General features: G+C 39.6%; 5 protein-coding genes, 1 long non-coding RNA gene and 1 other non-coding gene across 32 annotated transcripts; 3 read left to right on the top strand and 4 right to left on the bottom strand.

The window, feature by feature from the left end:
• Nucleotides 1–3,321: 3,321 nt before the first annotated feature.
• LOC125588009 lies at nt 3,322–3,428 on the bottom strand. Its single transcript, XR_007324405.1, has one exon. It is a non-coding gene; the product is annotated as a small nucleolar RNA R71 (small nucleolar RNA).
• Nucleotides 3,429–18,793: 15,365 nt separating this feature from the next.
• LOC125575115 lies at nt 18,794–23,381 on the top strand. Of its 25 annotated transcripts, none has more exons than XR_007323913.1 (7): nt 18,837–19,367; nt 19,569–19,784; nt 19,887–19,948; nt 20,037–20,116; nt 20,208–20,633; nt 20,709–22,391; nt 22,926–23,381. XR_007323913.1 is itself a non-coding variant. In XM_048758521.1 (2 exons), exon 2 carries the CDS (start codon nt 22,920–22,922, stop codon nt 23,208–23,210), a length of 291 nt encoding a protein of 96 aa, XP_048614478.1. In that variant the 5' UTR covers nt 22,331–22,391; nt 22,890–22,919; the 3' UTR covers nt 23,211–23,381. The 25 variants fall into 25 exon arrangements, 1 of the variants encoding a protein (XP_048614478.1); XR_007323908.1 differs by having other exon boundaries at nt 18,839–19,367; nt 20,037–20,124; XR_007323923.1 differs by having other exon boundaries at nt 18,832–19,367; nt 19,569–20,124; nt 20,208–20,359; nt 20,448–20,616.
• LOC125587646 (glycine cleavage system H protein 3, mitochondrial) lies at nt 23,345–24,371 on the bottom strand. The gene is made up of 4 exons (XM_048758520.1): nt 24,106–24,371; nt 23,930–24,018; nt 23,666–23,836; nt 23,345–23,592 (listed from the first exon to the last, which is right to left on the bottom strand). The coding sequence occupies exons 1-4, from the start codon at nt 24,215–24,217 to the stop codon at nt 23,464–23,466; spliced, it is 501 nt and encodes a 166-aa protein (XP_048614477.1). The 5' UTR covers nt 24,218–24,371; the 3' UTR covers nt 23,345–23,463.
• Nucleotides 24,372–26,871: 2,500 nt separating this feature from the next.
• LOC111213830 (pre-mRNA-splicing factor ATP-dependent RNA helicase DEAH1) lies at nt 26,872–34,377 on the bottom strand. Its single transcript, XM_048758519.1, has 28 exons — nt 34,152–34,377; nt 33,797–33,898; nt 33,578–33,708; nt 33,257–33,454; nt 33,084–33,152; nt 32,873–32,959; nt 32,525–32,558; nt 32,349–32,403; nt 32,028–32,087; nt 31,867–31,938; nt 31,582–31,645; nt 31,400–31,482; nt 31,207–31,274; nt 31,037–31,091; nt 30,836–30,893; nt 30,685–30,753; nt 30,432–30,500; nt 30,003–30,092; nt 29,608–29,694; nt 29,389–29,504; nt 29,238–29,304; nt 28,114–29,154; nt 27,960–28,022; nt 27,745–27,868; nt 27,571–27,671; nt 27,415–27,477; nt 27,235–27,307; nt 26,872–27,143 (listed from the first exon to the last, which is right to left on the bottom strand). The coding sequence occupies exons 2-28, from the start codon at nt 33,891–33,893 to the stop codon at nt 27,097–27,099; spliced, it is 3,141 nt and encodes a 1,046-aa protein (XP_048614476.1). The 5' UTR covers nt 33,894–33,898; nt 34,152–34,377; the 3' UTR covers nt 26,872–27,096.
• LOC111213829 (protein ABCI7, chloroplastic) lies at nt 34,370–36,388 on the bottom strand. Its single transcript, XM_022715665.2, has 2 exons — nt 35,425–36,388; nt 34,370–35,100 (listed from the first exon to the last, which is right to left on the bottom strand). The coding sequence occupies exons 1-2, from the start codon at nt 36,310–36,312 to the stop codon at nt 34,546–34,548; spliced, it is 1,443 nt and encodes a 480-aa protein (XP_022571386.1). The 5' UTR covers nt 36,313–36,388; the 3' UTR covers nt 34,370–34,545.
• A 14,969-nt stretch (nt 36,389–51,357) lies between these two features.
• Nucleotides 51,358–51,939, top strand: LOC106448033 (increased DNA methylation 1-like). The gene has a single exon (XM_048757436.1). It carries the CDS (start codon nt 51,358–51,360, stop codon nt 51,937–51,939), a length of 582 nt encoding a protein of 193 aa, XP_048613393.1.
• A 959-nt stretch (nt 51,940–52,898) lies between these two features.
• LOC106395918 lies at nt 52,899–54,786 on the top strand. Of its 2 annotated transcripts, XR_001279384.3 has the most exons (3): nt 52,899–54,257; nt 54,394–54,436; nt 54,552–54,786. It is a non-coding gene; the product is annotated as an uncharacterized LOC106395918 (long non-coding RNA). The 2 variants fall into 2 exon arrangements; XR_007323925.1 differs by having other exon boundaries at nt 52,899–54,436.
• The last annotated feature ends 16,188 nt before the right edge of the window (nt 54,787–70,974 follow it).

Here is a 70,974-nt window from a genome sequence, read left to right as displayed (position 1 = left end):
AAAAAATTGTATGATTGTATTTGTAATATAACTATTTATTGCTAAAAATTTATTGCTATACATTTAAAATGATATTATCATATAACTAAATAATATGAAAATGTTAATTTTGTAAATAATCTAATAAAACTCATTTTTCTAATTAATAAATCATTTCTTTGTATTTTTGTCAATGAAAAAGCATATTTATATATTTTTCAATATGTAACTTTTGTTGACCGGTAAATTTTTTTGCATAATCGTATTTTTAGTTGGGCAAGGTTACGTATGAGGACCTAAAATCGTGTGTAAATATGGTAGAATGGTAATGCTTTGGAGTAAACAAAATAAGTCGAAATCTAGAGGACAGTTTCTCGATTAAAACATATTATAACAATCTATACTTGCCTAGTTGGTGCGAAATAGAAGAGTCATCAAAGAAGATTAGGAGTGATTGGATGGTAGAATTGGCGTTGATATATTGGAGTAACAAAATTCAGCTAAGTTACTCTATTTTTTGTCCAATCGGGATAAATGTTGTTTTTTGTCATCAACATACAAACTCAACTAAGATTCTACGAACCAAGCTGGTAACTCTCCATCCATATCAACGACAAAAGACGATTACTTCTTAGAACTGTGTGCAAGACTGTCCGCCTTTAAATTATGTGTTCGATGCATATGAATAATCTTCGAATGGTTGAAACTTTTTTAGGAGTTTGATGTCCCCCATATAACTTGCAAAAGCAGGCCATTCTTCTGTTGCTGAAATCATCTTCGTCAATAGAAAATAATCCATTGCAAATGTGACGTAATACTGACGCAGGTTCCTTATACATTCCATGGCCCAGATGAACGCTTCTATTTCCAAATGTAATGGTGAGAGACTTTCTCTCATATTCCTTTCCTCCATCAAATCATCAAAACTTTCTAAAATACTATACCAACCTTGACCAAAAAAAAATTTATGCCCTTTCCATGATCCATCTGTAAAATGCCAGCGCCCCAGAATGGAGGGTAAGCCTGACCATTCCATTTCATCAAATCGAGCGACACTCTGAGCAAGCGATGCCTGAGCTTATGCCCTAAGAAATGATTTAGTTTCTGCCAGCTTGAAAGTATCTCTAGGGCCAGAGTTTATGTCTATGTCACTAAAAACCTTGTTATTTCGTCTTTTCCAAATATATCATAAAATCCAAGTGAATTGGTGATCCTTGATGTCTTGCATTCTTCCATTGTCTTATCCATTCACCCATGTGCATTTTGATCATATAGACTAGGATTTAGCCATGTTTAGGTTGCATTTTGCATACATGAATCTTTATCAGGTGTTGGAGTACCACATGAAGTTCTTGGAGGCATTTGGGTGCATTTTGAGCTCAAAAGAGGTGTTCTAGGTGATCATTGGACGAGCAGAGCATGAGAGCGACATCACGGAGCGACGCCATGAGGTCGCTACAAACTACCTCTCAGAGCAACCTCGCTGGAGCGACCCCGAGAAGTCGCTCGCCATCTCATCCCGGTGGAAGCCGAAAACTGACCTGGAGCGCAAGCCCAGAGCGACTTGGCCAGAGTGACACCCCGAGGTCACTCGCATTTCTATCGCGTGACGACAACACAATGGAACCGGAGCGACCTCTCAGAGCGACCCACTGAGGTCGCTCCCGAAGCCCGGAGCGGCTTGTCGGAGCGACGTGCCGAGGTCGCTCCGCGTCTGTTTGTTTGGCCGAATTCATGTTTTCTAAGGGCTTTTTGGTCATTTCATTATGCACGTTTTTACTTTTGAAAACCTATGTTTTAAGTACCTTTGGCAGCCACCAGGCAGATTATCTTTGTTCTTAAGAAAAACTTTGGAAAGTTAATCTCTTTAATCATTTTTGTTCATCTAGTTATTGAAATTATGTGTTTCCAATTCATTGCTATATCCCTCTGTATGATGAATCTGAAATCCAAAATGGGTTTAAGAGGAATCATGAAGAGTAGTGAGTAATCACCATTTGAATTCATGGGTTAGGAAGATTAAGGGTGATTAGGTTAGAGCTATGATGTTTTTGTGTAGATCATTCCAAAACCTTGCTAGTAGAGTAATCATAATGCATCTTCTGAGTTAGCTTCTCAAAAGTTGATCTTTAGGCATTTCCCACCCAAAAGGTGTTCGATGAAATGCCTGAAACAACTCTTCTAAGCTTTTAGCATATTTTACCAAAGACATTTGTTGTCAGAAGTGCTAAGATAGCCTTAGACCTGTTAGTAATGATTGCTTCCATATTTTTCAACCAAAGACATTTGTTGTTTGAAATGTGTTAGTAAATGAACATTCATCTAGACATAGAGTTTGTTTAGAACCGTGTCTAAGCTTAAGGTTGATAGTTTGATTGTTCGTCTGACATCCTTAGTTCGAAACTTGATCACCCAAGATCTAATTTCTATGCCCATGAGTTCTCATTTTCCTTAGTTAAGAAAGTCAACTCATTTACCGCTTTTATTATTCTGAAACTGAATCAGCTTTATTCATTAGTTTAGAAAACCCTTTAAATCATCGGTTGCACTTAGATTGGGTGAGTACTTGCATTCTCAGTGCTTGAAATCCCTTAGAATTGGTTCGACAATCATTTATACTACAACATTTGTCTTAGGAGCCTTGAAAATCCTAACATCAAATTGGCGCCGTTGCCAAATTCTGAGTAGATTTGAACATTGAGATTTAGTCAGTTGCTTGAGACTAAGTCATTTTTATTTTCTTTTGTTACTGATTCTCCTTCTTCACCTCCCTTTAATTTACAGGTGTATGAACTTGAGGAGCAGGGGTCCATCAAACCTAGTTCCAAGAGCCGCAGACATCAGAGCTTTAGAGAGAGAGTGTGCTAGAAAGAGGAGAGAAGAAGAGCAACAGGCTCACTTGCAGAGATTGGATACTGATATGGGAGACATACCTCAAAATGATGCCAACAACGTTCCACAAAACCAACAGCGAGCAGCTCGACCCATTGGCACTTATGACCGCCCCAACATTCATGGTCATAGATTGGGAATCCGAGCACCAGCTGTAGCAGCCAACAACTTTGAGATCAAATCAGGACTCCTCAACGTGATCGAGAACAACAAGTATCATGGCTTGGCTCTAGAGGACCCATTTGATCACTTGGACAGGTTCGACAGCTACTGTGGGTTGTCAAAAACCAATGGTGTGTCGAGGATGCCTTAAAGCTGAAGTTATTCCCTTTCTCTTTGGGGGATAAGGCACGTCAGTGGGAAAAGTCTCTACCCAGCGACTCTATCACCATTTGGGATGACTGCAAGAAAGCATTCTTGGAGAAGTTCTTCTCTACTTCAAGAACTGCTAAGCTGAGAAATGAGATTTCCAGCTTTCAACAGAAGAACTTGGAAGGCTTCAGTGACGCCTGGGAGAGATTCAAGGGCTACCAAGCTCAATGCCCACACCATGGTTTCTCTAAGGAGAGCTTGTTGAGCACATTCTACTGTGGTGCTCTTCCTAAGTACAGAGCCAGATTGGATACAGCTAGCAATGGGTTCTTCTTGGGAAGAACAGAGGAGGATGCAGAGCAGCTGGTCGACAACATGGTCAAGAGTGATGCAATCTACAGTGGAGACCACGACAGAGGCAGTAGAACAGATGACAAGCAGACGAGGAAGGAGTTAAAGTCTCTCCAGGATAAGATTGATATTCTTATTGCTGATAAGGCCACCCAGGAGCAGCTGCACTTTGTTGGTAACCCAAACCAAGAAGCCACACCTGTTGCCAAGAAGTTGATGGTTTGGAAGGGCAAGAAGAGTTGTGCTTCATCAACAACAATGGTACCTGGTACAAGAAAGAGCCAAACTTTCAGTACAACAACTACCAACAGAGATCTTACCCCAACAACCAACAGAGTGGTTATCAGCCTAGAACAACCAGCAAGGCAACTATCAGCCTCAACAAACCCTCCTCCTGGTTTCCACAACAAAGGACAACAACCTGCCCAACAACAACCTACTACTTCTACCTCTACTCCTCAGTCAGCAGCACTGATGCCCTACTAAAACAAATCTTGGAGTCTCAGACAAGAAGTGAGAAGCATGTTGGCTATGAGTTGAAGAACCTTCACTCAAAGATTGATGGAAGCTACAATGAGCTCAACAACAAGTTCAGAACCTTGGAGAACCAGTTTGCTGCCATGAACACTCAACAAAATCGCCAACAAGGTTCTTTACCTGGAAAATCTGAGCAAAACCCCAAGGAGACCATGAAAGCTATCACCCTCAGGAGTGGTAAGGAGTTACCTCAGAAAGCTCTCACCAAGGATGCTGAGAAACAAGGTGAGGGGGTTGCCATCAACATAGATGATGAAGTGGTGATTGTTGATGAGAAAATCAATGATGAAATCTTGGAGAAGATTGTGGAAGCAAAAGGTAAAGGAAAGGTTGGGGAAGAGAAGAAAACAGTGAAAGATGGTGAAGTTGTTGCTCCAGCAAGTGAGAATTCTTTTGTTCCTCCTCCCTATGAACCCAAACTACCATTCCCTGGTAGATTCAAGAGGCAGCTGCTAGAGAAGTACAAAGCTCTATTTGAGAAGCAAATGAGTGAAGTTCAAGTCACAATGCCCATCATTGATGCTTTCATGCTGATTCCTCAATATAGCAAGTTCCTGAAAGATGTTGTAGCTGCAAAGAAGAAGGAGATGGAGGGCATGATGATTCTCACTCATGAGTGCAGTGCCATCATCCAGAGGCTTGTTGTTCCAAAGAAGCTAGAAGATCCAGGATGCTTCACATTACCTTGTGCTCTTGGACCTATGGTATTTGATAGATGTCTCTGCGATTTGGGAGCTAGTGTCAGCTTGATGCCTTTATCTGTTGCTAAGAAGCTTGGTTTCACTCAGTACAAGAAGTGTAGACTGTCTCTGGTATTGGCTGATCGTTCAGTGAAGTACCCTGTGGGTATCTTGGAGGACCTCCCCGTTATGGTTGGAAAATATGAGATCCCTACAGACTTTGTGGTGCTTGAGATGGGTGAGGAAGCTGCAGATCCTTTAATCCTTGGAAGGCCTTTCTTAGCTACAGCAGGAGCAATTGTTAATGTGAAAGAGGGCAAGATTGATCTCCACTTGGGTAAAGGGCATGTTCTTCACTTTGACATCAAGGAGGTAATGAAGAAACCAACAGTTCAAGGGCAAGTTTTCTACATTGAAGAGATGGATGCCCTTGCTGATGAGCTCCTTGAAGAGTTGTCACTAGAAGACCCTCTACAGCATGCTTTGACGATAGAGAGGGAAGCTGAAGTGATTCAGAACCTGGAGAGTGCTGCCTATGGGATGATGTTGGATTCACACAGAGGATTTGGTAGTAAGGATCAGTATGAGGAGCTGCCTCAAATTGTCCATCAGGAAGCCTCGGTCATTCAACAAGGGGACACCCAGCAAGACGACTGGAGCGAGCTTAAGGCGCCTAAAGTGGAGCTTAAACCTCTCCCCAATGGTGTAAGGTATGCATTTCTTGGTCCTAATGGAACTTATCCAGTCATTGTGAGTAGTGAACTTACTGAAACTGAGCTATCTGAACTTTTGAAAACACTTAAAAGATTTAGAAAAGCAATAGGTTACTCACTTGATGACATCAAGGGAATATCACCCTCTTTGTGTATGCATAGGATACATCTTGAGGATGAATCAATGACTTCTATCGAGCATCAAAGAAGGTTAAATCCTAACCTGAAGGATGTTGTAAAGAAAGAGATTCTTAAACTCTTAGATGCTGGTGTTATCTACCCTATCTCAGATTCTAAATGGGTATCTCCTGTGCATGTTGTGCCAAAAAAGGGTGGTATAACTGTGATTAAAAATGACAAGGATGAATTGATACCAACAAGAACAGTCACTGGGCATAGAATGTGTATTGATTACCGAAAACTGAACTCTGCATCTAGAAAAGATCATTTTCCACTTCCATTTATTGATCAGATGCTTGAGAGACTTGCAAATCATCCATTCTATTGTTTTCTTGATGGATATTCAGGATTCTTCCAGATCCCCATACATCCCAATGATCAGGAGAAAACAACATTCACATGTCCTTATGGTACCTTCGCATATCGAAGAATGCCATTTGGTCTATGTAATGCTCCAGCCACCTTTCAAAGGTGCATGATGTCGATCTTTTCTGATCTGATTGAGGATGTTGTGGAGGTGTTCATGGATGATTTCTCTGTCTATGGATCTTCGTTTTCTGCTTGTTTGTCAAATTTGTGCAGGGTCCTACAGAGATGTGAAGACACCAACCTTGTGCTGAACTGGGAGAAGTGTCACTTCATGGTCAAAGAAGGGATTGTGCTGGGGCACAAGATTTCAGAGAAGGGGATTGAGGTGGATAAGGCCAAAATCGATGTTATGGTTGGTTTGCCCCCACCAAAGACAGTGAAAGACATCCGAAGTTTTCTTGGTCATGCTGGGTTTTACAGGAGATTCATAAAGGACTTCTCCATGATCACTAGACCATTGACCAGGCTGCTGTGCAAAGAAGCCACCTTCAGCTTTGATGTGGAGTGTCTAGAAGCCTTCAAGAAGCTGAAAGGTGAACTCATCAGTGCTCCAATTGTCCAGCCACCTAATTGGGATCTCCCCTTTGAGATCATGTGTGATGCTAGTGATTATGCTGTGGGAGCTGTTTTGGGGCAGAAGAAAGATGGCAAGACCCATGTGATCTACTACGCGAGCCAAACCCTGAATGATGCTCAGATGAGATATGCCACAACAGAGAAGGAGATGCTAGCCATTGTCTTTGCCTTTGAGAAGTTCAGAAGCTACTTGGTGGGATCTAAAGTCATTGTCTACACAGATCATGCTGCGTTGAGACACCTTTTGGCGAAGAAGGATGCAAAGCCCAGGCTCTTGAGATGGATTCTTTTGCTGCAAGAGTTTGATTTAGAGATCAAGGACAAGCCAGGAGTTGAGAATGGTGTAGCTGATCACTTGTCCAGGCTGAGAGTGGAGTGTGGCATTCCAATTGATGAAGGACTCCCTGAGGAACAGATCATGGCTATTGGAGCAGTGATAGCAGTTTGTGAGACTGGAAGGAAGCTTGAAGAAGTCAAGGCAACAGAAGAGAAAGAACCTTGGTATGCTGATTTGGTGAATTACCTAGCCACAGGAAAAGAGCCTTTGAATCTTGTGGGTTATGCCAAGAAGAAGTTCTACAAGGATGTGAAGAGATACTACTGGGATGAGCCCTACCTCTACATTCTCTGCAAAGATCAACTTTATAGGAGAGTGGTTGCTAATGAGGAGATTGATGGGATCCTTACACAGTGTCATGGATCATCTTATGGAGGCCACTTTGCTACCTTCAAGACTGTTGCTAAGGTGTTACAAGCTGGATTCTGGTGGCCACACATGTTCAAGGACACACAAGACTTTGTTTCAAGGTGTGATTCATGCCAAAGGAGGGGAAACATCACCAAGAGGAATGAGATGCCTCAGAATCCAATCCTTGAAGTTGAAGTGTTTGATGTGTGGGGTATTGACTTCATGGGGCCATTTCCATCATCACATGGCAACAAGTACATCCTGGTAGCTGTTGATTATGTCTCAAAATGGGTGGAAGCTATTGCAAGTCCCACCAATGATGCAAGAGTGGTAATCAAGATGTTCAAGAGCACCATCTTTCCAAGGTTCGGAGTTCCAAGAGTTGTAATCAGTGATGGAGGGTCTCATTTCATCAACAAACTGCTTGAGGGACTTCTCAGGAAGAACGGTGTTAAGCACAAGGTGGCAACTCCTTACCATCCTCAAACAAGTGGTCAAGTTGAGATTTCTAACAGAGAGATCAAGTCCATTTTGGAGAAGATTGTGGGGATTACAAGGAAGGATTGGTCAGTTAAGCTTGATGATGCGCTTTGGGCTTATAGGACAGCTTACAAGACACCTCTGGGGACCACACCTTTCAACCTAGTGTACGGGAAAGCTTGCCATCTACCAGTGGAGCTTGAGTACAAGGCACTTTGGGCAGTAAAGTTGCTGAACTTTGACATCAAGAGTGCCAAGGAGAAAAAGCTTTTTCAGCTACATGAACTTGATGAGATAAGAATGGATGCCTTTGAAAACTCAAGGATCTACAAGGAGAAGACTAAAGCTTTCCATGACAAGAATATCCTAAAGAGAGAGTTTAAAGAAGGAGATCAAGTTCTTCTCTACAACTCAAGACTGAAGTTGTTTCCAGGAAAGCTTAAGTCAAGGTGGTCCGGCCCTTTCAAGGTCAAAGAGGTTAAGCCATATGGAGCAATAGTTTTGTGGAGTACTGATGGAAGAGACTTCACAGTCAATGGGCAAAGGGTTAAGCTCTACATGGCAGATGCACCTGAGGAAGATGGAGTTTCAACTCCACTGTCTGATCCTACCCCAGCCTAATCCAAAAGGAGGCAAAGTCAAGCTAGAGACTTAAAACAAGCTCACTTGGGAGGAAGTCCCATGCGTATCCTTGTACATATTGCATTGGTATTTTCATTTTCATCATATTTCATAAAAAAAAAAAAAGGAAAAGTGTTGAAGTAGTGTTCAGGTGGTTCATCGATCCGGTCAAGGCAAATAATCGAGCGTGGGAGCGAGGTTCCGCAGCGACGCCACGAGGTCGCTCCAGCTGGGAGCGACGTGATCAGAGCGACTCGGCTAAGTCGCTCGCATTTCTGTCTCCGGGGCTCGAGAATCACTCTCGGAGCGATGTCTCGCAGCGACCACGTGAGGTCGCTCGTGTTTTCTGTCGATCAGAGCGATGTCTTCCGAGCGACACCTACGAGTCGCTCGCCCTTTCGTCGACACACGACGCGAGAAAATGACCCGGAGCGACCTATCAGAGCGACCACTCCAGGTCGCTCTCGAGCCGGTCCAGGTAAGTCCCTCTTCGATTTTGTCCGGTTTAATTCGAGTTAACCAGCCCTAAACCTAACCGGACGACCCTAGACCTACCCAGACCCACGACCTTCATCTATTTCACTCTCCCTTCCTCTCACAAACACTCATACTCTCTCAACCAAAACCCACACCAAAAATCTCCTAACTTTCTCAATTCTCACTCAAATCTCCTAGTTCTTGTTTCTAAATCCAAGCTTTCGCCCCAACAGTCTATTCCTCACCACCAATTCCCCGTTTCCTTTCATCCAAAGCAAGGTATTATGTTTTTAAATTCAAATTCGTAGGTCCATGAACCCTAGAATTTGAAAATCGAAATTTGGTCATTTTCTTGCTTGATTGTGGTAAAATAGACTAGGGAAAGCTTATATATCAAGTTGGGTTGTTGAATTGATGGTGGAATTGAGCTTAATTTGAACTTTGGCAAAATTAGGGTTCATGGATTTGGGGCTTTTCGAAATTGATCCTAATTGAGTGTGTTAGTGGGTGAGTTAGTATGTTAAGGTGTTGAAAGGTTTGAATAGAGAACCCTCTCATTCTAGAATTACTTTGATTATTGAATTTTACTTGTCTTGTAATTTTCACATGATGAAAAGATTGAGAATTGTGATTCTTTACGTTGCCTCTTGAAGTTTACATTTGCAAAGTCAATCCACTTATCCCTTTCCAAGTTTTGTATTTCTCAGGTACAATGGTTAAGAAAACTAAGGGAAAGTAGAATGCTGAGAGACAAGAACCTGAAAGACAAGAGTCTTCGTTGAGAGGAAAGGCTTTAGCCTCGGAACGAGCTGGTTCTGGGACACAAAGGACTTCTCGACAGCAAACCGTGGCTGCAAAGAAGGCAAAGGAGCAAGAGAAGAGGGCAGGAAAGAGTATAGCAGTTGCCACAGATGAGGAGAGTGGCGATGAAAGTGCAGATGAGCAGGCTCCTACAAAGAGGGCCAAGATGTCCAAGGGGAAGGAGGTTGCTGATGATAGAGACAGGGCGAAAACTCCATCTGAGGAAGAGCTGTATCATCATTTGCTGAATGGGGTAACTTGGACTCCAACCAGATTCGCTGACCTTGATTTGCTGAAGGAAGTGGGTCTCGATTCTGATATTGAGGCAATGCTGGGGGCACCTGAAGATGCCCAAACTCCTCACCATGGCCTACCTTGCCTACCGGGATGTCTCCTGTCAGTTCTTGTCTTCCCTTGAGGTCTCTTACCATGACGCTCCGCACGTGAGGCAAGGATGGGGCAAAATAAAGTTCAAGGTCAATGGGAGAGAGTACAACATGAACTTCAAAGACATTGGGAGAGTCATGGGTTTCCAAGACTTGGCAGACTACTCCCTTCCCAAGTGTGAAAACCTCCCCACTCAGCTTTGGAAGTTAATCAATGGAAACAAGCACTCTACCGGGGCTGACAAAACTCACATATCCGGCACCCGTCTGTACGTTACCTCCATAGGATGCTCGTCCATGCATTCTACCCACGGAAGCAAGCTGGTAATGTCACCGAGGAAGACATGCGACTGCTCTGCCCGGCTATCCGCCCCTACGCCCCACCTGGAACGTTGCCCCTTCCAAGCAACGACATCTATGCTTCCTTCGGGATGGTCAGCTTCTTCGTGAATCGTCTCGAGCACTACAGAGACTGGGCATGGTACACAACTGATTCGCAACCAAAGGTTGGGATAGGCGGGATGATCACACCACTGCTCCAATTTCTGAATGTTCCCTTGGGAAAGGACGCAGCAGGGCCTAAGTTCATCGATGGCACTTACTTGAGGATTGCCACCTATTTCAGTGGGATGTATGGGAAGGACTACGTCTACCACTACTACTTGCAGGGCAAGCCGGTCGAAGTGGTTCTTCCAAACCAGAGACTGACGAGCTTAGAGAGACCTGGAGCTATCAGCTTCAACTTATCCCAAGAAGACTTTCTTGGAGAACACGGGTCTCTCGGTCCCATTGCTGCACCAAGGAAAAGGAGTGTTCCGACGAGACACGACTTCACGGAACCTCCTAGGGAAGAATCTGTACCCATCTATGGACCTCCACGCTACTACTTCAAGCCACATGATGGAGTCCTTCCCCCTGGTGCGCTTCGTGACGCTCATGACCACATTGGCCGACTTCAGCGATGGAACAAGGCACAAGACAGAACAATCGAAAAGCTGAAGGACAAGTGCAAGGCGCTGAGCAAGACGGTGAAGAAGCAAGCAAAGACTTCAGCCAAGTTCATGAAGAAGGTGGCCGATGTCTTGACCAGAGGAGGAATAGCTGGATGTAGCTCAGCGAACTTCGCCTTCGCGAATACATCAGTCCCCCAGCCCCAACCTCAGCCCACTGATCTTGGTTTCCCACTCACTGATAGACAGCTCCAGCGAAAATGGAGGAACCCACCCACTCAGCCTTCCGCCTCTGGAAACAAGTCTCCATCCCTAGCCTCTTCAGAAAGTGAGGCCGAGATTGAAGAGGTTCAGAGCCAACAATGATATGGAGACTACAGCTCAAGACATGGAGGTTACTACACCATGTTTCCACCGGACGACGACGATGTTGGGGCATCTGCCCCCACTCACTATCCTTGAAGGTAGTTCTCTACTTTCCCTTGTACATACCATTTCGTTTTTGCATATTAGTTTTCTCTTTTTGGGTATCTCTCTCTCCTTGACAACACAGAGACTATGTCATTTGAGTTTGGGGGAGGTACCAAGTATTTGATCATGTTTGCTTCGATGTTGTTTCATTGAGTCATGCATTGCATACCTATTTGCATAAAAAAAAATTTGAAAAAAAATTTGAGAAACACAAAAAAAATCATTTAGTTTGCATCATTTGCATTTCTATGAGAGTCTAGAGCATATAGGTTGCATTTACTTGCATTGGGAGCAATGATTTGAAATGCCTTGTAAAGAACATTACTTTGCACCTGAGTAGCTTATGCACCTCTCAAAAAGACTTATGCACCTCTCAAAAAGACTTGTATGCTTCGAGCCTTGAAAACTCTTCCTGAAACTTGTTGATTGCTGAAATTCAACCTTTGAAGCCAACTACAATGTTGTTTGAACTGAACGAAATTAATGCTTTTTGCTTATGGTCCCTTGTGTACTGAGTCATGGATATACACACTTGAGTTGTCACATCCTTTATGCCAATCTTTTTGACAAACTCGAGTGGTACACCATTCCCAAAACCCTTCCCTCCTTTTGAGCTTTCATTATTTGATGAGTGAGGCCTTTTTCGGAAAGCCTTACATGTGCATAATGTTGAGAGTATCGGGAATGACAATGATCTTCATTCTTCCTAGATTAGGCACTCTATTGTCTAGTTATAGGTGGGGGTGAGTGTTGTGACTATGGTTTGGAAGCATGAAAAGTTCGAAGGAAAAGAATAGACTCTTTGTGTTTAAATGGATAATCTTATTGGAATTAATAGATAAACGTCTAGCTCGAGTTTATGAAAAGTCTTGGCCCCCGAAAAAAAAAAAAAAAAAAAGTGGCTAGCAAAGTTGTTTAGAGCTAAGATTTGTTTAGAAGTTGAGAAAATCCTTTATAGATTTCAAAGAAAAAGAGTTTTATGTGCAAAGTGTTCTTGGGATCTTTTGGTGAGAGATGGGAGTTGGGTTTGACATTATGAAGTGATTGTGTAACTTGTATGTTTGGGAAAAGGGTAGAACAATGGAGATTGAGCATTGTATGCATGAGTTGGTCCCTTTCTTAAAATATATTATGTGCAATGTCAAGGCTACTTGTTTTGAGAGTAAACCACTTTAAAAGATCATGGATTTTGAACCTCTTGACCCACTTGAATAAAAGCCTTCCCTTACTCAACCAAATGATTTGGACCAATTGACCATTTGCAAGAATTCACTTAATGTTTTATGTTTAATGAATGTGAGAGTTGGTTGATTTGAATGTGTGGATGCTTGATGATGAGTATAAGGGCAAAAGGGGGTTGAGATAGGCCTAGAGAAGCTAGAGTGTAATAAGAGAGTGTGCTCATGTTGGATTAGATGTTGAATCGAGTGCTAGTTGTGTTTCTTTTGGCTATGAGCTCCCACCTTCAAACCTCTCTCCCTAGGAGTTCTAGAAAGTTCACTTGTGGACAAGTAAAAGAACAAGTTTGGGGGAGTTGATGTCTTGCATATTTCCATTGTCTTATCCATTCACCCATGTGCATTTTGATCATATAGACTAGGATTTAGCCACATTTAGGTTGCATTTTGCATACATGAGTCTTTATCAGGTGTTGGAGTACCACATGGAGTTCTTGGAGGCATTTGGGTGCATTTTGAGCTCAAAAGAAGTGTTCTAGGTGATCATTGGACGAGCAGAGCATGGGAGCGACATCACGGAGCGACGCCATGAGGTAGCTCCAAACTACCTCTCAGAGCGACCTCGCTGGAGCGACCCCGAGAAGTCACTTGCCATCTCATCCCGGTGGAAGCCGAAAACTGACCCGGAGCGACCTATTAGAGCGACCACTCCAGGTCGCTCCCGAAGCCCAGAGCGACTTGGCCAGAGTGACACCCCGAGGTCGGTCGCATTTCTATCGCGTGACGACAACACAATAGAGCCGGAGCGACCTCTCAGAGCGACCCACTGAGGTCGTTCCCGAAGCCCGGAGCGACTTGTCGAAGCGACGTGCCGAGGTCGCTCCGCGTCTATTTGTTTGGCCGAATTCATGTTTTCTAAGGGCCTTTTGGTCATTTCATTATGCACGTTTTTACTTTTGAAAACCTATGTTTTAAGTACCTTTGGCAGCCACCAGACAGATTATCTTTGTTCTAAAGAAAAACCTTTGGAAAGTTCATCTCTTGAATCATTTTTGTTCATCTAGTTATTGCAATTCTGTGTTTCCAATTCATTGTTATATCCCTATGTATGATGAATCTGAAATCCAAAATGGGTTTAAGAGGAATCATGAAGAGTAGTGAGTAATCACCATTTGAATTCATGGGTTAGGAAGATTAAGGGTGATTATGTTAGAGCTAGGATGTTTTAGTGTAGATCATTCCAAAACCTTGCTAGTAGAGTAATCATAATGCATCTTCTGAGTTAGCTTCTCAAAAGTTGACCTTTAGGCATTTTCCACCCAAAAGGTGTTTGATGAAATGCCTGAAACAACTCTTCTAAGCTTTTAGCATATTTTGCCAAAGACATTTGTTGTTAGAAGTGCTAAGATAGCCTTAGACCTGTTAGTAATGATTGCTTCCATATTATTCAACCAAAGACATTTGTTGTTTGAAATGTGTTAGTAAATGAACATTCATCTAGACATAGAGTTTGTTTAGAATCGTGTCTAAGCTTAAGGTTGATAGTTTGATTGTTCGTCTGACATCCTTAGTTGGAAACTTGATCACCCAAGGTCTAATTCCTATGCATATGAGTTCTCATTTTCCTTAGTTAAGAAAGTTAACTCATTTACCGCTTTTATTATTCTGAAACTGAATCAGTTTTATTCATTAGTTTAGAAAACCCTTTAAATCATCGGTTGCACTTAGATTGAGTGAGTACTTGCATTCTCAGTGCTTGAAATCCCTTAGAATTGGTTCGACAATCATTTATACTACAACATTTGTCTTAGGAGTCTTGAAAACTCCTAACATCAATCCTCTATGGGTGGAGATATCCTCCAATATAAATGATCCATGTTTGTGAAAAAGGAGGAAGAAAAGAAAATATTTGGGTGTGATGGAATCTTCGAGAGAGCCTAAACATGGACCGCCGGTGGGCATTCAAACAGAACATGATTAATTGATTTCTCGTTAGCTTCACATCTTGCATACTGACTATTGCCTTGCAGCCCTCTTGCTTGTTGATTTTTTCTTTACTGGTATACAACCTGATACTATCTGCCATCAAAAATGCTTGACCTTTGGTGGATAACGTATTTTCCAAGAATAAGCTTTTAAACGGGTAACAGTGGGTCCGTATACTGCTAATATTTCTTCTCTGTCTGGAAATACTCTTTCCATTTGATAACCATATTTCACCGTGTATTTCCCATTTTTTCGTGAAATGCCATCCATCTTTGTCGACCATATGTGTCATGCTCAAAGGTATGTTCTCTATAATCTTCGGATCCTGCGGGTCTACCAAATCCCGAATAACCTGTGAGTTCCATGTACGTGATGTTGTGTTGATGAGTGAATCTACTGCAAGATCAATGTTATGAACAAAATTATTACTATTTGCTGGTCTCAGGCGGTTGGTTGGGAGCTAAAGATCATTCCACATTAAGATAGATGATCATGTTTCCACCATTTTGATTAGTCATTTGTTAACCAAAGATCTAGCAGAGATAATACTATGACATTCATACGACGGGAGTATGATCTAATCGCTTCCAGGGGTGATGCGTTCCCGAAATACCGTCCTTTAAAGACGCGAGAATAAAGAATGTGGCTTCTCAGTTAAGTGCCAGAATTTTTTTTCCAACATTCCTGTATTAAAATCTGTGATATCTTTACAACTCAAACCTCCTTCATTCTTAGGATGACATAGTTTGTCCCATGATTTTCAATGCATTTCCCTTGAGTTTCCTCCTCATCCCAACCAAAATTGTGCCACTGGACAAGTTAATTTTTTTTGTTACAGCTTTAGGTAAACGATAACAAGACATAACATGGTTTGGTATAGCAGTAACCACTGATTTGATGATTACTTACTTTCTTTCCTTTATAAGAAAAAACTTAAATGTCCAACCATTAACCATGTTATTCAGTCGGTCTTGTACAAAACTAAATACTTGAATCTTTGACCCACCCAATCTATATGGAATTCCTAGATACAATCCCATTCCTCATATGTTTTGAATTCCTAAAATGTCCCGGAGCTCTTGCCTGGCTGATTCTTCTATCTTAACACCAAATTGAATAGAGGATTTTTGAAAAATAATTATTTGACCAGTTACCGCCTCATATTCCTTCAAGATCCTCAGAATGGTAAGAAATTCTTTCCTTTTTGCCTTACAAAAAAGGTTGTCATCTGTGAACAGCATATGAGATATCGACGGGCATGGTCTTGCGGCCTTCATTCCTGTTAATTGCTTCTCCCTCTCGGCATTCTTGATATTTGTGATTAGGTATTCCATACTCATGATGAATAGATATGGAGAAAGTGGATTGCCCTGACGCAAGCCCCTCTAAGGGTTGATGTATCCTCTTGGGTGACCATTCAAAAGAACTTGATATTGTACCAAAGATATACATTTCATCATTATCTGGATCCAGTAGGTATCAAACCCCATTTTGTGAAATAGTTCCTTGATAAAATTTCTCTCCACCCTATCATACGCTTTTTTCATATCTATTTTGGTTGTCATGAATTTGTTTTGGAATGACTTGTTTGTCCTCAACCCATGAAACATTTCATACACAATGAAAATAAAATTGTATTCACCTCGCTTAGGACAACTTAGAAAAGAATAAAAGTAGAGCAAAATTAGGATAATGATCTACTTTTGTCCAATCAGGATAAATGTTTATTCACTTCACTCTAGTTTTCATTTTTATTTTTTCACCCTTTTCGTAATTTTATTTTCACAGTTTTACTCTAATTAACGACAACCACAACCAAGATAAGTAAAAAGATGACCATTTCATTATTTAATTTTCTTTTTATTAATTTGGTAAACCATCTCTAAAATATTTTGCTATTTTTGCTATTTTAAAAAAAAAATAGAGGAACTATAATAGAGATTTGCTTTAATGTATTTATCTAAATAAGTAGGGTCTAATTGGTGGTGACAAAAGAACGAAGAGGAATAATGTATTCCTTAATATTCCTAAAAAAAATTCACCATTTATAAAGAATAGTTTTTCCTTCATATTCTTTCTTATTCCTTTAATAGTAGAGAAATATAAAACATATTTGTTCCTTACTGAAATTGAATAGGAATAATCATTCCTATAATTTTATTCATATCCGTTATTTTCCTATTCATTCCTTATGTTCCTTTGATGGTTACCGGTTAGACCTGTAATCTCCAAATATATAAAAAATATAAAGGAACACTTATTATATCTCTGTAAAATAGAGAACAATAACCAAATGGTAATAGTGTAGTGGCAATCATTTGGGACTTAGTGTTTATCCACGTTGGTTTTGGGTTCAATTCTCACTATGAACTAAATTATCACTATTTAGCTAGTCTAAACATGGATTTCGGTTTATAGGGTTAACATGGTGGAACGTAATAGACAATCAGTCTAGTCCTGACATTAGTTGGAATATATTCCAAACTCGGATTATACAGTGTGATATCTAGTCTATTTTGTATTACTAAGTGTATTCTTACCGGAATCTACTATATCAGCTAATAAAGTATATAAGAAAATAAAAGAGAATATAATGATTTTTATATTAGAAGAAGAAATAAAGTAGGGATTGAATAGTTTGAACTTGGGGTTAATCCCAGTATCTTAACTGGGGTTTTTAGCTTCGGCTAAGAGACAGTTCTTAGTTTTTCTTAGATTTTAACAAAGAAAAGCTAAGAACTGTCTCTTAAATAAGAGATATAAGAGCCGTCTTTTAGCCGAAAAGTGTAAAAACAAAAAACAAAAAAATGTCAAATCATGAGTTAAAAACTTCCGGAATAAGAGACCGAAGTTAGTCAGGTCCTAACACCTCCATCGTGTTACCTCCATCGTGTTACTTCTCTCGTTCTGAGGAAGATTCATACACGAGTGACGAGACACAAGTGGTCAGGGGCACATCATTACAAAGGAGACGCTAGAAGACAACGTTAGATGACATCCTTTCGTGTCGATTCGATCCTCCTTTTTATTTTTTTGCCTTAGTATTCGACATTCATTTCAATTGACTTCTTCCCATATTTTCTGATTTACTTGTACAGAATATTATATTTTAAAATCCATTTATCTTTACTTTGTGAAAAAAATATAACTGATATGTTATTTTTACCCTATTTTTAGATATTCTGCCTTTTCAAACATATTTACTTGCTATTAAGTTCTAATGTATCCAATAAAAAGCATATACTTATTTAAAAATTAAACTCAGTTATCAAAATCTAACAAAAATATAAGATTTATTTTAATATATACTAGATCTCGATCCGCGCAGCCACGCAGGTTTTTGTTTTCATTTATTTTTACATATTTTGTTTTCAATTCTAAATTAGTATATATTATAATATATGTGTCTATCAATTTTTAAAACATAATAAGTTTACGGTATATTTTTTTCATTGAATAGATTTTTTAAAATTTTCACATGTATTTGTATCTTCTTCTATATATATATTTTTGGATTATTATTTCATTATTAAAATCGTAACTATATATATAAAGATTAGTAAAATATTGTTTTATTGTCATATTCAAAAATATTGTAACATTTCACAAATTTAGAAAGTTTAAAAATTAAATTTTTCGCTTCATAGATTTATATTATCGAGTAAATAATTAAACATTTAGTTTTTGTTTAATTTTTAAAATAAACTATATAGTTTAAAATTTGTTTTCATTGGTTTAAGGTAGTAAAGATTAATCATTGTTAGATAATATAATTTTTGTTATTTAAAAAAAAAATCTTTATAATTTTAAAAATTGATATCGAAAAATATTTAAATATTTAATATATGGAGGTATAGTATTACAACATTAAATTATATCTATTTAATTTATACTATTTATAAATCCAATGGATCATCTATTCTTTAAATCCAATTATTGATAGTCCAATAAAAATTTCTAGTAGGCTCAAAATTTAAATGATAAGATTAGAGATTAAATGTAACATGACTTTTTAGGAATAGGTCCATTAGGTCCATTTTATAAAAAAATCACACATGAATCAAGGTTATGATTTCTGTTTTAATATATAAGATTATTGTCGTTGGTAATAAAATGGTCATCTATATATATAAAGGAGAGTTTTCTCTTACCTCCTGCAGCCACGTCATCTGGGAGGGTGGGGCATTTCGTGACACGTGGCGGTTTCTTAGAGACTTACGAAAACTGCTTCAATGCTCGACGTTAGTTGTTTAATTATTTGAGCTACATGTTTTTATGGTTAAATCAGTGGGCTTTTTGATTATTGTCTAAAAAGCCCATATAATTTAGGGTTTATTCAGTTTTATACGTCGTGGTTCTTCACTTCTCACCACCAAAAACTGTCGTCGTTGTAACATCTTCATTAATCATCACTTGAAAACATTTATCCAAGCATTAAGATTTTCTGCACCACTCCTCCCACTCTCTCGAATTAAATCGACCATAACATCCTCCAAAGTATTTTCCTGAAGCTTCACCTATAAATGGCTTTGTTGCCTAGGATGAACAGTACTATCAAAACGAAATCCCAAAGGTCTTCCTCTGTCAAGCATCAAATCCATCAATGGCGAATCATTTACTCTTCTCCCCGATTTTAAAGCCAAACACTGTTCAAACACAGTCGAGAGATTCTGAGAAGCAAGAAATGTTAAGAAAGGCTGCCAACTCATGGATGTCCACATGCTTCTCCTTGACGAGCAGGTAACTCCGGCGAACCACCACCCTCTTTTATCAGCTCTTTCCACTTATTTAATGATTTTAAATGTCTTTCCACTTATTATGTCTTTCTCAAACAGTCAACGAGAAAGTACCTATTAACAATCTTATTCCCAATATCTGTTTTTGGATTTAACTTCAAACTAAGTTACTAACCAAAATTTATTTACTCTGTTTTTTTTTCAGTCGATTTCGATTCAAGGTTCTATCGCTTAATACTTTCAGAAATCTCTTGAAGGAACGAGGGATGTACGAGTTTCGTGGTATTGATGTCGCTGGAAGCAACAGCCACGTCAAAGTCTCCGACGCACCAGTTTCTATATGTTTCACTGGCCACACGAGCTTTGTCGAGGTCACGGAACCGACAGTGAACCATCCAACAGAGAAGTTTCGTTTACAAATGTATGATCAACTCATGGCTTTGGCTAACACTAACGTGGATTTGGCTGGTTTGTATAACAACTTTCAACTCATACTTTAACCGTATGTCCTCCATTCAAGCAGATAACTAGCAGATGCTCCTAACACTTATGTTTGCAATGTTTGTTTCAGACATCATGGGCAAAGTTAGTAGTATAAACATTGTTTTTTAATGAAGAAAACCAGTCCATATAGCTGGTCTTAAAATGTTAACTGACTGAAGTTTTGTTTCAGGTCGGCTTCCTGAATGCAACCTCTGAAATTCATTTCTATTTTGATAATGAGAATGGTGCAGGTACAAGTTATCTTGACAGGTAAATAGGTAATGATTTTGACCACTATTTTCAACAACACAGAGAATACCTTAATAGTCTAACCCACTGACTGAAAGCGGTTCTTATATAGGACATGAGGCAGTGGAAAAGGCTTGACCTCCCGCCCTACAAAATATGGGGGTGTTAAGAAGATTAAATGGATGGTTCTACATTTCTTGCTCCAAGTGCTACCGGGAATTGCAGGGTGGGTTTACATCATTCACATGGGCTTCCTACAATGAGGTGAACGCTGTTGGTATCATTAGATAAGTCACGTTCTTATTTTTTAGGAAACGGTTACTAATATTTTCACATTCTTTCGCTTATGAAGGCCGCAGGTGTACAAGAGCCACATGATTGTGACCTTCCACAATGCTTAGAGGAGATTATTGGGAGTACTTTAACCTTCCAATTGAACCTACCTCACTTCAACTTCACTGCAAAACATCAGAGCTTCACCGTCTCTTGCATTCTTGACCACAACCAGCGCCCTCCCCAACGTAATTTTGAGGTTCATGTGAGTTCTTTAGAAATGTATAGATCTATGAAATTTTATTTCTTTGGTTATAGTTATCATGAAATACATTGACAGGGTGGGAATGACAACCCTGAAGATAATATGCCAGGTGCTGGAGCAATAAAAAAACCCCACAGTATTGGACTTAATAGCACACTGTGAATGATGGTAATCGTGTTGGTAATGGTGATGTTGAAGGTGGAAGAGGTGACGCATCAGATCCACGAGATAACTCTGTTGACGGAAGCAGCACAGGAGAGGGGGCACCTGTGGAGGAAGATTGGTGTTCTGCAGAGAAGACACATAATGAGTAAAAACGTTAAGAGATCAAGGGGTGCTTAGGTTGCAAGAGAGGATGCCGTTTCTATGCATTAGTTTTTAAATAAGATTTCCAGACACTATTATGTCTGAGTACTACAAAGTTTCTGCTTTTATTATTTCCAGTTTTTTTTTTGAAACACTATTTCCAGTTTTCTTATTGTAACTTATTTCCAATTTTTTTTTGTTTAGAACACTTTAGTCATATCAGTCTTTTTTGCATTTAAAATATTAATATCATATTCTCAAACACCGTTCCCGATTCCTAGGAAATCATAATCTAATAGTCTCAAACATTAACCAGAATATTGATTATTCCGTTCCGTTTTTACGAGAATTAATTTGATACTTAGAAAAATCAGTCAGTACATGAAGAAAATCGGCCCATAACATCCAGAATTTTCAATACTTTATAGCTATGCAGACAAAAGTAACTTTGTTTCAGTTGGTCAATAACTCTTTTCAATCAACTATCAACAAATTTCGGGCACCCATATACTGCACAATCCTTCGCTGCACCAAAGTCAAAGAATACGAACCTTAAACAGAAGCATGGTTTACACATCTACGAGGAAGGAGAAAGAGAGAGTTATCTGAGTAAGAATGACACGGCAAGAACATCCGGAAAACTCGAACCATATATTTGACATGTATAAAAAATGATATTAGCCTGTTGCAACAAAAAAATGATATTAAGTTCAAAAAAAATATTATATTAGCATTTACATCTATTTTGTAAATGATGTTAGTTTGGTATAATTAAAATAATTAGTTACAATTTTTAAATCATTTATCGATAACGAACTAAAATTAATATTAATTACCAAAATTAACTTTAAAATTTTTACAATTTAAAATAAGTGGCTTAAATTTTTAAATCATTTGTATATTTTATTTTAAATATAGTTCAGTATATAAATTAACTAAATAATTTTTCATACCCATTTAACATTTTCTTTTCCACTAAAAGGATAATCTGCAAAGCAAAAAAAGTAAGAAATGATAAATAAGATGAATCCATATAAATATGGATTTATATTTATTTTTATTGGAGCGAGTCTGTGTTTTTGGTGGTCGTTAAAACCCTATAATTCTGACATGACATGACATCTGCTAACATGTATCATAAAATCGATTATTAGTTCACAGCCCTTAATTCTTAATTGGCAGACCTAATAATTCAAACTCAATTGGACTAACAACTTAGAGATGAAAAATGAAACTAATTGAATTAAAAAAAAAACTTTCAAACCCGGTGTACGCGCCGGAATACCTCTAGTAATTAATAAAAGAGCGATGGTAAACTATAGTTTGTTGACGTGTAAATGAGCTGGCAAAGAATATTATAATCGTTTTTGGCCAATAAATAAAAATCAAACGCAATTATCCAACCTTTTGTCTCTGAACTTTCCGTTTGCAATTGCCGTCCGAATCAACGAGGTGCGTCCTCCTCCGCTTCTCCCTCCGCTTCATCGATTCTTTTTTTTCTCACATTTTTTCTTTAATTTATCTTTTGCTGCGGAAAATTTGAGAGAAAAAAGAACAAATTTGGTCAGAGGCAGAAAAAAACGCGATTTGATTGTGATTTGGTTACTGAATTGGATAATTAGTTAAGTTTAATATGTTTTGATCCTATTTCTCGAGAAAATCGCAAGGAACAAAAAAAGCGAAAATGAATTAGAATTGGGCTATACTGAGGGTTTAATTTTGACTTGGTCAACGGAGTTTCAGGGTGTTGTTTCTGGGTTGTTAACATTTGAACATGTGTTCTGTTCTAAGATTTTATGTAATTCCTTCATTTTAATTGGTCATTATGGTTTTTTTTTTTGACATGGTCATTATGTTTTTTGTTGGGGAACCATTGTGATTTGGAATCGTTTTGAATTGTCATGTAATGGAAATTGTGTTTATGTAACATTGACATGTGTTTTCATATAGACACAAATGTAAGATGGGTTTTGTTCATCGATGCAGAAGCTTGTAAAGGCATTTAATTGTTTGATGGAACAACCCAGTAACGATATCTCTCAAGAACAAGCTCGTGAGTCTCTCATTGCTATCTCCTACACTTCACCAGAGGAGGTTGAAGACTCTCTAACGCCCTCAGATGTGAAACCTGTCGTCAGTACCACAAATGGAGTCACCAAAACGAACTCTGAAGTCGCGGAAAAGCTCAGATCTGAGCTGATCTCCATCTCCTACGACGAGTCACCGTCCCCCTCACCTGATGTTTCTCCGACCTTGCCCAACGGTGTCTGATATAAGTAACTGTACAGATCAAAGTCTGTTCCTTTTCCATGCGTACAACTTTGGTTTGGTCTAAAAGGTAGACCATTGTGATATCTTAACGTTTTCTTTCATGAACTGTATGAAAGTTTTTCTTATTTGTGTTGTTTAAAGTTAAAAGCTCTCTCTTGAGTCTTATTTGAATGATCATCTTTCAACCAAATTAGTATTACAGAGATACAAAGCTGAGAGAGATAGGGTACGAAACATAGACAGGTGAAACCCTCTAGTGAGCAGCATCTTCCTCTTCGCAGAACTTGGTGTATTCCTTTGGACCCATCAAGGTTTCCAACTCTGCAGGGTTGCTTGGTTTCACCTTTATCATCCAACCATCTTCATAGGGGCTTGAGTTGATCTACGCAACTCAAACATATCAGTTTTGGTACGCGCCACACTTAGTTAACTGCAAATTGAAAAAAAAAACTTACCAAACCAGGTGAATCGGTTAGCTTTGTGTTAACCTCAATGACTTCACCAGAGATTGGAGATAGAATCTCACTTGTGGCCTTCACACTCTCCACAGCTCCAAAGTTCTTTTCTTTGCTCACTGAGCTTTTCTCTTCTGGCAGTTCCACAAACACAACTTCTCCTAAATGGTCCTGCGCAACATCAACATATGTAGTTTCTCTTTTTTCAGGCAAGTACTGATAAAACTGATCTATACTAGTTCTGATAAGCTATGTTTTTGTTACCTGGGCATGGTCAGTGATGCCAATGGTAGCCACTGAGCCATCATGTTTCACCCACTCGTGTGAATTTGCATACTTGAGTCCTTCCAACACTTGAAACCCAAAACAACCACCAATAATTTTCAGACAGAGCAATGCAACACACAAGTGGTGTAAAAATGATAATAGTTTTAGCTTACCTGAGGAGAAGCATCTGGAGATGGAGAAAGCAGGAAGGAGATGAGATTTGGAGGTAGAAGAAGAGAGCTTAAGAGCGTTTGCTGTAGAGGAAGCCCACATTCTCAGTGCCATTTTGCTCTGTTTTCTCAAAGGAAAGTGGGAAAATGGTAAAGAGAGAGCTCTCTTAGTGGATTTTTATTAACTTTTGTATGCTATCTTTAGGACGTATGGCAGAAAACGAAAGCCTCATCTTAATGTTGGCGTGGATAAAAGTGTAACTCAAACGTTGACAAGAAAAAGTGCGACTCAAACCTTCTCTGCGAGTAAGAAGGATTTGAAATTAGTCATTGTGTAGGGGAAATGTGTTAAAATGAAAAAAAAAAAAGTTTGGGTGTCTATTGCTAGGGACAGCAAAATATCTGTAATTTTTTATTTAATTTGTTATTTGTTTAAGCTGAATCGAAAAGTCGATATCTTTACGAAGCAAAACAAATAAAAATATGCAATATGCATTAGAAATAAATAAAACTAAAAATACTAATTTTTTAGAAATGAATAGTTGATTCGATCTTATCCATTATATACCTATATTATATAATTATTATATGCTATATAGGTTTTATAATATTTTTATTTATTAAATTGATTAATTTAGCTATCAAAGTTTGAAAAGGTAAATAACTGTTATTTTTATAAAATATTATTTTGAACAAAAGCTATTATTATTTTATATTATTTTCGATTATTTTTTCTTTATTTATTTATTTTTATTTTATTTGCACAATTTGAATCAGATATTTGATCGAAAATATAAATTTTCAAGATATACATGTAACTATGGAACAAATTAAATTAGATAATTTATTCGGATGAAACGAATTGAATCAATAAATATTTTCAAAACCTAAATATTCGATGAATCGTATGCGCCCCTATCTATTTTACTATTACTGGAACTTAGTAGGCTATTTAATATAATACTAAACCTTCATCCGCGCAACTGTGCGGGTATATATATATATATTTTATTTTTTAGTTTATAATAAATGATGAATTTTCAATAGTTAGTCGTATAACATTGAGTAATTTTAGTGTGTGTGTTTACAGTCTGTTGTATTACCGATATTTAGTATCAAATAAATAAATTAAAAAATATAAATAAAGAGAGTTATGTATTTACATAAGATATATAGAAAACAAATTTTTGAAATTAAAATATGAAGAAAGAGAGAGGTATGAGTTAGTATGGTTTACAAAATTGATATATGACTCAAAATAATTTTTTTGAAGAATATTTTATTTATGCAACTTCTATTGTAAGATATAAAAATGTGGATTAAGATTTGCTTAAAAAAACTGAAAGTATTAATTATATTTAAATAGTTTCCAATTAGATATGGTCTTAATTTTAAGAAAAAATATAATCAATATAAATAATAAATATTTATATTTGTTATTTCAACAATATATAAAAATTGGTTAGCATAATTATTTTTCGAAATCTATGAGTCAATTATGGTTAGATTTGGGTATATTAAATAATCGATATAAATGATGATTGACCCCCAAGTTAAAGGGCCAAAAATATTATGCTGACCAATTTTATATATTGTTGAAATAACTAATATAAATACCAAAAATAATAAGTAATATTGCTGGATTTAAAAGATTTGGTTTACGTATATTTTGGATTCCAAATCTGTTAGTTACATGATATGTACCGATGTGGAAAAAGATGAGAATTTAAAGCAGCTTTTTAAAATAGTAGTTGTTTATTTTGAAAGATATTTTTTTATTATATTTGGAAATCTATATTATTAAAAGATGAGGATTGTATATTGATATTCATTAAATCATACTAATATTGATTGCAAGTAGCTATCGTGTGAAACTTTTGTTTGCAAAATGTGAGGATGAGGGTCTAAGAAGATGTATATTTTTAAGAATTGTATAAATTATAATTTCAAATATTTCGTTGATTGACCGTAAGGTATGACATTGGATGATTAGTGAAAATCATTGTTTATCATGATAATTAAGGTGTATACAAATAGTCAAAGTATGAAGGAAGTATTTTATATAGCAATTGTTAAGTTGTTTATTATTAAATGTGAGACATGGATATGTCTGGTTGGTACGAAGTTAACGAAAACCTAATATATAAGTATGAACGTTGATCTTTTGAATTTTGTTATATACAGTGAATTTTTTTTTTATAGAAATGACAGAGATAATTGATTGTTAAGCAATGGAATAACTATAAAAGAAAAAATATATATAAGGGTGATCTGGATTGTTTTTGTTTGGCAAGTATAAATTTAATTTCGGATAAATCAATTAATAATCCATTTAAACAAAGAATCCATAAATATAGCTTCAACTAATACATCAGTGGTATGAAAGCGTAAATAAATTGAAAAATTAAGGGATAATCTAATTTTATACTCCTGTTTTAATAGATCAGATATATCGGGTCTGAAGAATATAATCGATCATACCTATGTCTTAGTGACCCCAACAAGTGGCGGGCCAGCCGCACTGTAAGATTTGAGGCCTCAGTAGAGGGGATACGTGGACAAAGCTGGCCCGTGTGACATCTCTATTACTACTTATCCATACCAGTATTGGGATTCAAAGAGAAGACCCAGATTTTTCATATCAGGTGATGCGTCGACGCATTTCCTGAATCTTAATATACCTCTATGCGTCAGTGCAAATAAGACTCGTATAGTAGCAGCAAATAGGGAATGAAAAAGAGAGCCCGATGAACTGCAAAATAGTGTAGATGACCAGTGACCAGTGTTTGCTTTATATGATAAATTAGGTAGAGAATTGTATCACGTGTTTTGAGATGCCAAGAAAAAGTTAGTGAAGAAAGTGGTCACTGATTTGGACTATTCATAAACATTGTTATTATTCAAAAAGAAGTTAAATGTAGTGGTAAAGAAAGCTCTTCTAGCAATCTGCCAAAGTTTTCTATACACCCACATCTGTTTCCAGTCTTTGACTTCTTAGATCGCAGCTTTACCAGCTCCTTTGGGCATTTTCTTTGATGCATCTGAAATTTTATTTTAACATGGGTTTTGTCGTTAGAGATCGAAAGATTCAATTCTACAAACAACTACAGAGAAATATAAAAAGGTTTTTACCATCTTCAACGTCCTTGCGCTGGTAGTAGTGAGGAGCTAACTCAATCAACCACTCTGGTTTCAACTCCGTTACCTGCAATTTTGGGAGTATTAATTATACAAACAAATGAAACCGAAACAATTCAAAACAAAGATCCAATTATATGATTAAACCTATCAATCATGAAACATAAGAATTACCTGTCGCATATATTCCTTGGAGGTGAGCACTAGTTCATGATATACAACCCATCTTGGCAACACCTACAATAAGCATTGAGAAGAATTCATCAATATTCAAGATTCTAGCAGTACTCATATATTTTTTTGGTTCAAATATAGTGAGAATTAATTGACCTGAGATAAGCCTGAATTGGGATGTATGTGCACTGTCTGGGGATGCTTCACAGTTCGATATGATCCATTCTTCTGCAGCTTCGCAGTGTGCGGGAAAAAGCCTGATCAAGGAGATCATTAGCAGAGGTATATTACAATACATTTCAAAATCAACAAAAACGAAAGTGAGAGTACCAGCTACAATGGACTTTCTAACTGAATCCAATTCGTTCATGTTTGAGCTGATTTCTATTTCCACTCTCTCGAGAAGTCCTTCCAACTGGTCACGGATATCTCTGGCTCTTTTCATGCTCCGTACCTGAACATATATGCATGCAACCCAAAACAGATTTCAAACGGATTCACATGTAATCCGATGCAATGATAATCATAGAGAGACAGCACGGTACCTGAATGTAGTTCTCATAGCACCACTGTGTGGAGTAGTTTGTTTCCTTCCATGAGCTGTAAACCTTCACAAAGCAACAACAAAAACGATAAACATACAAAGATAATGGAAGGAAGGAAGGAAGGAAAAGAGGAGAGAAAGAGAAGGTTCAGAACCTTTAGCAAAGCAATATGATCACCGATATTTCCAGTGTGAAAATTCATTCGTGCATTGTCAGCGTGAACCTGTTTGTCCTTGGGACGGTAGAAGATAGACCCTCCAACGGACAACATAGCAGCAATTGATATTATCTCATCTGAGCACTTGTACTTGTCCGAAACAACAATCATCTTCGATAACATCGGATCAAGGGGAAACTCTGCCATCCTTCTACCGGCTTTAGTCAATTCACCGAGCTTATTTAGAGCACCTAGAGCGAAGAGAAGTTCTAAAGCCTTCACAAGTGCTTCAGCAGGTGGAGGGTCCATGAAATCAAAGTTTATGAGATCATGAATTCCAAGACTCTTTAAAGCAAGTACCACACTTGCAAGATTCGTCCTCTGTACTTCTGGCACCGTGTTTTCCTCCAAGTCGTTGTTGTAATTAAACGCTGTGTACAGACGGTAACACTTCCCTGCGCTTGTTCTTCCAGCTCGTCCAGCACGTTGAGTTGCTGAAGCCTTGGAGATAGGAGTAATCAGCAAAGACTCCATCCCTGTTCTCGGGTTATATGATTTCATCTTGCTAAATCCAGGATCAACAACATACTTTATACCATCAATCGTCAATGATGTTTCAGCAATGTTTGTCGCTAGGACTACTTTACGTGCCCCTTCTGGAGTTGGCTCAAATATCTTTGCTTGGAGTTCGCTTGGAAGGTTTGCGTAAATCGGGCATATGATTAATTCACGGATCTTTGTACCCAAACCTCTTATCCTTTGCTTCAAGATTTCTTCTGCGGTTTCAATTTCCTCTTGACCAGTTAAGAAGACCAATATATCTCCAAGCGGCTCCCTCACATGGATAGTAAGCACAGTAACTATTGCTGCGTCCATGTAATCAGCTTCAGGTGCACTTGTAAAGTTAATTTCAACTGGATACCTTCTCCCTGGGAAACTAAAAATCGGCGCTGTATCAAAATAATCAGAAAACTTTTCGGCATCCATTGTTGCACTAGATATCAACAACTTCAAATCTGGTCGAAACCGCGCTATATCCTATCACATAAAGGAATAGCCCAATCAGAATTTATTCAAGGAGCTATCTAACCATGATTGCATAAGCAAGAAGATCCACTTGCCTTAACTAATCCAAACAGTATATCGGTTGACAAGGTTCTTTCGTGCGCCTCGTCTACAATAACGACACTGAAAGGTTTTGCAATCAGTAAGCAAAAACGTTTATTTTTCAAAAGTAATTTTTAGAATTGTGAAAGAAAGAATGCCCATTACCTGTAGCTGGCCAGATCTGGTTCCCCAAGCAGCTCACGCAAAAGCATTCCATCAGTCATATACTTCAGAACAGTTTTATCTGAAGTACAATCCTCAAATCGAATGGAATAGCCAACCTGTGACAAGCACCAACCACATTTTAGATTCAAAGATTGAACCGACAGTTGTGTAACGATCAACTTACAAGCAGGCAGCCAAAGGGGGAAAAAGCAAGCATACCTCATGTCCAAGTTTGACACCCATCTCTTGAGCCACACGGGCAGCAACACTCATAGCTGCAACTCTTCGGGGCTGTGTACAACCAACCTGAAACATAATAGCAAATCATTATGGTTCTTTACTTGAGAAAGTTCTACTTTGCCAGCCGCTCTATACTTTTGAACCTACTCAACCACAAGGTCATAAACAAGGCTTACTCTTTCTTCATAAACAAAACTAGATCTTTTATAAGGAACGAACAACTTCAAAGTAAGTTCATTCTCAACAAGCTAACAGCTGTCAACTAAGGACTAACAGGCTATTTTATTAACGAATTTTACATTAACAGTTCATTTTGAAGGAACTATGAGTGTTTAACTATATGCTACAATTACGGGTAAGGAGTAGGTTTGTACCTTTCCTCGCTTTGTGTAACCAGCTTCGTGGAGATATTGTGGTATTTGTGTTGTCTTTCCTGAACCAGTGTCTCCCACAATGACAAGAACCTAAAAAATTTACAGAGGTTGAAAGAAGGTTTCAAATTTCAGTTACATGTAGCAGAGGAAACCATAACAAAACAAAATATTAAAAAAAGTTATGCACAATTTTACAACAAAAATTTCAATCCACATTTTCCGTTGTACACGACACTGAAATTTGATGCTTGCTATAGTTTATAAGTGTTTTGTTCTCTATTGATCTTGTTTCACTTTCGATAGGGACTGTTAAAATGAGCTTCTCGTAAAAACTGTTATTAGATGTCTTAAAAACTGTAAACATGTTACATTTAAAATCTAGTGTCGCAGTATGTAAACCAACGGCAAAGACATGAGAGCTAGAATCACCTGATGCTCTTCCACGGCCTGAAGCAACTGCTCACGATACCCGTAAATTGGCAGGCTTTTTCTGACCTCCTGAATCGCAAATAAACAGATGCAAGAACATGTCAGGATAATTTTTTTTTTTTTTGCTACGGATATTAATTCAAAGATAACAAGCAATCTGAACTTATCCGAACTGCATCTTAAAAAGAAGATTTGGTTGGTTGAGTTTGAGAAAACAGAGTCAATCAGAAGAAAAAACAGAAAAGTATAGCACCTGAAGTTCTTCTAAAGCTGTTTTTTCAGCCGCATCTTGAGCCTCTTTAGGATGCATACCATCTTCATACTGCATGGCAAAAACAAAAAGTCAGCTACAAGTCCCCATATGCCAGGTCTCATCAGGTTTAACAGATATTCATTGGTAATACATTTTCACCAGCCATCACAGATTCCTTTATAAAATTTATTTGGTCCTCGAACACAAACCTACAAAAAGCAAACACTTAGAATCCACAGATCATGGGAATAATCCATGATTAGAAAGCTAACGACGAGTATCCTCAAAGGAAACAAACAAACCACAACGTAGCAGAGTAAGAATAAAACAACAAATATGTAACAGGTCTTACTGATAATCGTCTGAGGCTTTTTTGTTCTTTGAGCCAAATTTTAGTCTTGCTTTTCCTGCATAAAAATAACATTTAAATCAGCATAAGAAAGAACAGTGTCACTTAAATCAGTGGGCAGCAAAGACAAGACTGGTCAACTGAAATATAGTTAAAACTTAAAACAGAATTACCAATCTGATGGTCCTCCCAAGCTTCTTGCTCTGCAAATGGATCCATCTTCTCCCTTGAATCCAGGTCCCTAAACAAAAAAAAGATGATTAAGAATGCTCAAAAGGGTTTTGAAAAATACTAAAGTTAGATATGGCAAGCGCATGCAGATTAGAATGTGTTCTATCTCTAGCAAAGCGCTCTTTGTCAACTCACTTGTATCGTTGCACAGCAACAGCAAATCTCTTCTCCTGATCAACACCCCCCTCTTGATCATCATAAGCATCTGGAATTCTATACTGAACTCCGAGAAGGAGGAGTAAGAAGAGTATGGGTTAGATATACAGAAATTTTACAAAACCAGGAGGAAGAAGAGTCCAGCAAGATGCAAACATTACCTCCTCTACGTTATCTTCATCTTGTGTTCTTTTCTTCACCAGATCATAAAGCTCTCTCTTGTATCTATAAAAGAGAAACATATCAACCGAAGCTCAACTAACCAAAACTAAACATACCTTGTGACATATGAATGCCACCATATAGCTTTTAGAATTGCAAGAAAAAAAAAAGAATAAATCACATAACTGAAATTTCAATTTTCCTCGTCAAAACAAGCGCATTGCATCAGACAGATTTTGGCAATGGTAACAACAACACTGATGCAAGAAAGATGTAGCAGTTACCTATACTCACGAAGCTCTGTTTCTGTGAGCTTTTCATCTGCGAAAAGATATTGTTCATCTTCTATCTCATCCCTATGGAGAAGGAGGAAAAGTAGAAACCAATTAACGGGAAGATCGCAATACTAAGAACAAAAAGATGCAAACATTTACATGTTATGTACCTTAGTTCTTCCAGTTTCTTCTGTTCCCTCTTCCTCAAATATTCTTGTCTTGAAACTTTCCTGCATTAGAACCAACAAATGATATCAATAGCAAGGACAGCACGAAATAGCCTTCAAAGAGATCATTTCTATCAGTATCATCAGAAAACACTTCAATGGTTATTACACGCTAATGGTTGATAGAGTCAAGAATTGGTAACTAATAGTGGCAGGATTAAACATACGAGACACAGGTTAAGCTTGGAAACTATACTTCATTACCTTCTATCTTTGTCAAAAAACAATCATAAAAACACATATAAGAAAGAAAAGTTTCATTACCTTAAAGAGTTTAAATCATCCTCCTCCAAAGCGTTCGCTCTTCGAAGAGCCTCCTCTGTTTTCAAATAAAAAATCCAACATGAGACACAGTGTCAGTTGAAAAGACTTATGCCTAGATTGCAATGCAAAATAAAAATATAAATGTAGGTTAATGCACAAATTATAACAGAGTGTACCTTGCTCTTTTTTTGACAACTTTTGCTCCGTTAGCTGATCATTAAACAAATGAAAAGAACATGACACTGAATTTCACATCAACAGAGTACACCGATAAGTGAGCTATGCTAACTACATGTTTCTCATTCTATCAGGGATATAATATAACATATGAATGTGTATTTTATAGCTTAATTCATTTTCCTTAAATGAATCTAGATTTGCCTGTTATGAATCACAAGAAATCTCATTCATTAAGAACTCGCACACAGTTGTCGACAACACTTAGTCCCTGGCCGGCTACAACTACATGACCTATTCGGAGCAGAAAACAGAAATCATACCAAGAATGCAATTTTGAGGCATACCTTTCGTGTCCGTGCAGTATCACGATCTCTTATATGCTGCTCGAGTTCTTCTTTCTCCTTTTGGTCACGCACTCTTTCCTCTTCTGACTGTGCCAAGTGTACAAGAACAAAGTAAACTATATTAGCACAGGTGTTATCGACTCCTATCTATAGTAAATATCCTAGTTACTCCCTTTCTAAAGCAAAAGGCTAGGGGGATTATCAGATATACCTCAGAACCATCATCCTCATCTTCAGAAACCTTTCTTCGAACGTGTCTACTGTCCTCTCTAACAGGCACCTACAATGTTGTTAACAGCTTTATCAGACGAGACGCCAGGCTAAATCTTACCATGAAGAAAGAAAAAAAGGCTGGAATTTGGCAATGGGGAAAAGAAACTACACCTCTTCATCACTGTCATCTGACTGCCCACTTTTCTTTCTAAACCTTTTCTTGCCCTTATCTGACTTTTTAGATTCAGAAGCTGAAGGTTTTTTCTCCTTAACCACTTCGTCTTCATCATCATCGTCATCATCTATAAGAGCATATGTTTGTTGCTTCCTCACTAGCATTGCTGCCTCTGCTTCCCGTTGTTGGTAAAGCTGACAGAGGAGCAGATAAAAAAAATCAAGAAAACCAACCAAAACTGCCTTTGCTTACATCCATACATACTTCTCTCAGAAAAAAAAAAAAGTAAACCGCATTTTACTTCAAAGAAAACTCACATTCACAGAAGCAGTTTGATGAGGAACTCTAGCAAAAATCTCTTCCGCAAAGGAACGAGTATCACCAGAAGAAGCAAATCCGTTATCCATCAACACTCCAACAAGTTCAGCTGGTGATTTTGATTGTTTAGCTGCAACAACCCCAATTGTAAATTATCAGATAGCAGCAAAAAAAAAAAGTGCTTCATAAGCTCCATAAACTGGAAGCATCAAATTTACCCTTTACAATGACATAGTTAACAAGAGTTATTTGAGAATAGCCAAGTAGCACCATCAGCTTATCCGAAACCCATGTCTTCAAATCATTGCTCGCCATTCTCACTGCATTGGGTCATAACAAAACTCACATCAAAAAATCCACATCTTAGTTTATTTATTCAGCTTGAATTTATCAATCAACCGGATACAGCAATCTCTAGATTTATAAGAACAAAGATTCATCCTAACGATCGAGCTAGCGTGATAAGTTACAAACCCTAGATTTCCGTAACTAACGTCCAGGTTAGAAACCGAAGCTTACAGAGATATAAAGCATGGTACATATATTCAAAAAAATAAAAATAAAGCATGGTACCTTGATATAGGCGCGAGATTACACGACGGAATCTGTTGAAGTGATTATACGGTCAGACGATGGAGGCTATAGAGATGGAGGAAACGGAGGCGGCATAAATATCAAAGTGTTTGTTGTTTTTATCAGATTTTAAATAAAAAGCGTGTGGTTTTTACCTAAATCTCAAATATCGTTTATTTATGCAGTTTTTAAGGGTTGTAAATTGTAATGTTACGATATTGAAAAAAAACACTGCACGCTGTTAAATTCACATAGACGCCAACTGTATGTTGTTTTCTCTTGAATGGGCCAAAACCGAAAAAGATGGGCCTCACATAGTAATGAACACATATATGAATCGCAGGAATAACGCGTGAATACCACGCGATAGGTTTGAGGTGATCGTTTCAGTCTTTCAGAGCAAGGACTTGACGTGATTCCTAGCTTCGTCGCGTATTTCCCGATTTGGAAACTTCTCGATCACCTCTGATCCAAAAGAGGAAATGAGAGCTCTTCTTGCAGTCTCCAAGTCGATCCCACGAGCTTGGAAATAGAAGAGCTGGTCTTCTTCAAGATCGCTGATGGCAGCTCCGTGTGAGCACTTGACATCGTCTGCAATGATCTGAAGGTTCGGTTTTATGTTCACGGTGGCTCGAGGTTTCAAAAGAAGGCTTCTTGTTAGTTGTCCCGCGTCTGTCTGTTGAGCATACTTGTTAACTCGGACATTGCCATCAAACACAGCTTGGCCAGAGGAGTGAGCAACAATGCACTTGTGGAGCTGTCGGGAAGAGCCTCGAGGATGGTCTAAGACAATTCTGCTATGGAGATCAAGTGTCTGCTCGTTGACACACATATGAAACGTTGTTAACTCCGTGAGCGTATCGGGTCCAAGCTGCTGCACATGAACATTGTGCCTCCCTAATCTCCCGCCGGTACTCACTTCTACAAGCTCATATTCACTCTCTGCCTCCTACGAAAAGATCAACCACATGGAAATATTCACTCTCCTGAACAATGCAGCATAAAAACATTCGGGTTTTGAACTCAAAGCCATACCCAAACATCCAAAAACTTTAACTAAGCTCTAAACTTTTTACCAAGTAAAAGAAGAAAGAGAGAAACAAAACTCGCATGAGAGGCTAAAACTAAACTAAACTGTTCATCCTCTGCATGAATTCAATCATAAAGATTGCTACTTTTCTCACCCAGCAGCAACAAGAAGGTGAGCAAAGATACCACTGAAATCACCAAATGAAACTAAGCTGGTTTGTCACCAAAGAGACAAGAAGAGAACCTGTCGGACGAAAGTCCACTTGATATGAGCAGCAGCCGTAGACTCTTTCTGCAAGTAAGAATGCTTAACCTTGGCATTCTTCAAGACAACAACTTCCAAAACAGGATTGGTCCAATAAAACCCTTGTTCGTCTTTACTCACAAACTCTTCAACTACACCAACCTCTCCTCCTTCCTCTACCAGCACAAAAACCCTAGGATTCGATACCGGTAACCTTTTCGATTCCCGGTCACCGGTTTGACCAGAAAAGTACCTCAGATGAATCGAATTCTCCACTTTACATCCAGCCGGAACGTAAATCACAGTCAAATCCGGGGCTCCCATGCCGTTAATCGACCAGAACAGATCACCGGAATCGAAATCTCCGATGAATTCGGAAACCCGGTTCACGAGCTCGTCCGGTAGACCCGAAAAGCTCCCGAAGTAAACCCCATCAGGCAAATCCGATGGGCCAATCGTCAAATTGGACACGAACCCGTCGATAATCACAGCGTTTGGGAAGTGGGTTTCCGTCAGATTGTCTAGAATCTCCGAGTTACGTTGCTGGGTCGAGACTGGTTCGATTTGGGAGTAACGGATGAAGGATGTGTCGGTGAATCGGAAAGGCTCGTCTCTTCGGGATGGCCATGGAGTAGATAAGAGGGACTCAGCGGAAGAGTCTCGGATTCTCTGGAGAGGTAAAGAAGAAGAAGAAGAAGAAGAAGAAGGAGAAGGTGAGAGAGAGTCTTCGAGAGATTCAGCCAACTGAAGTACGAATGGGTCGGAGAAAGAGGCTTGTGCTCGGACAGAAACAGCGGTAGGAGTTGTTCTTTTGTTTGAAAACGATTTTGGTATAGAGGACAGGTTCGGTATCAGTGACAAGCGGCTGAGAACGGTAGCAGTCGCCATCTCTTCTTCTCTCTTTTTGCAGCGATCCAACCACTTTTTCTTCACGAATGGTTTCTCTTTGTTCGTTTCGTGTCTATTTTTTCAATCATTGTTTAATTTGGGCTTATTTTATAGACCCGTTTGAAGTTTTACCGGCCCATTTCTCGTTTTGTTTCATATTATTTCCTTTTCTGAACTCGAGGGACTTTTTCACCTTTTTGTCAGTGTACATAATTATTGAAATTGGATTGTATAGTTTACAATAATCCAGATGAAAAAAAAGGGCAGAATTCTTGGATATTACCGCTAGGGCTGGCCAAATAAACCGAACCCGGAAACCCGAACCGAACCCGATCCGATAAAAATGAATCCGAACCGATCCGAACCCGGCATAAATACCGAATGGATCTTGTTTTATGGCATTTCGGGTTATGGATAATCCGAACCAAACCCGAACCTAAATGAATACATGATAGAACTCGAAATATTCAAAATTTCCAAAAAGAACTTGTACCAAACATAATCTCAATTCCTAATATGTATTCAAAATATATCGAACATCTAAAATAATTATCTATTATATGAAGATTGATGGTTGAAGGTGGCGGTTGAAGGTTGAAGTTTTTAGATTTGGGTTTTGTTTTCATTGAATAATGTTTTTCATTTCATGAGAACTTGGTTTTCGTTTTATGCTTTTATTTATTTGCTTTTATTTCGATCAATAACAATGTTTACCTTTCACTTGATTTTGAATGATCACATTTGATGTTCCTTTCTTTTTTTGAACCGATTTTATTTATGTTTTGGTTACAAAATAGGTACAAATCAAGTATTTTAAAACCAAAGAACCGATTTTACTTACTTTTTGTTTACAAAGTAGATATAAATCAGGTACATTTAAACCGAAGAACCGATTAGGACCCGAATCTGAAAGTACATCGGGTTTTACCGGTTCTTTGAAGATTTACTAAACCCGACCCGAACCCGATAGAACCCGAACCGGTCCCGAACCGAATTTTCATATAATCCGAATGGGACTGATTTTGATAAACCCGAAAAACTGAAACCCGATTGGACTAAACCGAAACCCGATTGGGACCTCGAATGCCCAGGTCTAATTACCGCAAACAAAACCGCGAGAAACAAAATTTTCTGAAAAAAAAAAACAATTTGCAACTAAACTGTAAAATAAAAACTTCTCCAATCAAGTAACAATAAAAACTACTTAAACTATTATTTTAACCAAAAAAGTAAAAGTCATGGAAAATTATTAAAAAATACAGTCAGACTGAAAAAATTAGAGAGCAAAGCTGAATTTCTTTTTTTTTTTAATTCGGTATTTGTAGAAAATTTCCTTTTTTGAAAACCAAGGACGCTAGAGACTATAATAACAAGAGCAAACGGAGAACCCTTACTGAAACTCGAATTAAAAAAAAATGGAGGTGTTCAAGGATGTTCTTGTAGAAGCAGAACTGAATCCAGGTTCAATCCAAGACTGGCTTTCACTTACACAACAAGGAAATAAGATCGACAATGGAACTCGACGGTCTTATTTAATTATTAAAGTGAAGAAACATCTCTGAGCTCTTGGTTGGGTCTTCTCTTACGCTTTTAATGGTAAGAAACGGGAGATGCGCTACAAATCTACCGACGGAAAGTGGTTCCACTCTCTAGCTGATGCTTGTCTAAGTTGTGTCGATGAAGATGTCCCTAGACAACAACAACAACAACAACAAATAGTTCCCAAATCTGACTTGCCTTGCTGTCCAAGAAATCTTGTTCTGTTAAACAAAAAACAGAAGATGAAGAGAGTGAAGGATTGTTACAACACGACTGCGTTTCACAAAGAGAAGACTTATTGTTGGGGTCAAAATCGGTCACGACGGAATCAATTTCTGAAAGTCCGTAAAAATCGGCATGAACGTTTTTACGAAAAATAAATCTTAGAAAAAGATCTATTTTTACGAAGAATCTTGCGGAGAAAACACATTTACGAAAAATAGGAGAGAGACGCAAACAAGGTTGACGCGTAGCAACCAGCGCAAAAGCTGGTCGCTACGTAGCGACCGAGCTCTCACCAAAGCTCGGTCGCTACGTAGCATGCTTGGTCGCTACGTAGCGTGCTCGGTCGCTACGTAGCGTGCTCGGTCGCTACGTAGCGTGCTCGGTCGCTACGTAGCGTGCTCGGTCGCTATGTAGCGTGCTTGGTCGCTACGTAGCGTGCTCGGTCGCTACATAGCGACCGAGCTCGAGCCAAAGCTCAGTTTCGGTCGCTACGTAGCGATCGGGCTCGAGCCAAAGCTCGGTCGCTACGTAGCGACCGGGCTCGAGCCAAAGCTCGAGCAGGAGCTCGGTCGCAACGTAGCGACCGAGCTCGAGCCAAAGCTCGGTCGCTACGTAGCGACCGAGATCGAGCCAAAGCTCGGTCGCTACGTAGCGACCGAGCTCGAGCCAAAGCTCGGTCGCTACGTAGAGACCGGGCTCGAGCCAAAGCTCGGTCGCTACGTAGCTCTAACTCATAGCCGCAAAACGCTTGATCAAAACAATGTCTAGAAATACAAAAGAGAAAATCGCAGTTCGCAACAACGCTGGTAAGAAAACTCCAGCCGCCACTGCGCTTATGGCCAACGCCTATGCAAACGCCACAGTTCTTGACAAAATCGAAAAACCTTTCTGTGACTTTTCGCCACAGGAAGTGCAATGAAACGAGCTCGCGATTTCTCATTTTAAGCATAAAGGGAAATGATAAATCTTATCAAACCCCGTAAGTTTGGCTCATTACCGAACAAAAGAAATCTCAATACGTAAGGGTTTTACCAAAACACGTTTTCCGAAAATATTTCGGAAGGGTAAAACTTGTTCTCCCAAAAACCGCAGAAAACCCCTAGGTTAATCGCGGAAAAAGGAAGCGCAACAAATCGATTACACAGCTCGGTCGCTATGTAGCGATCGAGCTCTAGCCAAGCTCGGTCGCTACGTAGCGCCCGAGCACGCACAAGGCTCGGTCGCTACGTAGCGACCGAGAACGCACACAGCTCGGTCGTTACGTAGCGACCGAGCACGCACACAGCTCGGTCGCTACGTAGCGACCGTGCACGCATACAGCTCGGTCGCTACGTAGCGACCGAGCACGCACACAGCTCGGTCGCTACGTAGCGACCGAGCCTTCACACAGCTCGATCGCCACGTAGCGACCGAGCACACACACAGCTCGGTCGCTACGTAGTGACCGAGCCTTCACACAGCTCGGTCGCTACGTAGCAACCGAGCACACACACATCTCGGTCGCTACGTAGCGACCGAGCACGCACATGGCTCGGTCGCTACGTAGCGACCGAGCTCAAGCCAACTCTCCAATCGCAACGTAGCGACCTGCAAAGCCTCAGAAAGGTCCTCCTTTGGGTTCTCTTTTGAATCCTCATCGAAACGCTTTTCGTTTCGTCTCAATCGGAGTTTCCGTTGAGATTTTACGACGAAAACAAGTAGGACTCTTCTTGGCTTGCTTCCACTCGCAACGTAGCGACCTGTCAGACCTTCAATCACTACATAGCGACCTGTCAGGCCTCAGAAAGGTCCTCCTTTGGGTTCTCTTTTGAATCCTCATCGAAACGCTTTTCGTTTCGTCTCAATCGGAGTTTCCGATGAGATTTTACGACGAAAACAAGTAGGACTCTTCTTGGCTTGCTTCCACTCGCTACGTAGCGACCTGTCAGACCTTCACTCACTACATAGCGACCTGTCAGGCCTCGTAAAGGTCCTCCTTTGGGTTCTCTTTTGAATCCTCATCGAAACACTTTTCGTTTCGTCTCAATCGGATTTTCCGTTGAGATTTTACGACGAATATACGTAGGACTCTTCTTGGCTTGCTTCCACTCGCTACGTAGCGACCTGTCAGACCGTCACTCGCTACATAGCGACCTGTCAGGCCTCAGAAAGGTCCTCCTTTAGGTTCTATTTTGAATCCTCATCGAAACGCTTTTCGTTTCGTCTCAATCGGAGTTTCCGTTGAGATTTTACGACAAAGACAAGTAAGACTCGTCTAAACTCTTTCGTTTGCTCCTACTCGCCCTTACCTCCATCTTTGTGTTCTCCTTCAAAATCTCGACTGAAATGTCTCTTGTTTCGTCTTGATTGGAGTTACTATTGAAACTTTTCGATAAAAAAAAAAAAACCCGCAAAGACTAGCTTTCTCGCTTGGATTCAGATTAATCGTATAAAACGGCAACAGTTAACTTAACACCTTAGCCGCCTCAACTATACGATTACGTTGAACCTTTTTATAAAACTTGACGTCGTATCTACGGAGAAGATAACAGCCAAGTTCGGAAGATAAATGTCAAGTTTAAAGGATAAAGACCAATTTCAAAAATGGCGAACATACACGAGAAGAGGAAGGGGAAATAAGCAAGCAAAACTGAGAGGAGACAAAACTGCATCTGCGAGAGAACTAAGGTATTTCCGACTTGAAATTTTTGAAATCAGACTTGGAATTTTCGTAGGAAATTACTAAGAAATAAAAACGCCTTTGAGACTGCCATAGAACTTCAGGGAACGTGAAACCTAGGTGGATAGTCTAGCGAACTGAGTCTTAGGCGATTTTTCTTGTCTCGATATATCGTTCCATAACTGTTCAGCCAGATCTTGCAAACCGATCTAAACTCTCTGAAAATCGAGAAACGATCGCCACGCATATCAAGCTCGCTTCCTAAAGAGAGAAAAAACCAGAGACATGAACGTCGTCATAAAACCGATTCGTTTCTAGCAATTTTCTTGGAACCGACGTATTCCAAGTCGTCAAAGTGGAAACAAACCAAATCACAGTCCAAGCGTCGTCTTTAAATCGTCCAGGATATTTGATCATTTCAAACCTTAGAAGAGGAAACGTACACAACCCTTCAAAGTATCGGTTCAAATATTTTCTTTCGTAAAAAAAAAGAGGGGGAGTAGGTACGTATACTATACTCGTATACTCCCAAACTTCAAAAACTTTTGCAAATTGTCAAGAAAACGATTTTGTCAAAGCAAATCGTCTCAAATAGGCAAACGACAATCTAAAATTCGTCTAAATGCTAGCAACATATCGAGACGATCATGAAGATAATCTCAAAGACTATACATCATTTCTTATCGCAATCATGCGTACAGAAAACATATACCAATATCAAACTGAAACTCGACGATTAGCCAAAGTATTGAAGCCCTTTCCAGTTTTAGAAAGCCAGTTTCGTTTAAAAATTTCTACGAGAAATCTTCAATCACCAAAGCATTTCTTTCAGTTTCCGTTGTACCAAGTGAGTCACGGAAAAGCATCGAAAACATTTGTGACGAAGAAAACTCGAGAATAGACGTAGCATCGTGCACAAAGAGATGCTTTCCTCTCGATGGTGGCTAGATCCACCTCTGGTCGACCAATTCGTTCCAGAAACGAATGTGTCATGAGAATCCTTTCATAAAACCTATGAAAAACGTTATGCGACTAGATCGTAATGAAATAAACTTCGGTAACACTCCATGAGTAACTCCAAGCAACTTTCACCTAGGATCGAAATCACAGCAGAAACGTTTCTCGCGAAACCCACAGAAAGAACGCTATTTTAACATATGTTTACATATCTCCGATCTACAACCTTCGTAAAACCGGTCCCCGTTACTTACGCGAAAAATCCTTCGTACAATCAGACCAAGTCTTACGAAGAAACTTTCTAAAGTTAACATAACAGGCTTTATGAAGAACCGTGCGGCTCGCCGGCTTCTTCTTTCCTTTTCCCTCGGTCACATCCGAGAAGGCAGTCGTCCCGCCACTGACTCCACACTGGTTATGTAGCAAACCTCTTGGGCTTCGTCTTCCTCAAGCAAAAAAGATTCGATTTTCATAAGACTATAGGTCACATTGTACGAAATATTCGTCGTATAACTGAAGTCTAGAGCGGAGAATCGTTTTTTACGACTATCGGCCATATTAGCATGGATAACCCCGTCAAACTTGGCCTATCAATCTCAACAAGCTCTCTTTGGCCCTCGGTCAATTACGCCTTCCACTAAAGGTCCAAACCAATATTTGCCATCCTCTTTAAGGACGATTGTAAACTAACATGACCTTAAATGTTAAAGTACCATGGTCTAATCCTTGACCTACAACATCCTTGGCTATCTGAGTGAACACATCCCTCACGCCAAGCCAAACCATTTGAGAAACCATAGCTCCATCACTTAACGGCTAAACGACAATCTACGATTTGTCTAAAAACGTTGTGTGACTATTAAGAGAATAATTATCGTATAGCCTACAGTCGGAAGTCATATGATAAATTCTTTGTAACGAAACTCAGTCCTAACAACCAAATGGTTAAAGGAAGATCTAAACTTTTTGAAAATTGACCGAGTTTAATACGCTCCACAATTCACTTTAAACCCGCAACGTTTTACCCATAATACGCGGCTTGTAAGGAAAAATTCGTAACAAAGCTTCTAGAGCTATACGAAACATCCTCAAAAATGCACGAAATAGATCTCGGAAAGCCAACACTTCACAATGCGCTATGAAGGTAAACGCTTCTTCCCATGAAAAAATTTACGCGACACCTCAGTCCTAATTTCTCGATTGCAAATCAAATTATTAGCATCCAAACAGGAACAACAATTTTGGCTGCGAACATCCGTAGTCAAACAAGAACGTTTCTCAAACGCAGGGCTAAAACTAAACCCTTGCAACATCGCAAAACATCTTCAAGCCAGCGAACATTTCTAGCACGAAACGCGGCATACGAAAGAATAACAAATCTTCAGCCTCGCGAGAAGTCGCAGACGCCTGAAGATTTGTTCTTCGACGAAATTTCCTTCCTCGATAAAAATACTTTCTTGGAAGACCAGACAGTCATACGCACTAACACCTTCTCAAAACATATCCTTCGCGAAGACTCGAAACGTTATTTTTTACCATTAAGTTTGTTGCTGATCACAACGAACTCTTAACGTCCTAAACAGACTTAGCCATCTCGTGGAGATGACTCTCGTACATCCGACACAAGGATAATAGCGCTATAAAAGAAACCCAAAATTTTTGGTCAGCACTTCCAGGAGGCTTAAAAATTGTCCTTGGAGAGATGCTCGGTTCCAACCATACAAGTCGTATAAGCCGAGAACCTATCGCGGACTTTAAATCGGTATGGAATCAGGATGAAACTGAAACGGGATACGTAAGTCGAATTAGTCATCGCACCCTCTAAAACCAGGAGTAAACCTAGGTCTTGCCCTAAACCCAGCGCACTAGTCTCTAACATCTCTAGGCATAGTATCAAAAACCTTGATACGAGATCCCAAAATTTGTCTCTTTGCCAATATTCGAGCGTCTTCAGAAATCCCGCAAGATTTACACACTGCGGAAAACTCTCGAAACAGATCACGGATATAGCAGTTCACACAGAGTTAGATTACGAGATGACAACTCGTAATCTTCCTTCTACACCCATATAAAATGCCATCGGCAGCAACACGCCTGATAACCGCTATATAAAAACTAGACCGTAAAGGTCTCGCTGGAAAACAAGTCATAAGAACCTTAACTCCAAGACGAACTACGAAAGGCTTGATCCCTTCAATAAGGGTACGTATGCAGACGTCATAAGGCGCAGCCCCAATCTTATCGCGTTCTTCGCTTAGAAGAGCGAGAGGACCACTTACCACGAACCTTTTCGGCCATTAATTCCGCCTAACTCACCTAACTTGCCAAGCCACTCGCTAAAACCTCACGCTAGAAGCTCATGGTTCTAACGAGCTGGGGGGCTAACTGTTGGGGTCAAAATCGGTCACGACGGAATCAATGTCTGAAAGTCCGTAAAAATCGGCATGAACGTTTTTACGAAAAATAAATCTTAGAAAAAGATCTATTTTTACGAAGAATCTTGCGGAGAAAACACATTTACGAAAAATAGGAGAGAGACGCAAACAAGGTTGACGCGTAGCAACCAGCGCAAAAGCTGGTCGCTACGTAGCGACCGAGCTCTCACCAAAGCTCGGTCGCTACGTAGCATGCTCGGTCGCTACGTAGCGTGCTCGGTCGCTACGTAGCGTGCTCGGTCGCTACGTAGCGTGCTCGGTCGCTACGTAGCGTGCTCGGTCGCTACGTAGCGACCGAGCTCGAGCCAAAGCTCAGTTTCGGTCGCTACGTAGCGATCGGGCTCGAGCCAAAGCTCGGTCGCTACGTAGCGACCGGGCTCAAGCCAAAGCTCGGTCGCTACGTAGGGACCAAGCTCGAACCAAAGCTCGGTCGCTACGTAGCGACCGAGCTCGAGCCAAAGCTCGGTCGCTACGTAGAGACCGTGCTCGAGCCAAAGCTCGGTCGCTACGTAGCTCTAACTCATTGCCGCAAAACGCTTGATCAAAACAATGTCTAGAAATACAAAAGAGAAAATCGCAATTCGCAACAACGCTGGTGAGAAAACTCCAACCGCCACTGCGCTTATGGCCAACGCCTATGCAAACGCCACAGTTCTTGACAAAATCGAAAAACCTTTCTGCGACTTTTCGCCACAGGAAGTGCAATGAAACGAGCTCGCGAGTTCTCATTTTAAGCATAAAGGGAAACGATAAATCTTACCAAACCCCGTAAGTTTGGCTCATTACCGAACAAAAGAAATCTCATTGCGTAAGGGTTTTACCAAAACACGTTTTCCGAAAATATTTCGGAAGGATAAAACTTGTTCTCCCAAAAACCGCAGAAAACCCCTAGGTTAATCGCGGAAAAAGGAAGCGCAACAAATCGATTACACAGCTCGGTCGCTATGTAGCGATCGAGCTCTAGCCAAGCTCGGTCGCTATGTAGCGACCGAGCCTACGTAGCGACCGAGCACGCACAAGGCTCGGTCGCTACGTAGCGACCGAGAACGCACACAGCTCGGTCGTTACGTAGCGACCGAGCACGCACACAGCTCGGTCGCTACGTAGCGACCGTGCACGCATACAGCTCGGTCGCTACGTAGCGACCGAGCCTTCACACAGCCCGGTCGCCACGTAGCGACCGAGCACACACACAGCTCGGTCGCTACATAGTGACCGAGCCTTCACACAGCTCGGTCGCTACGTAGCGACCGAGCACGCACACAGCTTGCTCACTACGTAGCGACCGAGCACGCACATGGCTCGGTCGCTACGTAGCGACCGAGCTCAAGCCAACTCTCCACTCGTTACGTAGCGACCTGCAACGCCTCAGAAAGGTCCTCCTTTGGGTTCTCTTTTGAATCCTCATCGAAACGCTTTTCGTTTCGTCTCAATCGGAGTTTCCGTTGAGATTTTACGACGAAAACAAGTAGGACTCTTCTTGGCTTGCTTCCACTCGCCACGTAGCGACCTGTCAGACCTTCACTCGCTACATAGCGACCTGTCAGGCCTCAGAAATGTCCTCCTTTGGGTTCTCTTTTGAATCCTCATCGAAACGCTTATCGTTTCGTCTCAATCGGAGTTTCCGATGAGATTTTACGACGAAAACAAGTAGGACTCTTCTTGGCTTGCTTCCACTCGCTACGTAGCGACCTGTCAGACCTTCACTCGCTACATAGCGACCTGTCAGGCCTCAGAAAGGTCCTCCTTTGGGTTCTCTTTTGAATCCTCATCGAAACGCTTTTCGTTTCGTCTCAATCGGATTTTCCGTTGAGATTTTACGACGAAAATACGTATGACTCTTCTTGGCTTGCTTCCACTCGCTACGTAGCGACCTGTAAGACCGTACATAGCGACCTGTCAGGCCTCAGAAAGGTCCTCCTTTAGGTTTTATTTTGAATCCTCATGGAAACGCTTTTCGTTTCGTCTCAATCGGAGTTTCCGTTGAGATTTTACGACAAAGACAAGTAAGACTCGTCTAAACTCTTTCGTTTGCTCCTACTCGCCCTTACCTCCATCTTTGTGTTCTCCTTCAAAATCTCGATTGAAATGTCTCTTGTTTCGTCTTGATTGGAGTTACCATTGAAACTTTACGATAAAAAAAACCCCGCAAAGACTAGCTTTCTCGCTTGGATTCAGATTAATCGTATAAAACGGCAACGGTTAACTTAACACCTTAGCCGCCTCAACTATACGATTACGTTGAACCTTTTTATAAAAATTGACGTCGTATCTATGGAGAAGATAACAGCCAAGTTCGGAAGATAAATGTCAAGTTTAAAGGATAAAGACCAATTTCGAAAATGGCGAACATACACGAGAAGAGGAAGGGGAAATAAGCAAGCAAAACTGAGAAGAGATAAAACTGCATCTGCGAGAGAACTAAGGTATTTCCGACTTGAAATTTTTGAAATCAGACTTGGAATTTTCGTAGGAAATTACTAAGAAATAAAAACGCCTTTGAGACTGCCATAGAACTTCAGGGAACGTGAAACCTAGGTGGATAGTCTAGCGAACTGAGTCTTAGGCGATTTTTCTTGTCTCGATATATCGTTCCATAACTGTTCAGCCAGATCTTGCAAACCGATCTAAACTCTCTGAAAATCGAGAAACGATCGCCACGCATATCAAGCTCGCTTCCTAAAGAGAGAAAAAACCAGAGACATGAACGTCGTCATAAAACCGATTCGTTTCTAGCAATTTTCTCGGAACCGACGTATTCCAAGTCGTCCAAGTGGAAACAAACCAAATCACAGTCCAAGCGTCGTCTTTAAATCGTCCAGGATATTTGATCATTTCAAACCTTAGAAGAGGAAACATACACAACCCTTCAAAGTATCGGTTCAACTGTTTTCTTTCGTAAAAAAAAAAGAGGGGGAGTAGGTACGTATACTATACTCGTATACTCCCAAACTTCAAAAACTTTTGCAAATCGTCAAGAAAACGATTTTGTCAAAGCAAATCGTCTCAAATAGGCAAACGACAATCTAAAATTCGTCTAAATGCTAGCAACATATCGAGACGATCATGAAGATAATCTCAAAGACTATACATCATTTCTTATCGCAATCATGCGTACAGAAAACATATACTAATATCAAACTGAAACTCGACGATTAGCCAAAGTATTGAAGCCCTTTCCAGTTTTAGAAAGCCAGTTTCGTTTAAAAATTTCTACGAGAAATCTTCAATCACCAAAGCATTTCTTTCAGTTTCCGTTGTACCAAGTGAGTCACGGAAAAGCATCGAAAACATTTGTGACGAAGAAAACTCGAGAATAGACGTAGCATCGTGCACAAAGAGATGCTTTCCTCCCGATGGTGGCTAGATCCACCTCTGGTCGACCAATTCGTTCCAGAAACGAATGTGTCATGAGAATCCTTTCATAAAGCCTATGAAAAACGTTATGCGACTAGATCGTAATGAAATAAACTTCGGTAACACTCCATGAGTAACTCCAAGCAACTTTCACCTAGGATCGAAATCACAGCAGAAACGTTTCTCGCGAAACCCACAGAAAGAACGCTATTTTAACATATGTTTACATATCTCCGATCTACAACCTTCGTAAAACCGGTCCCCGTTACTTACGCGAAAAATCCTTCGTACAATCAGACCAAGTCTTACGAAGAAACTTTCTAAAGTTAACATAACAGGCTTTATGAAGAACCGTGCGGCTCGCCGGCTTCTTCTTTCCTTTTCCCTCGGTCACATCCGAGAAGGCAGTCGTCCCGCCACTGACTCCACACTGGTTATGTAGCAAACCTCTTGGGCTTCGTCTTCCTCAAGCAAAAAAGATTCAATTTTCATAAGACTATAGGTCACATTGTACGAAATATTCGTCGTATAACTGAAATCTAGAGGGGAGAATCGTTTTTTACGATTATCGGTCATATTAGCATGGATAACCCCGTCAAACTTGGCCTATCAATCTCAACAAGCTCTCTTTGGCCCTCGGTCAATTACGCCTTCCACTAAAGGTCCAAACCAATATTTGCCATCCCCTTTAAGGACGATCGTAAACTAACATGACCTTAAATGTTAAAGTACCATGTTCTAATCCTTGACCTACAACATCCTTGGCTATCTGAGTGAACACATCCCTCACGCCAAGCCAAACCATTTGAGAAACCATAGCTCCATCACTTAACGGCTAAACGACAATCTACGATTTGTCTAAAAACGTCGTGTGACTATTAAGAGAATAATTATCGTATAGCCTACAGTCGGAAGTCATATGATAAATTCTTTGTAACGAAACTCAGTCCTAACAACCAAATGGTTAAAGGATGATCAAAACTTTTTGAAAATTGACCGAGTTCAATACACTCCACAATTCAATTTAAGCCCGCAACGTTTTACCCATAATACGCGGCTTGTAAGAAAAAATTCGTAACAAAGCTTCTAGAGCTATACGAAACATCCTCAAAAATGCACGAAATAGATCTCGGAAAGCCAACACTTCACAATGCGCTATGAAGGTAAACGCTTCTTCCCATGAAAAAATTTACGCGACACCTCAGTCCTAATTTCTCGATTGCAAATCAAATTATTAGCATCCAAAAGGAACAACAATTTTGGCTGCGAACATCCGTAGTCAAACAAGAACGTTTCTCAAACGCAGGGCTAAAACTAAACCCTTGCAACATCGCAAAACATCTTCAAGCCAGCGAACATTTCAAGCACGAAACGCGGCATACGAAAGAATAACAAATCTTCAGCCTCGCGAGACGTCGCAGACGCCTGAAGATTTGTTCTTCGACGAAATTTCCTTCCTCGATAAAAACACTTTCTTGGAAGACCAGACAGTCATACGCACTAACACCTTCTCAAAACATATCCTTCGCGAAGACTCGAAACGTTATTTTTTACCATTAAGTTTGTTGCTGATCACAACGAACTCTTAACGTCCTAAACAGACTTAGCCATCTCGTGGAGATGACTCTCGTACATCCGACACAAGGATAATAGCGCGATAAAAGAAACCCAAAATTTTTGGTCAGCACTTTCAGGAGGCTTAAAAATTGTCCTTGGAGAGATGCTCGGTTCCAACCATACAAGTCGTATAAGCCGAGAACCTATCGCGGACTTTAAATCGGTATGGAATCAGGATGAAACTGAAACGGGATACGTAAGTCGAATTAGTCATCGCACCCTCTAAAACCAGGAGTAAACCTAGGTCTTGCCCTAAACCCAGCGCACTAGTCTCTAACATCTCTAGGCATAGTATCAAAAACCTTGATACGAGATCCCAAAATTTGTCTCTTTGCCAATATTCGAGCGTCTTCAGAAATCCCGCAAGATTTACACACTGCGGAAAACTCTCGAAACAGATCACGGATATAGCAGTTCACACAGAGTTAGATTACGAGATGAAAACTCGTAATCTTCCTTCTACACCCATATAAAATGCCATCGGCAACAACACGCCTGATAACCGCTATATAAAAACTAGACCGTAAAGGTCTCGCTGGAAAACAAGTCATAAGAACCTTAACTCCAAGACGAACTACGAAAGGCTTGATCCCTTCAATAAGGGTACGTAGGCAGTCGTCATAAGGCGCAGCCCCAATCTTATCGCGTTCTTCTCTTAGAAGAGCGAGAAGACCACTTACCACGAACCTATTCGGCCATTAATTCCGCCTAACTCACCTAACTTGCCAAGCCACTCGCTAAAACCTCACGCTAGAAGCTCATGGTTCTAACGAGCTGGGGGGCTAACTGTTGGGGGGCTAACTGTTGGGGTCAAAATCGGTCACGACGGAATCAATGTCTGAAAGTCCGTAAAAATCGGCATGAACGTTTTTACGAAAAATAAATCTTAGAAAAAGATCTATTTTTACGAAGAATCTTGCGGAGAAAACACATTTACGAAAAATCGGAGAAAGACGCAAACAAGGTTGCCGCGTAGCAACCAGCGCAAAAACTGGTCGCTACGTAGCGACCGAGCACGCTACGTAGACCGAGCTCTCACCAAAGCTCGGTCGCTACGTAGCATGCTCGGTCGCTACGTAGCGTGCTCGGTCACTACGTAGCGACCGAGCTCGAGCAGGAGCTCGGTCGCTACGTAGCGACCGAGCTCGAGCCAAAGCTCGGTCGCTACGTTGCGACCGAGCTCGAACCAAAGCTCGGTCGCTATGTAGCGACCGAGCTCGAGCCAAAGCTCGGTTGCTACGTAGCGATCTAGCGCTCGGTCTCTACGTAGCGACCGAGCTCTTCCGTAACGTCGATACGACATCAGTTCATGCATTCTCGTCTACCCTTCGATGCTATCTCCCGAATACCGTAGCGAACCCATCGCACGTTCCTCGCCATTTCTAAGTTATCAATCAAACTTTACCGTAAAAACCGTGGAAAGTTCATTCTTTATCGAAAGAAGCCGTAATAAACGCTTCGAGTCGGAAGACGGCCCAAAGGGACCTAAGACATGACTCGAGGCCCAACTTACGATTTCTTAACCAACAGCCCGTAAACCGCATGTCGGTTTACGCTTGGTTCGCAAGGGAGGATAAATGTCAAGTTTCCGCGGATAAATACGAAATTTTGAAGATAATTACGAAGATCGGAAATAATGGAATATCTCCATTTTTATGCTATGGCGGCTTAAGGGCAGAAGAGGAAAAACGTAAACCGACCTTGGAGCCAGTATATAAGGAGTCCTAGGCGAGAGGCATGGAGAAGAACTTTTTTGGGAGCAAACTTAGCACTTAGAGCAATTAGGCTACTTTCCGTTTTTGTTATTTCGAGCTGCGACTCAACTAGGTTTTGCAGTCTTAGGTTGTTAGAACTAGGAATCTCGCCGACAGCTCTCATAGCCGAGGCTTCTACCTTGTTGTAACGCTCATACACGAATTCGGAATAAAACTCCTTTTGCTCTCTTTTACGATTTCTTATTTCTTTTCGTCTTTACTTGCGTGTTCTGATTGCTTGGCGTGTGGTTTAACAGATATCCGTGATTTCTGGGAAATTAGGGTTTACCTTACTTTCCTAATTTAAACGGAAATCGACAGTGCGAATTTCGGTTCCCACACTTATTCCTTCAAAATCGTACTCAACATTGATGTATCAAACCAGCAACATAAGAAGAGAAGGAAGACGACGATTGCTGGATTTGATAGCTCGCCTCCGGGCGAAGATAAGAGTGAGATAAGGGGGAGGACAGGGAAGTCGCTGGACAAAGTCTTACAAGTGATGGAGAAGAAGAACAAGAAGTGTGAAAAAGAGTATGTGAGATTCTGGAGGAAAGACTGTGGTCCGGAGATGAACTATGATGTGTGTTGCTTATATCACCGTGATGGAGAGTTGCTTCTATGTGACGGCTGTCCATCAGCATTTCACTATACTTGCCTCGGATTGTCGAGTCTTCCCAAGGAAAAGCTATGGTTTTGTCCTTGTTGCTGCTGCGATGTCTGTGGATCAATAGAGACATCAGGAAACATAAAGTTGATGACTTGTGAGCAGTGCCAAAGAAGGTTCTGTAGTCATCAATGCAGCAGAGTCACTTCCGCACTAAAGAGTCTCCTAGGATGTAAGATTGCAGTTGGCGACGAGGGGGATTTAGTTTGGACACTGATGAGAGCTCCAAATGAGGATGAGCACTATGCTGATGAACAGATCTCAAAGCTAGGTTCTGCTGTTAAGATACTTCACCAAGGGTCCGGGAGAGACCTTGTTGAGGAACTGATATTCAAGAAAGATGATGTAGGCGTGGGTCGAGGGTTCTACACGGTTATGATCGAGAAGAACAACGAGCCAATTACGTGGCTGCAGTGAGAGTTGTTGAAAAGGATGTAGCTGAGATCCCTTTGGTGGCGACACTGTCTGATTACAGGAGACGCGGGATGTGTAGAGTGCTAATGGATGAGCTGGAAAAGCAAATGTATAGAAGGGGAGTCTGCATATTGGTATTACCGGCTGCTGCAGACGTTATGACCACTTGGACTCAGCGGTTTGGGTTCTCAGTAATGGAAAAGTGGGAGAGGTTGGAGCTTGTGAAACATGGGATGCTTCATTTTGCTGCTACTGTCATGTGCCATAAGTCTCTGATGGAGAGAGGACATTCAGGAGAGTCGAACCTCACAGAATAGGAGTGGAACAAGTAATTTTATTACACTTTTCTAAGACATGTTAGGTCTCAAAAGTATGTGTAATCAATGTTGTATATCTACTAATTGCATAAATAAAGATAAATCTTTATCAATATTAGTTTAAAGAAGTGTCCATCACAATTGCAATTGTGTGTACAATAAAGATAAACTCAAGTCTAAAAAGCTTTGAGCAAGAAGCTAAGCATTTACTTTTTTTGTACTTACAAAGTAAAACCTAAAGTTGTGAAACCCAAAAGAAAAGTTATCTCGTTTTTTATTCACGAGGTTGCTCCAAAGATACGGATTCGCTTCTGAACCAGAGCTCTGCGGCAAGGACAAGTGACTTTGTTTCCACCATTGTTGTGTGCCTCAGCTGCTTCTTTTGAGCGTTGTTCTTCCTCCACTAGAGCCAGAGCTTGCTCCTTTGCTTTCTGTTCCTGCCCCCTTTTCTCCTGCAAATAACATATTAATCTAAATACAACAAAAAATAATTAAATAGACTAACTAGAACTAGCACATAAGACAAGACCAGTTTGGCAACTAGATAAATGCCTCAAATGAGACTTTGGTAAATATTTACAGTCCTAAGAAAACGATGCTTCCCACAATTCTAGAGTCAAAAAGTTGTGAGGAGTAGATAACTTTCAGGGTATCATACAATACTAAAAGGGGAATAAGATCATTAGAGAGCCTGTCCACGTAGGATTAAAAATTCAGGCCAATCAAAGGATCCCTTCCTGCCACGTCACGCTGTCTCTCTCTCTCAGCCTGCCATGTCAACATGTTTTTATTATTTCTCGACTTTTGTTTGTTAGTAAACCGGACCGGACCTAAAAATGAGAACCTGAGACCATTAATCGTATAAGGCTTTCTTAAGACAACTGGCTATTTCAATATTTTTACTTTATGTGCATAGAAGCCCACGTTCTGGCCCAAATATGATATAAACAGAATCTTCACTTAACGCCGACTCATCCTCCTCTTCATCCTCATCTCCATCGGAGTAACCCAACCGTTTCGACCTCCTTCAGTAAACCTTTGTAACGTTAGCGTCCCATCTCTAAGATTCATAAAGCCCCATTATTTACTGAAGCCATGCAACAGTTGCGATTCTCTCAGCCTCTCGCCTTATATATACCATTATCTCGATTGACGATTGAAATCTCACATCACTCAATTCTTCAACGACGTCTCTCTTGGCTTGGGGAGGCGGAGCTGCGTTTCAGGTTAATCCATTTTCGGAAGCAAGGAACATAGCCGAATGAGGCATTCTAATTGGGTTAGAATTGCTTATGTTCGATGAACTGGTTTGAAATTGACTTTGTCAAACGATTATTTGCCTACTTAAGATTTGATTCCAGATACTAATATCATTCTACGATAAGGTACTGTCATACATGGGTTTATCTCACCTAACCGTTGTTTAGCTTTTGATCATCTAGGCCGAGCATATGCGTCAGTACTCTTTAATGTTATTTCTTTGGTCTTTATCTGTTTTGTTTAGTGAGTCAAGTCATATTATTAAATGATTATGGAAATTCACGCAGGTGAAAAGGAATATGGAAAGTGCCGTGAAGAGCCTCTAAAAGACGAGATGGGAAGAGATATTGTGATCCCTAAGCTTTTTACTCAGTAACTTATTGTCCGACGGGTAACTACCACGTTTTCTAAACCTCTCTGTATTGCCACAAAATAAATTTTCATCTGAGGTTTTATCTTCTTAATAGATTGCTGCAGGTGGTACTCACTCTATAGTTTGACACGCGAAGGTTATATGTGGAGTTGGGGTCATCCGTGACTTCCCCATGACATGTATAGATTAAAATTAAATGTTTGATTTTGGTTTCCCTCTTTATTGTAGAAAACAAATATTTGCTCCAGTGTTCAAGGTCCTGAAAATTTCTGTTGAAGCATTTCGTAATGTGTCTCTTGAAGAAGATGGGAGGCTCTTGGCACAACCCCTCATCATTTGTCCCAGTCTGAGGCCTCAATGATCTCACTTGAGTTTGTTTCTTTCTCTTCTTTTTATTGATTCATTTTCTACTCATTAAAACTTTCAAAAAGGGACTCTGTTGTCAAAGGGTACCACTACCTTCAGATGCTTGATCTACAACTTATATCTTTTTAAACTCATGTTTAGGTTGATATTGATGCGGGTGGCTTGCATTCAACCACTTTAACTGGTAAAGGAGAAATATTAAAACGTGTTCTCAAAATTATTTCCTTCTCATTCTCACCATGGGCTAGATCCTCCTTTTCATCAAGAATAATTACTTATTTAGTCTTCTAATTTGTAAGTGGAGGGTTGGAGAAGAGGAGAACACGGAAGACTCGAGTTAGGTGACAATGACCAGATCAGCAAAATAGTGCCACAGAAACTTAATCATATCCCTGACCAAGATATCATTCAGTTTGTAAAGCCTTAAAACTTTAATTATCTTGAATCTCTAAAAGAGGATCTCATTCATTTAAAGATGCACTAAACTTTAATGATCAATAACATTTTTACAAATATGTTTCTTGCGGCTGAACACATCCCGTTGCTTTGTCTAGAGATACTTGGTTATAGAAGGAATGTAACACTTAGACAGGTTGGTGGGCTCCACAATTCTGCCATCGTCTGATGATATTTCATCCTCTGTTTACAGAACAAGTTAGAAAGGCAAGAACGAAATATGATTTGCACGAAACAAGGCAAAAAAAGAGTATGCTTTACAAAAAGGAGGGGGGAGAGAAAAAATATTCCCCATTTAATTTATCAAAATATCAGAGTTATCAAAATAGATAATATATACAAATGTATAATTGTGATATTAAAAACTTGATTGACGTATAATTGTAGTTTTTGATATTACAATTTAAAGTTGCTCACAATTTAAGTTAGACTAAACATTTTGAAATATTTATAAAATTTATGATATATTATATACTTTTTTCGGTTGCTAACCCGCCCGTAGGGCGGATCAAACCCTAGTAAATATAATTACAGAGAATACATGAACTAACGTACCTCAATTTCCTTTTCATCCTGTGTAATCTGAGTTAAAGCATAATAAAGGGCCTTAGTCTTTTCCTTCTCAGCTATAATCTCATCCTGCAACTTCAACTTCTGCTTCTCCCACGCCAACAGCTTCTTTAAACATTCCTTCTGCTTCTTTGAATCTTCCAGAGATTTTGATGCACTCAATTTGAGACAAGTAGCTTTTCTAAGATCATTTTCAATCTCAGATAGTCTTTTCACGGTTTGTTCATCAACATCTAGTTTCCCCTCTGACAACAGCCAGTTCATCGCTGACCTTTTGGGAAACTTGCATTGCTTTCTTCTGAGCCCAATCTTTCCTTTCCTTTAACTTCTTCTCAAGATCCTTGACCTGCTGAACCAGTGTGAGTATAAGACCATCCTTATCATCCCCACCCACTGATTCCATAGTATCATCAAGGTTCAGGTCGCGAAACTTCTCCAGCACCGAGCTAACACTCTCTTCTCTCCCACCTGAGATACGTGGCTGCTCACAAGCCTCCACACTTACGCTATCACCACCGGTTTCAGACACAATCTGCTTCACGAAACCCAGCAGAAAAAGCTGCAACATTCCGCTTCAGCAAAGACTTCATGGACGGCGAAAGTTTAAACCTTCTCCCTGCAATTTCAACTCAACATTGTTCACCCTTTTACCAGAAAACCCAGGTCCTGCTCCACCATTCCCAAAATCCCAACCTCCATGGAATCTAATCTACACAATGCAGGTGCCATGAAACCAGCAAGATCTATACTACTAGTACTACTACCAACTCCGACTACATTTAGCCTTATTCCGCCCTACCAACATGAAGCTCACTCATCATCGCAACACATTTACTCAAAGTAGGCTTAACTTGTTGCAACAATCTCAGACTGATTCTCACTACCATTCAAATACGATAACGGGTTATTCAGAATATTCGACAGAACATCAGAATCACCATAATAGTGACCAACTCAACAAGCTTTGTAACAGAGAAGTGATAGAGATAACGTATGTTCTCTCTATTGATCAAACTACCGTTCGTAAAAACAATAGCTTGCAGCTCAAGAGTATAGATTCTGGATTGAAGAAAGAATCTAAAACTTCATGAACAAAGAATCTCTCAGAAGAGTTACAAGAATCAAGAAGAAAACTCACTTACAATTTCGATAATCCAAAAGTAATGCAGTAACAGAGTTATATACTCTGTTACCGTTACAACCGTTATAACGAACTATACACGTGTCCCTCGTTTACTCGTTCCCTTGTAACTTGCCTTCCATGTCACGCCTCATCTCTTTATCTGTATCAAATCTTCCCTCCCCAAAGAAACTTGTCCACAAGATTCAGAAATCCATCTCAGGGAACCTCCTCTGCAAATCAAAAAGATACTCCCAAGTTGCCTCCTCTGCGTTTTGACCTTCCCATTGAACCAATACCAACGTCACTGCCCTTCCTTGACGCTTCCCCATCTTCCGTTCCAAAATAAACTCAGGTTTCAGTATGGTATCTTCACCCACCACTGATGGTAATTGATTTGAAGTCGTCACGTTACCCATTGCGCTCTTCAATTGTGAGACATGAAAGACTGAATGGACTTTCGACCCCACCGGAAACTTCAGCTTATATGCAACTTCCCCCACCTTATCACTGATGCAATAAGGACCAAAGTACTTTGGTGTGAGCTTCTCTGTTGTTCTTCGTACCACTGACTGCTGTCTATAAGGCTGTAGCTTCACATAGACCCAATCACCTATCTCAAAACTTCTTTCTGACCTGTATAAATCAGCCTGTTGTTTCATCCTGTGCTGCACCCTCATTAGATGAAATTTCAACAACACCAACATCTTTTCACGATCTTCCAAACACTTGGCTACTACTTGTACTTTCGATTCACCTTGTAAGTAGGGTAAATAAATCGGAGGAGCTTGGCCATAAACCACTTCATACGGGGTAGTTTGAGTTGCCGTATGAAAGTTGGTATTATACCAATACTCTGCAAGCGGTAACCACTTACTCCACATCGCAGGACGGTCACTAGTCATGCACCTGAGGTAGGTTTCTGCACATCTGTTCACCACTTCTGTTTGACCGTCACTTTGAGGATGATAAGCAGTCGACATGTTGAGAGAGCATCCTTGCAACTTGAACAACTCCTACCAAAAGTTAGTAAGAAAAACTGCATCTCTGTCACTGACTATCGATCTAGGGAATCCATGGAGCTTATACACATTGTCTAAGAACGCTTGTGCGACCGATGTTGCAGTGTAAGGGTGAGCAAGAGCAATAAAGTGAGCTGCCTTACTCAAACGATCCACCACAACAAAGATTACTGTTTTCCCATAAGAGTGTGGAAGCCCATCAATAAAATCCATTGATATGTCAGTCCAAACTGCTTCCGGTATAGGTAAGGGTTGTAACAGGCCTGGTGATGCAGCTACATCATATTTGCATTGTTGACAAACACTGCAGCTACGAAGGTAAGCTTGAATATCCTTAGTAAGCCCTTTCCAATAGAACAATCCTTTCACCCTCTGTCTTGTCACTTCTCTTCCTGAGTGACCGCCTTGACTAGAACAATGTAACCACTCCAATATCATGTCTTTAACCTCCACCACATTAAGTACTACTATCTTGCTTCCCCTCCTCAACACATTCTGAACCCATGAGTATTTTTTTACTGCATACGGATCCTTTTTTAGCTTCTCAATAGTCTCCATTACTTGATTATCAGTTGCGTAAGCCTCCTGTATCTTTGTTAAAAGATCACAATCGAGTACTGACATCGCCATATGTAATATCTCTGCACCCTCTACCCTTGATAATGCGTCTGCTGCAACATTATCCTTCCCTTGCTTATACTGTATCTCATAATCAAACTCCAAAAGCTTAGGTAGCCACTGTTGCTGTATTGGTGTGTTCAATCTCTGTTCCAGAAAGTACTTCAAACTCCTCTGGTCTGTCTTAATGACAAAGTGATTTGTAAGCAGATAGTGCCTCCACTTCTGCACGGCAAAGACAACTGCTAGCAACTCTTTCTCATAGATGGAAAGATTCAGTTGTTTGCCCTTCAAATGTCTGCTGATATAGGCTAACGGTCTTCCCTCCTGCATCGATACTGCCCCAATACCCTCCTTGCATGCATCTGTTTCGACGACAAAAGGTAGATCAAACCTTGGCAGAGCTAATACTGGTGCCTTACATAAAGCTTGCTTCAAGTTCTGAAAGGATTCTTGTGCCTCTTCATTCCAGCTAAAAGCGTCCTTCTTCGTCAATGCAGTTAAAGGACGAGCTATAATGCCATAACTCAGAACAAATCGTCTGTAGTAACCTGACAACCCCAAGAAACCACGTAAAGCCTTTAGATTCTTTGGTACAGGCCACTCTTCTACTGCTCTTATCTTACTTGGGTCTGTAGAGATACCCTGAGCTTCAATGAAGTGACCCAAATACTCGACCTTCCTCGTAATGAAGGCACACTTACTCCTTTTTGCAAACAGATTATTCATCTTCATTACTTCAAACACTATCCGTAGATGTACCAAATGCTCCTCCACAGAATTACTATAGATGAGGATATCATCAAAGAAAATAAGGACAAACTTCCTTAGATAGTCTCTGAACACATGGTTCATCAATCCCTGAAAGGTTGCAGGAGCATTGGTCAGTCCAAAAGGCATAACCAAGTACTCATAATGTCCACTGTGGGTTCTGAAAGCTGTCTTATGTATATCCTGAGGGTCCATACGCACTTGATGATAACCGGCTCTCAGATCAATCTTTGAGTACACCTTTGATCCTCCTAACTCGTCCATGAGATCTTCTATCAACGGAATGGGAAACCGATCTTTGATAGTCATCCCATTGAGTTTCCTGTAATCAACACACAATCTCCATGTACAGTCCTTTTGCTTTACCAGTACTACCGGTGATGCATAAGGGCTCGAAATTGGTTGCACTGTCCCCGCCTTGAGTAGTTCTTGCACCATTTTATCAATCTCGTTTTTCTGATAGACTGCATACCGATATGGTCTTTGATTCACTGAGTTAGATCCCTCCATCAATGTGATCTTGTGATTGTGATTATCCCGGAATGGAGGTAGTTAAGTAGGTTCTTCAAATATCATCCCATACTCTGATGTTAATAACTCCAGCTTTCTTTTCTCGCCTTCATTCATCTCTTCTAACGCTTCTGTTTTCAAATTCCACAACTCCATCTCCTCTTCTTCACATGCGTAGATCAAGTGAAGTTGTATATCATCTTCCTTCATACTCTCCAATCTTTTCGCCTTAACTTCCCTTACTAACCCTGCTTTAATACCATGCAGCATCACTCTCTTATTAAGCCACTTAAACGACATCTCTAGCTCCTTAAAGTCCCAAGTGACTGGCCCAAGTGTAGATAGCCACTCAACTCCCAATACTATATCATGACCTCCCAACGGAATCACCATGAAGTCTGCTTTAAACTCGTAGTTCTGAAATTTCCAACTCAAGTTACTGACTTTACCACACACACCAATCTTACTCCCATCTGCTACCGCTACTTGTTTACGACATGCAGGTTCCACTTTACAACCCAATATCTCAGCAATCTTAGTGTCAATGAAGTTGTGGGTAGATCCTGAATCCAAAAGAATATAAAGACTCTTTTTCCCTTGCGTTCCACGGACTCTCATAGTCGTGTAATCCGTACTTCCCACCACTGCATTAATCAAAATTTGAACTACTTCTCTCTCTTCTCTATCAACTTCTTCGCCCTCTTCTTCCTCCAACACCTCCTCAACATCCATTGAATATAGTTGTGTCTTCCTGTGCTTGAGGGCGTGTTCCTGAGAAAATTTTTCATCACAGTAGTAACATAATCCTTTGCTCTCCTTTCGCTCATTTCAGCCTGCGATAAAAAGGGACGAAGTTTCCCTATTGTTTCCTTTGGTTTAACTCCTTCATCCTTCTTTTGTGATAACAACCCTTTCTGATTGTTGTTAACAAATGACTGCTTCTGACCTGACCAAGCGTTGTTGGTTGCTTTCTTCGGATGAGCCATCTCATACAATCGACCAAGCACCAAACATTGTCGAGTCGTCTGCGGTTGAAACATGCGTATGTGCATCCGAGTATCTAAGCGAAGACCAGCTAGATAGGCGCTCAACAAATACTCCTCAGACATACGAAGCGTAGCTCGTATTAGCTCGAACTTCTTATGATAGTCCTCAATACCATCCGTTTCTTTCAACTCTTTCAACTCCGCCATAGGATCATCCAATACTTCCTCAAAACGCTCCTTGATTCTATTCTTATACAACCTCCAACTTCTCAAAATCATCACGTTCTCATCTTCTTGTTTCAACGCAAGATGCCAAGTTGAAGCATCACCATCAAAGTGAATAGAAGCAATACCCACTTTAGATTCATCCGGTGTATTGGCGATCTCGAAGAATTCTTCCGCCTTACTCAACCACTCCTTCAATTTAGAACCATCGAATCTCGGAAAATCAATTTTAGCCATTCTCGTCATACCAGAGTTATTGGCATGATGATGACGATGATTCACGTCGTTCCGATCTTGAACAAAGCCTTCTCCACCTCCTCGTTGATTCACTCCACCGCTCGTCGATGCGTTCCGTTGTAGTTGAGCCGTCATCACATTCACCGCTTCGAACATCGCCTGTAACTTTTCATCCATCTGCGACGCTCTTTCATTCTGGAAAGTTATCGCCTTTTCAATTGCGTCGAATCGGCTTGCCGTCGCCGCATCTGCGTCTCTCGCCGCTCCTTTCGATCGTGTTTCCGCCATTGTTTCCGATCAATTACCACCGAGGTCGCCGGGCTCTGATACCACTGATAGAGATAACATATGTTCTCTCTATTGATCAAACTACCGTTCGTAAAAACAATAGCTTGCAGCTCAAGAGTATAGATTCTGGATTGAAGAAAGAATCTAAAACTTCATGAACAAAGAATCTCTCATAAGAGTTACAAGAATCAAGAAGAAAACTCACTTACAATTTTGATAATCCCAAAAGTGATGCAGTAACAGAGTTATATACTCTGTTACCGTTACAACCGTTATAACGAACTATACACGTGTCCCTCGTTTACTCGTTCCCTTGTAACTTGCCTTCCACGTCACGCCTCATCTCTTTATCTGTATCAAGAAGCTGTATAAAGCCTCCAAATCACTTTCAAGATGCTCCGCTGTACAACCCCCCCCCCCCACGCGTTATCCTACTCGTGATTAGGGTTCTGGGTTCGACCCGGATGGTAAATTAGGGTTTTGAGGCTCGACTCAACGATGGGTTTCGAGAGAGCGATTCTGTCGAGTAAACAAGACGGGTCGAGGTGGGATTTGAAAGCAGCTCGGATCTTACGATTACATGCTTCTCCCTCAAAGTACAACCCATTTTGAAGACTCCTACAGAGAAGAGATTGAATACACAAAGATGATGTTCTTAACAAAGATCCGAACCGATTGTCAGGAAACGGGATGAGATAATGAGCGGAGAATCGAGGATGGAGACGCATAACTTACTGATCGGCGATGGCTAGGTTGAGAAGATCAGAGTAGGCCTGGGCATAAAATCCGAACCCAAAACGAAAAATCCTAACCATTATGTGTTATTAACCAAACCACCCCCCCCCCCCCTCCCCCTCTCCCCCAAAAATCTGATCCTTTTATGTGTTATTAACCAAACCCGAACGGATAACCAGAAACATACGAAATTAATAGTCAATATAAATATTTTGAAATATATATATAAGTGTTTCAGTTATAAAATTCTATATTTGTGGTGATATGATATATAAAAATAAATATTAAAATTTTAATTAATGATCTAAGTACATAACTAGTTATAAATAAGTACTTTATAATTTGCTCATTGAAATAACAAGTCTATTATCTATAAGGTAATGCATATTGTTTACAAATGATGTTTGTTTTCATGTTTGATTTAATAGTTTATTGTTATTTTATCAATTTTATGTGTGATAGATTAATTTTTATTTAATTTAGAGGGTTTTCCATATGTTTTGTTTTAATTTTTTTTTTCCTTGATTATATCTGAACCGAACCGATATCACCCGAATCCAAAGGATATATGGTTAATTTGCGGATTTTAGGATGCAAAACAATTTTGAACCAAACCGGAAGTGTTATTATCCGAACCCGACCTGTACTAATAAAATTTTAGTATGGGACCCAGGAGCGTAAATCTGAAAACTGTAAAATCCGAAAAATATGATCCGGATCCGAACCCGAACAGGTACCGAACGTTCAAGCCTGGATGAGAGAGTGAGAGAGAAAGGCTAAAGGTTACGCGGAGAGAAGCTTTGTTCGGTTTCTACACTTTTGAGAGGTGCCCCAGAATATATTCATGGGCCTTATTCCCATGAGTTGATTACACTAAGGGACACTTTTTGACTTTCTATTACACCTAGAGACACTTCTTACATGTGACACACTTTGTTGTGGATCAACGACAAATTATGGATAATTTTGCCCTTAATGGAAACGACACTTGTGGACACTCAGGTAATACGTGGATGGGTGATTTGTGGACGAGTGATGCGTGGTTGAGTGATTTGTAGACGGGTGATGTGTGGATGAGTGATGAGTAATATGTGAACATGCGATGTTAATGTGTTTATAGTAGATAACGTAGACAAACTCTCTGTTTTGATTCTATAAAACTATACAACACTACGTAGTGTACATTGACTCATGTTACTAAAATTATACCACAAAAGAAGGACACGGACTCTGTTATCAAAACCCTCACCAAAAAGATTTTTTTTGTCCATATCTAACTTCTTTGTTTTGATACGACAAGTTGTGGACTGATACAAAACCAATACATATGTTTTTGATACAATTGGTTGTCACTGCCAAGAACTTCTAAAGGATACCATTGATTTGCATAGAAATTCCTCTATTTTTTTATTCCTCTCTCCCGTATGGACCTTCTGAGATTCATTACAAAAGATAATATTGAAGTTCTCGTTTTACTAAAAATCCCACTAACCAACGATTTGAACAACTTTCTCCTTAGATTTAGTACCACCACCAACGAGAGTGAAGCAGTGGGTTCGTCGTCTCCAACACAAGCACTTGGCTTCTTACGCCTAATTGATAAATTATCTGTAATTAAACTTCAATCAAGATGAGAAAGAGATGATATTGTGAGTATGAACGGAGAGAAAAATCGAAGAAGCATTTACCTTCTATCGGAGAGTAAAAGATCTTGCATGTCAGAGATTTTCGATCTAAGGGATCTGCGCTTCGTCATGATTTGGATGAATGAAAATTTGATTACAGTTGAATTTAGATCCCGAGATGATGAATGAAATCGAAGGAATATTTTCCATGTCCACAACTAGTTTATAATTAATTTATAATTATGTTAAGATGTCCATGTCCACAACTAATTTATAATTATGTTATACACGCTTTGGTGTCCACGTCCACATTTAGTTTTGTTTACACATTAATATTTTCATAATATATATATGAAAATAGATCTTAAAAGATAGAGAATTTTATAAATAGTTTATTATGACAGTTATTTTTGTTTAATATATTTTAGAACTTGAGATAAAAGTAAATGAAAAAATAAAGTAGAAAAAAAAAGAAATTAGAAGAGGAGAGAGATTCTCTTTAGTTTAATGTCATAAGAGTCTTTTTGATAAAGAAAAGTCTGTCTCAAGTGTTAAGTATCTTCTAGTGTAATTGGAATGTGAGAAAATATCTCTAGATGTAAAAAATTATATTCTCATTATATATGCATAATATAATTGGTCTAAACATGCGAGACCAAACGGTAGCCTTTTTGTCTAATTTTTTCCAAAGCACAAGAATCCTTCTTTCTATATATTAATAAAAATCCACTTAACTAGATTTTGTTTATGTGTCATTCTTAGCTGAAATTTTAATTTTTTTGGTCAAAATATGAAGTTTAGAATTAATTCTTTTAATTTAATTGGTTGTTGATATTTAAATTTTCATTAATTTAATTAAAGCTTTTAAAAGGAAATTAATCATATAATTACTTAATCTAATCTATGTTACCAAACAAACAATTAAAAATCTTAAGTATAGATGAATTAACATATTTTATTTATAGAGAGAATGAAATATCCTAAATTAAATTATAGAAAATTATAATATACATATAAATACATATGATATTATATAAAAATTATATAAATGATTTTAAATATATTTCTAATAATAGTGGATATAATAAATCATAGATTGCAGGAAAAATAATTAACCTAAACCTAGTGATACTCCCTCCGTTTCAAAATGTAAGATGTTTAAGAGAAGTTTTGATGTTTCAAAATATAAAATGTTTTCAATAAGGGCAATTCTCTTAAATAGCCATTTTTAAGTTTTTGTCACAAAAATAGCTTTCAAGGAGGAAAATAACCAAAATAGCCCCTTTTTATTTTGAAATTTTTAGTTTTTATTTTATTTTTTTATAAATTTTGAAACCCTATCCTCAAAACTCCACCCCTTATTTATAAACCCTAACTCTAGATTAGTTAGCTCTAGGATATAAATGTATTTTTACCCTTTAATAAAATGGTTTTCTTCCTTGAGAACTATTTTTATGAAAATAAACTAAAATGGTTATTCTAGGAAATTTTTCTTTCAACAATCTAGGTAACTTTTAACTTTATTAAAAATTGTACAACCAATTATATATTGTGGTGTATTTTATAATTGGTTAGTTTAATTTTAATATATTTTTATTGATATTTTCTAGGTAAAAGTAATTTTCTTAATATGTGAGTTTTCATCCAAAACATCTTACATTTTAGAACATAGGGAGTATTTCTTAAACTCAACTCACTATATATATTGTTTTCTAAAATGTGTCAAATGTTAAAAAAAATAAAATTTCCAGTCATTTTTCAATGACAAATATTTATGTTATAGCTGAGTTATCATTTCCAGAAATAATTAAAGTATTTGTATTTGTATAAAAAATATTAAAAGAGTGTTTGTATATTTAAAAATAGAAATTATATGGTAAGTCGTTTAAAATAATATTAATCAATGAAAAAGTTTATTATAATATAATATTGAAAATTTAAATATTATAAAATAATACTCTATTAATATAATTCATAAAAATTTGATTATAACAAAATTAGAATGATTATTTTTAATAAGAAAAATTTAAAAATACATAAATAAAAAAAATACGAGTGAAGAATAATAAATATTATTATTGTATTCTTAGTTATTTTATATGCATATAAATACATATGATCTTATTGAAACAATTATCTTACGGATTTTAAATATCCTCCTATATATTAAAAAGAAGTCACTAAAGTGATGTTTCCTTACATGTCGATCATCAATGAAGTTTTGATGAGTTTGATTAAGTATTTATTTTAATCAAAACTGTGGGAACCGAAATTCGCACTGTCGATTTCCGTTTAAATAAGGAAACTAGGAAAACCCTAACTTCCCAGAGGACCCGGATCTCTGCGAGAGCCAACGACAAGTAACCAAATAAATGCGGAAAATATGAGAAAACATGATAAAACGAATTTACAAAGAAAGTAGATCTTATTTCGAATTCGCGTAAGAGCGTTGCGATCATTACAAGAGAATACAAAGGCTTTGGCCGCAGGGGCCGTCAGCGAGTTACCTAGTTCTAGCAACATAAAACCCTAATCCTAGTTAAGTCGCAGCTCGATAAAAAAAGACGAAAAAGATATCTAAAAGGCTTTGATTGATTTCGGACTGAACCTTATGAAAGGCTGCCTACGTACCCCTTTCGAGGATCAAGCCGAACGTAGTTCAATTGGTAGAGCTGGACAAGAGATCGAACTGCCTAGGCGAGTTCGTCTAGTGATTGAGTGCCAGTCATAGAAACCGAACTTGTCGAGAAATAAGCCTAAGTTTCTAAGTGCAGAGAGTTCTGAGTCTAAAAGAGTCCTCTTTTCATGCTCCTCGCCTAGGACTCCTTATATACTAGCTCCAAGGTCGGTTTACGCGTTTACTCTTCTGCCCTTAAGCCGTCATAGCATAAAAATGGAGATATTCCATTTTTCCCGATCTTCACAATTATCTTCAAAACTTCCGTATTTATTCGCGGAAACTTGACATTTATCCTTCCTTGTGGACCAAGCGTAAACCGTGCTGTGGTTTACGGGCTTTTGGTTAAGAAATCGTAGGATGGGCCTCGAGTCGTGTTTTAGGTCACTTTGGGCCGTCTTCCAACTCGACACGTTTACTATGAATTCTTTCGATAAAGAACGAACTTTCCGTGGTTTTTAATTCGCAAAGTTTGATCGATGATTTAGAATAGCGGAAACATAGACTGAGCTTGCTACGGTCTTCGGGAGATAGCATTTGATGGTTTGACGAGAATGCATGGATTGATGTCTGTCGATGTTCGGAAGGGTTCAATCGCTACACAGCGACCGAACTTTGGCTCGAGCCTGGTTGCTACGTAGCGACCGAGCTTTGGCTCGAGCTCGGTCGCTACGTAGCGACCGAGCGGGACCTTTTTCTCGAGCTCGGTTGCTACGTAGCGACCGAGCGGGACGAGCGCTCGATCGCTACGTAGCGACCGAACTTGGGCTCGAGCTCGGTCGATACGTAGCGACCGAGCGGGACGGACGTTCGGTCGCCGCGTAACGACCCGTTTCGAGCTTTCGTCGGACGTCTCGATTCTTTCTTCCGTAAAGCTTTTTCGTAAGGAAGAATCTATTTCGAAAAATACCCTTCGGAGAAATTCTTATTTTCTTCCTCGGACGTTTTGAATGTTAAATTTGTCGTAACCGTTTTTAACGCCAACACTCTTCGTAAAGATATCTTTACGAAGATTACTTTTCGTAAAAACATTTATGCTGATTTTTACGGACTTTCAGACATTGATTCTGTCGTGACCGATTTTGACCCCAACAGTTAGCCCCCCAGCTCGTTAGAACCATGAGCTTCTAGCGTGAGGTTCTAGCGAGTGGCTTGGCGAGTTAGGCAAGTTAGGTGAGTTAGGCGGAATTAATGGTTGAAAAGGTCTGTGGTAAGTGATCTTCTCGCTCTCCTAAAAGTAGAAAACGCGATAAGATTGGGGCTGCGCCTTATGACGACTGCCTACGTACCCTTGTTGAAGGGATCAAGCCTTTCGTAGTTCGTCTTGGAGTTAAGGTTCTTATGACTAGTTTTCCAGTTGGACCTTTATGGTCTAGTTTTTATGTAGCGGTTATAAGGCGTGTTGCTGCCGATGGCATTTTGTACGGGTGTAGAGGGAAGACTACGAGTTGTCGTCTCGTAATCTAACTCTGTGTGTATTGTCATATCCATAATCTGTTTCGAGAGTTTTCCGCAGTGTGTAAACTTGCAGGATTTTCTGAAGACGTTCGAATATTGGCAAAGAGACAAATTTTGGAATCTCGTATCAGGGTGTTTGATACTATGCCTAGAGATGTTAGAGACCAGTGCGCAGGGTTTAGGGCAAGACCTAGGTTTACTTTCGGTTTAAGGATCGTGTGATGACTGGCCGGCTATCGTTTTTCCTGTTGCGATTTCTTCCTGATTCGTATCGATTTAAAGTCCGCGATAGGTTCTCGGTTTACATGACTTGTTTGATACGAATCGAGCATCTCTCCGGAGACCGGAAGTGCTGGACCAAAATTTTGGATTTTTTTTATAGCGCTATTATCCTTGTGTCGGATGTAAGAGAGTCATCTTCGTGAGATGGCTATGTCTGTTTAGGACGTTGAGAGTTTGTTGTGATCAGCAACAAACTTAATGGTAAAAAATACCGTTTCGAGTCTTCGCGAAGAATATTTTTTGAGAAGATGTTAGTGCGTATGACTGTTTGGTCTTCCATGAAGGTGTTTTTATCGAGGAAGGAAATTTCGTCGAAGAACTAATCTTCAGGCGTCTGCGACGTCTCAAGATGCTGAAGATTTGTTATTCTTTCGTATGCCACGTTTCGTGCTTGAAATGTTCGCGGGCTTGAAGATATTTCGTGATGTTGCAAGGGTTTAGTCTTAGCCATGCGTTTGAAAAACATTCTAGTTTGACTACGAATGTTCGCAGCCAATATTGTTGTTCATGTTTGGATGCTAATAGTTTTATTTGCGATCGAGGAATTATGACTGAGGTGTCGTGTAAATTTGTCCATGGGAACAAGCGTTTTCCTTCATAGTGCTTTATGAAGTGTTGGCCTTCCGAGATGTATTTCGTGCATTTTTTAGGATGTTTCGTATAGCTCTAGAAGCTTTGTTACAAATTTTTCCTTACATGCCGCGTATTATGGTTAAAACGTTGCGGGCTTAAAGTGAATTGTGGAGCGTATTGAACTTGGTCAATTTTCGAAAAGTTTAGATTTTCCGTTAACCGTTTGGTTGTTAGGACTTAGTTTCGTTACGAAGAATTTATCATATGATTTCCGACTGTGGGCTATAGGATAATTTATCATATCACATAACCAATTTTACGAAGGTCGTAAATCACTGACATGTATACTTATGTCAAAGTAGCATTGTTTCTGCGGGTTTTACGAGAAACGTTCCCGCTGTGATTTTGATCTCAGGTGAAAGTTGCTTGGAGTTACTCATGGAGTATTACCGAAGTTTATTTCAATACGATCTAGTCGCGGAACGTTTTTCATAGGTTTTTCGAGAGGATTCTCATGACACATTCGTTTCTTGAACGAATTGGTCAACCAGAGGTGGATCTAGCTAACCATCGGGAGGAAAGTGTTCCTTTTAATGTGCACGATGCTACATATATTCTCGAGTTTTCTTCGTCGCAAATGTTTTCGATGCTTTTCCGTGACTTACTTGGTACAACGGAAACTGAAAGAAATGCTTTGGTGATTGAAGATTTCTCGTAGAAATTTTTAAAACGAAACTGGCTTTCTGAAGCCGGAAAAGGCTTCAATACTTTGGCTAATCGTCGAGTTCCAGTTTGATATTGGTACAAGTTTTCTGTACGCATGATTGCGACAAGAAATGATGTATAGTTTTTGAGATTATGTTCATGATCGTCTGGATATGTTGCTAGCGTTTTGACGAATATTAAGATTGTCGTTTGCCTATTCTTGACGATTTGCAGAAGTTTTTTGAAGTTTTGGGAGTATACGAGTATAGTATACATACCTACTCCCCCCCTTTTTTTTTTACGAAAGAAAACGGTTGAACCGATACTTTGAAGGGTTGTGTACGTTTCCTCTTCTGATGTTTGGAATGATCGATAATTCGGGATGATTTATAGACGACGCTTGGACTGTGATTTGGTTGTTTCCATGTTGACGACTTGGGATATGTCGGTTCCGAGAAAATTGCCAGAAACGAATCGGTTTTAAGACGACGTTCATGTCTCTAACTTTTTCTCTCTTTAGGAAGTGAGCTTGATATGTGTGGCGATCGTTTCTCGACTTTCGGAGAGTTTAGATCGGTTTGCAAGATCTGGATGAACAATTATGGAACAATATATCGAGACAGGAAAAATCGCTTAAAACTTAGTTCGCTAGACTATCCGCCTAGGTTTTACGTTCCCTAAAGTTCTATGGCAGCCTCAAAGTAATTTCCTACGAAAATTCCAAGTCTGATTTCAAAAATTTCAAGTCGGAAATACCTTAGCTCTCTCGAAGATGCAGTTTTGTCCCTTCTCAGTTTTGCGTGCTCATTTCCGTTTCCTATTCTCGTGTATGCTCGCCATTTCCGATATTGGTGTTTATCCTTTGAAACTTGACATTTATCTTCCGAACTTGACTGTTATCTTCTCCTTAGATGAGACGTCGATTTTTGTTAAAAGGTTCAACGTAATCGTATAGTTAAGGCGGCTAAGGTGTTAAGTTAACCGTTGCCGTTTTATACGACTAATCTGAATCCATGCGAGAAAAGAGGTCTTTGCGGTTTTTTTATATCATAAAGTCTCAATGGCAACTTCAATCGAGGCGAAACAGGAGACGTTTCGATCGAGATTCGAAAGTGAACGCAAAGATGGAGGTAGGGCGAGCAGAAACAAGCCAAGGAGTTCAGGATGAGTTTTACTTGTTTTCCTCATAAAATCTCAACGGAAACTCCGATTGAGACGAAACGAAAAGCGTTTCGATGAGGATTCAAAGGAGAACGCAAAGAAGGACCTTTATGAGGCCTTACAGGTCGCTATGTAGCGACTGACGTCCTGACAGATCGCTACGTAGCGAGTGGAAGCAAGCCAAGAAGAGTCCTACTTGTTTTCGTCGTAAAATCTCAACGGAAACTCCGATTGAGACGAAACGAAAAGCGTTTCGATGAGGATTCAAAATAGAACCCAAAGAAGGACCTTTCTGACGCCTTACAGGTCGCTATGTAGCGACTGACGGCCTGACAGGTCACTACGTAGTGAGTGGAAGCAAGCCAAGAAGAGTCCTACTTGTTTTCGTCGTAAAATCTCAACGGAAACTCCGATTGAGACGAAACGAAAAGCGTGGCGATGAGGATTCACAAGAGAACCCGAAGGAGGACCTTTCTGAGGCCTTACAGGTCGCTATGTAGCGACTGACAGCCTGACAGGTCGCTACGTAGCGAGTGGAAGCAAGCCAAGAAGAGTCCTACTTGTTTTCGTCGTAAAATCTCAACGGAAACTCCGATTGAGACGAAACGAAAAGCGTGGCGATGAGGATTCACAAGAGAACCCAAAGGAGGACCTTTCTGAGGCCTTACAGGTCGCTATGTAGCGACTGACGGCCTGACAGGTC

The sequence above is a fragment of the Brassica napus genome, chromosome C5 (genome assembly GCF_020379485.1).
Source record: "Brassica napus cultivar Da-Ae chromosome C5, Da-Ae, whole genome shotgun sequence".
NCBI classification, from domain to species: Eukaryota; Viridiplantae; Streptophyta; class Magnoliopsida; order Brassicales; family Brassicaceae; genus Brassica; species Brassica napus.
Note: the sequence above shows the minus strand (reverse complement) of the source record. Positions and strands in the feature narration are given on the sequence as shown.

What these genes read in the sequence shown, in the direction of transcription:
- LOC111213830 (XM_048758519.1), bottom strand. Translation starts at nt 33,893, where the DNA reads ATGGCGAGCAATGATTTGAAGACATGGGTTTCGGATAAGCTGATGGTG. An exon ending in AAAGCCTCAGACGATTATCA is followed by an intron (nt 30,894 to 31,036) that starts GTAAGACCTGTT and finishes TGCTTTTTGTAG; the next exon opens with GTTTGTGTTCGAGGACCAAA. An exon ending in CCAATTCAGGCTTATCTCAG is followed by an intron (nt 27,478 to 27,570) that starts GTCAATTAATTC and finishes TGCTTATTGTAG; the next exon opens with GTGTTGCCAAGATGGGTTGT.
- LOC125587646 (XM_048758520.1), bottom strand. Translation starts at nt 24,217, where the DNA reads ATGGCACTGAGAATGTGGGCTTCCTCTACAGCAAACGCTCTTAAGCTC. An exon ending in GCATCACTGACCATGCCCAG is followed by an intron (nt 23,837 to 23,929) that starts GTAACAAAAACA and finishes GATGTTGCGCAG; the next exon opens with GACCATTTAGGAGAAGTTGT. An exon ending in TAACCGATTCACCTGGTTTG is followed by an intron (nt 23,593 to 23,665) that starts GTAAGTTTTTTT and finishes TGAGTTGCGTAG; the next exon opens with ATCAACTCAAGCCCCTATGA.
- LOC111213829 (XM_022715665.2), bottom strand. Translation starts at nt 36,312, where the DNA reads ATGGCGACTGCTACCGTTCTCAGCCGCTTGTCACTGATACCGAACCTG. An exon ending in AGTGGACTTTCGTCCGACAG is followed by an intron (nt 35,101 to 35,424) that starts GTTCTCTTCTTG and finishes ATCTTTTCGTAG; the next exon opens with GAGGCAGAGAGTGAATATGA.
- LOC106448033 (XM_048757436.1), top strand. Translation starts at nt 51,358, where the DNA reads ATGGAGAAGAAGAACAAGAAGTGTGAAAAAGAGTATGTGAGATTCTGG.
- LOC125575115 (XM_048758521.1), top strand. Translation starts at nt 22,920, where the DNA reads ATGCAGAAGCTTGTAAAGGCATTTAATTGTTTGATGGAACAACCCAGT.